At 40.7% G+C, this 55948-nt stretch overlaps 1 protein-coding gene and 1 long non-coding RNA gene across 2 annotated transcripts; both read left to right on the plus strand.

Annotated features, from left to right (window-relative positions):
• The first annotated feature begins 11891 nt into the window (after positions 1-11891).
• On the plus strand, positions 11892-15623 carry LOC121653653 (chymotrypsin-like elastase family member 3B). Its single transcript, XM_042007266.1, has 8 exons — positions 11892-12000; positions 12084-12172; positions 12245-12342; positions 12450-12578; positions 12723-12859; positions 14934-15076; positions 15157-15309; positions 15441-15623. Exons 1-8 carry the CDS (start codon positions 11958-11960, stop codon positions 15456-15458), a joined length of 810 nt encoding a protein of 269 aa, XP_041863200.1. The 5' UTR covers positions 11892-11957; the 3' UTR covers positions 15459-15623.
• Positions 15624-40039: 24416 nt separating this feature from the next.
• LOC121653751 lies at positions 40040-40645 on the plus strand. The gene is made up of 3 exons (XR_006012849.1): positions 40040-40224; positions 40297-40449; positions 40521-40645. It is a non-coding gene; the product is annotated as an uncharacterized LOC121653751 (long non-coding RNA).
• The last annotated feature ends 15303 nt before the right edge of the window (positions 40646-55948 follow it).

Below are 55948 nucleotides of genomic sequence, written 5' to 3' on the forward strand. Positions count from 1 at the left end.
GACATTTCCAAAATCCTTACCTCACACCCTAAGACTTACATAGCCCCAGAAGAATCTGCCCGAAGAGGCAAATGGAGACAAATGGGCCACAACAGATCTTATGTGAATGTGATCTAGCTGAACCAGACAAATGGCAGAGACATCTTTAGACAGACAGCAACATCCTGGACCCCAGAGCTCCAAGAGGGAATCTTACACCTGCTCATGGTGGTTATTTAGGAAAAAATACTCATCTCATTGAATGAAGCCACAAGAGTTACACTTCGGTGTTAGAGTGCAGTCACACTTTCTTTCTTTTTTTTTTTCAGGGACATGTGGTCAATGAGTTGGGATACACTCAGGAAAATTATAGAGTGCCTTGAGAGTTTTGAAGCTTTAAAACAATAATTCATCAGTTGGAAACCACCTGAATTTATCTGGTTAACTTCTACGATCAGCAAGCAGCTGCTTAACTTAGTTTAGGATGATTTATGAGGTAAACATCTGCTTGAAGGTCACCAAATCCTCAACTTAACAAATTAATGTTCAACCATGAATTTCTAGTTACTGTTTAGGTGCAGGTATTATTTATTTAGTTTTTATATGCAATACATTGAATATTATATTATAATTATCATATATAATTAATTTATCCTTAAAATTATAACACTCCTCTAATATACAAACATAAAACTGGGTGGGTGTTCTTTGTTATTGAGTATTATTGTAGTTGCCTGTTTTTTTTTTTTGTTTGTTTGTTTGTTTTTCTATTTTAGCTTTGTTGTTACTTATTATATTAAAAAACTAATCTAAACTAAACCCTGTGGTCACATCTAAAGTATTTTGAGACCGTTGCTCTGCTCTGATAAAGTCCAGATTTTAAAAAGCCAGCATTACATGATAAACTCATTTTCCAAATTAATAAAAGACAATGTCTATGCTGAGGTTTGCATGCACGAGTGATCTCAAGGAAAGAAAGTTAGAGGTGTCAGTATGCCTCAAATATTTCCTCCCCCAGCCTTCTGACGAACAACGCTGCACATGTGCAAGCAGCTCAGAGGTGCTGCTGCCTTTGACAAAGTAGAGGCAGAAAGAAGTTTTCATGCAGCCGCAACGGACGTCACTTTTCTGATGATTATTGTCCTTAAAGATGAGGAATTTTCATTAATTTAGGTTTGATGTGAGTCATGCTCTGACACGTGGTATTCTTCGTCATGCAGAAGATATAATAGGAAAAACAGAAATCTGCGGTGCACACAGCTGCTAGTGTGTGTAGAATTACTTTTTGGTTACTTTTTACAAAATGTGTTGCCATTCAATAGTACACAGACGTAAGTGTAAAAACATAGCATGTTGTGCTATGTACCAACACAGGTATCAGTTATTTTGACGTGAGACATTTTCTTGTATAAAGAGAAATGAAAGTGGTACAAATCCTCACATCTAACTCTTGAACCAACCTCTCCATTAAATTATTTTATGTTAGTGACAGTTTTGCATGGCCTTTTCTGAGAGCAGAGCATGATACGCTGTTTGTTGTTGGACCTCTGCAAAGTCAAGGGCCAATCAGCAGCCAGCTCACCATCATTATCTCAGCAGCTTTGGGTCCTTGTTGACAGTGGTGGTGCCGGCACTCGGCCGCCCAGACCTCAGCCCCTGCCATCTCAACGTCAAAGTGGAGAGAATAAAATCACTAGCACATGGTCCCTAATGCACAAGACACACACACAAACATACTGCCTATGTTTGGAAAAATGGCATGCTCAGTGCCACAGTCCTGACCTCGACTATTCTTTTCAAATAATGAAAATAACTCCACATGTGAAACATGAGATGATTTAAGAGACAGTTAAATATTTAGAGAAGAAATCATGTCTGGTATATATTGTAAATATGGCCGCAAATGTTAATAGCAGCAGGCTTCTAACACAATGTGTTACTGGTGTTTGGGTGCTTGGTGTTGGAGTGTCAGAGCATGTGTGAATGCTTACATGTTACACAGAGAGCTCTTTGTGTTTGGCTCCAAACTTCAGGAGGCACCAGCAGTCAGCGGGCCCCAACTTCATGTCAACGACTTTGTGACAATATTTATATAATGTTTGCATAAAAGTCTAAATATACAGGTGTATTTATCTGCATGAGCGAGGGAGCCGTTCTGATTTCCCACTTGGACTCTGAGACCAGTGACTGTGGAGGTGGAGCTGGACTCATCGGGGCTGTGATTTGTAAGTGTTTGTTTAAGCCTCAGGTTTCAGGTTGAGCTATATGTGTCATTTTCATTAACACGTTGCTGCTCCAGGCCACGGGACTGCAAGGTCATCTAGAGTTACACATTTTCACTTTATGGTTACCAACATACCTTCATCTAACTGGCTGTAGCTTTATATCCAATTTCTCTCTCAATTACTTGTTGTTTTCCAAAAGAATTATATCTATGTAGCTGCATGCATTGAATTCTGCTGTCTTCGTTCAGAAGCACTACAGATTTTTACTTTTATATACCAAACATACAATAAATATAAAACTATAATTTTTTGAGTGGCCCTCCCTCCCCAGTGGCCCCAAAGCTGCAGTATTAGTCAGCATGCAAGAGATTTATGAAGTCCTCAGCTCAGTATATTAAACCACCACCGCCTGCCACTTTGCAGAGGTGTTGCAAGTGTCTGCAGAGGTGTGAGGTGAGCTCAAGCTGGTCCACCATTATGGACCCTTTATGTTTAAAAAAATAAATAAATGTCCTGAACTGAGTGTCTTTCCATTATCTGTTCAGCAATATTCCTAGCACCGTATAAAACCAGGCATTCGTACAGCCTCATTAGTGGCCCTGTGAAACTGTTCCTCATGCATCGCATGTTAAGCCCTGAGGTATCTTTTTATCCCACATTGTGTTTCCTCATTTCTCTTTTTCCACTTTTGTTACTTAACATAAAACCAGGTCATCCTCCTGGATAATAACTTTGTTTTCGTTTACATTGTGGCCCTCAGTTTATATTATTTCTGCTTTGCTCCTTAGAAATCATCATTTTCATGTGACGTTGCCTTTTAAAAACCTGCACAGTGGTCATTATTTTGGACTCGCTTGGTACAATACTTACCCTCTAAAACTTATTCCAGAATAAAATGTATTAGAATAAATTCATAAATAAATAATTAGGAAAATGAACAAAAAGATGTATGAATAATGTTTTTTTGTTTTGGTTTTTTTTTTTTCTTCTTCTATTTTTTTTGAGGGATGACTGAAAACTTTCTTTAAAAATGTACAATAACCTCATAGCTACAATAAAATCTGTTCATTAAAGATGGCAAATAAATGCATTCCTATAGCAATCTTTTAACATGACTCGTGGGTTTTGGTTCTGTTTTGGTTTAGCTTGTGTTTTTTTTATTTCTGGTGTCGTTTCCTCAGTTTGTGCTTCGGTTTTCAGTTCAGGTTGCCTTAAAGTTCAGGTTGATTTTTCTGTTTCCTGTTCATGTTTTGCACTTGGTCTTCTGCTGCTGGTTGATGCACCTGCTCCTTGGTAACTCGCTAGCTCTGTCTGTAGAAAGACTCATTGGTTTCTGTTTCTGCTACCTAGCTTTATTTTATCTGTCAGTTCTTTGTTTTCCTGTCAAAGCACCTTTACTTTAATTAAATTATCTTTATTCCAGTGTCTGCCTACTTCCTGCCTTATCATCATGCATTTCCTTTTCAATACACTATGACAGTGTTGATGGTGGAATTAATTTTTTAGAGGAATAAAAGTTGTGTAGCAGAATACTGAAGGAAAAAAAATACATAGATTAACAGATATTGATTACCATTACATTTTTTTTAATTTATTGAACCTTTTATTTAGTTTTTATTAATATATTCTATAAAATATCTATCTATCTAGGATGTTCTTTTTTTACCTTAGAAGTCTGTTTGACTTGTTTTGATGCCACACTTACATTCATTATGCACAGAGCCGTCACTGCCCTGCAGGATCCTGAGGCTGAAAAAATACACTTCACAACTTTGTATAAAGCCCAGAGCATCACACAGAGCCACCAGAGCCACCTCACATGGCAGCAACTGGATATCAGCACCATGGCTGAGGACATCATTGGAGGAGGCGATGAAAGAGAGTGACAGAGCAAGAGATAAGAATCAAGATCGGACTGACTTTTACCGGCTGGAGAGAGCTCAGAGAAGAGACAGGACGTAGCCTTTGTTTGGTGGTTTTTAAAGTAGAAAAATCTGCTAAAGTTCAGTAGCTTTAAAACAAGCATATCTTGTTATACTTTTGGGGGGTTGTTGTTATTTCTAAGGGTATTATCATCTGAACAGGTTTTTCATGAAGAAATAAAATATTCATGGAAATCTGTTTTCCTTCCACTTTAGAAAAATGTGTTATCCTTAAATTAAAATTGACCTTTTTCCATTAATATTGGAATAACCAAAAGTGACTGTAATAACTTAAACCTATAAACTATGAACATTATTTTTAGGGTTTTAATTGAGTACTCTGTTCTTAAAGGATTCTAAAATAAATAATGGAGAAAACCTGCAGGAAAACCCACCTCTGACTGCTGACTGAAAGTGTTAAATCATTAATAATCACAGACTTATGTCGGGATATAAAACAAATTAATCGGCTATGATTTCATATTTAGCTTATAGCCTATTTCATCCTTGGGTTAATATTATGAAATGGAACCAAATTTACTGTAATTGTTCCTAAATTTAGATAGATAGATAGATAGATAGATAGATAGATAGATAGATAGATAGATAGATAGATAGATAGATAGATAGATAGATAGATAGATAGATAGATAGATAGATAGATAGATAGATAGATAAATAGATAGATAGATAGATAGATAGATAGACATAATATTTGCTGTATTGCCCATTTTGTGTTAAAACAAAAGCTAAATGATTGTTACATTTCATCAAAATGCCTGATTGAATCTAAAGAACAACTTTGAAATATATCAACACACAAACACAACAAACACACATAGAAACACCTAGAGAAATAAATATAAAACATACAAGTAGAGAAGAGCATACAAGAGCATATGAGAAGAGCAGTGGGCTGACAGACATCATTCTATTAGAAATATTAATGTTGAGGGGGAAAATGACTGAAACGTAAGAAGACTACATGTGGTTTTTCCATTTCATTTGGAGCCTAACAACAGAATTCCTGATCTTATGAGGGGGAAAAAGAAAGAAAAGAACAGAACACTCCACCCTGACAACATCTAACTGTGAAATATGGAAGAGTAGCTCTGTATAGGGTTTACATATTATTGTCCACCAGTTACAGCCAAGAAACCTAAGCCTCTGTGGGAGAGGGGACCAAAGAAGAGGACCATCTCTCAGCTTTTCTTGTCTGGTGTTTTTCAGTCACTGTCCCGCTGGTATTGTTGAATTCCTCTGAAACCTCAAAGTTCAATTCAGTGGCATATTAATTTCAGTTCTGGTAGGTTTGTGTTAAGCACTGAGCTGTCTAATTCAACCCGACAGTTAATTTTGGGGTCATTAGCCACCAGAAAGTTGGCGATTAAACCTTATTATGCCAATATCCTTTTGATGTTCTAGACCCTGAATTATGGATCTGTTCGGTTCAATTAAATCCCACAATCACCAGGTGGTACCTCTCAAAGGTCAGTGCCAGAGAGTGTTACTCTTAAATCTTGCACGTGAACAGAATCCATTTCCATCTGTCACCACAGTTTTGTTTGCTGTGGTTTGAAGATGTGCTTCATTGTCAGAATCAAAATCCCTCTCCATGAGCCAGATGTGCTGACATGCTCCTTTACTGCTATGGAGTTAAGCCCCAGAGAAAAATGGTGGTCTTCTCATTTTCAATCTCCTTTATAAAATACTTCTAGTGCATCAGGGCTTGTGGCTGAAGATTTGTGAGTAAAAAGAGCAAAGATAATCACAGTGCCTCTGTCTTACATGACCAAAGCAATTTGTGTTTATGTGCTGGTGATGCGAGCCAGTGCAGGGGACTAAATTGTTTTTAATTTGAGTGAGGAGGTTATAGTTAGAGACCATGAAATGAACCTGCAGGAAGAGAAGGTAAAAACGGGGCATTGAGGAATCAAACAATCTAACAATGACACAGGAGCCCAAAAGGAGTCAATTACTAGTAAAAACTCTCTTTTTCTCAACTCTCCTGTGGTTGTCTGAGGTGTTTAAGTCTGGCTTATCATGGCTGAAAAAGATTCTTCTTTGATGAAACAGTGGAGCTCCAGAGGCTCGACCCAGAGGGGGACTACGTTTATTTGAACTTAGGTTTCCTTCATCTATCAGTCCCAATTATTAGAATGGGCGTTTTTGTTATGAAAGCCTCTTTCTTCTATTTCTTCACTCTCATTCTTTTAGCTTGAGGGTCCACAACAGACAACAAAGACATAATTGTCCTTTCCCTGGACAATGAATTAGAACAAGACGTTCAAGAGCACAACAAATTTGTCTTAATTTTGTTTTGCTGACTTGAACCTTATGACAACAAGCTTGAGTATTGCTTTGTAAATGTCCTGGTGTGAGCCCAAAATGCCCTGAACCTGAGAAGTCTGGCCATATTGGTCCAAGTATATTGTGATTTCTAAATATGTAACAGATAGCAGCAGCCATGTTTAGCATTCTTCCAATTATTATTGAAATGTGTAAGAAATTAAATTAAATTAAGACTGGTGAAGTTTTACTGAACAAAGCTCCAGCAGACAGACTGTGCAGCTAAGTGTGAAATGAAGCATCGCTGTGAAAAAATGACTCAACTAGCTCAACTTTTCATGGCTGAGGAAATGTTATAAAAAGTACTCAGAAGCGACTTCTGCTGCAATAATTAGATTAATCCCATCCCATCCATCCTGACTGAGAGGAGAAGCAGCAAGAAAAGAGCAAAGAGGCTCAGTTAGAGAAGAGGATTGCATGTCAAAAAAGTCAACCTGAAGGCTACAATTTGTGCCAAGCTACTAGCAGACATTATTATCCCTGTCTGGTGCCTTCAGGCAAGCTTTACTCTGCCTATCAATCACAAGCAACAAAACACTGCTATTCAAAAACAGGATGGCTCCCAAATACCCTGAGGGGGGTGTCCGAAAGATACAGATTTGATTGACCATAACATGATATTAATCAAATTCAAATGCTTTAAAGAGATTATTTGCTTATTTATTATGTTTAATTTGTAAATGGAGGAGCTTAAGAAAATATTTCTATTACTATAGATGTAGGAATGCTAGCTGATTCCCAATGCTCCCATTTCCAGTTTTTCCATCAAGCTAGTGGCTTTAGTTCATTTATTAGTTTAAAATTTAGGCGCATTATTTCAATTTTATGATTGTTCTTAAATTTTTAATCTTAAAATAGGTATTTATGGTTAATGAAATGTTTGCTTATTAAACGTCTGCTAAGATACAAATGCTAACTGCCTGCTAGCTCAGCTTTGTGCATGAAACAAAATTGAAATGTTTTGAGTCCCTTCTAAAAGGCTAAAAAGGAAAAAAACAGAAAAAACATTTGAATAGATTTTGTAATCCTAAATTAGATATTAAGTCTTTTTAAATTTCTGTTAATTAAACATCTGCTAAAATACTAATGCTAACTGCCTGCTAGCTTAGCTTTACACACAAAAGAAATTTGAAGTGACTTAAATCTATCTTTTTCAAAAGGCTAAAAAGAAAACAAAAGCCTAGTAGCACTTTAAAAATAAGTATTTATCATTCTGTACTGTACAGGAGACACGGCAAGGAGGAGATTGATTGACAATGGTCTACAGCCAATCAGGACGCAGAACACGATGCCCTGTTAAAAAATAAAAAATAAAAAGCATGCAAAATTGCGCAAAAAAAAATCTGCGAAGCTGCAAGGCTGCAAAAGGTGAACAGCATTGTGGCGAGGGACCACTGTATATATTCTTTTAATTACAAAAGAAAAAAAAAACATACCACATTAGCACACAGTTAAACATTCATTAATGAATCAGTCTACTCATCCGAAGACTAAAAATAAAAGTTAACATTGTCCAAGTTATCAAATTATTTGTATAATATTGCATATAATATTGCACTACTTTAAATTTAGGGAACAGAATGATGCTGAAAGGAAAAAAAAAAACATACATTTTTTCCTTCTCTTGTGGTGAAAGATGATAAAAACTAATTCATGATCTGTGAATTTATTCAACCAACTCCATTAATAACTGTCAGTAGCTGGAGGCTGAATATTAGCCACTGGATGTGGCAGAGCACTAAAGTGTGATTTATGTTTCGGAGGTCTAATTGGCAGCATTTTTTCTGTCTCCAGGCTGCTTTCGTCAGATTTCTGACATGTATGAAAACCTTAAGAGAAATATACTTGGTCCTAAAAGGTGCAGGCTGGTTTCAGATAATTTATCTCTGTCCTGAGCTACCACTGAATAAAGAGCAGACCTGCTTCTGTGGTGAACTGTATTTCTCTTTGGAAATATCGACTTACATAGGTCAGGAGAACAATGTCTTGATGGAAATTTTCTTACAGAGGAAAACAACAAAAGAAACAATAAAAGGTTATGGCTGCAGGCAGTTTAGAAACAGTTCATATAATTTTACAGCACACTGTATTTCACCAGTCTTTACATTATTACCATAATATATTATGTTACATAACGTTAGGTAACAGCATACCATCATCAATTCCTAGGACATGACTTGATTTGTTTGAGGAGATGTTAGTTTTGTGGCTTCATGGAAATTCTTGTCTATTTCAAGCATTCATGTGATCAGATTGATTAACTGTTACAACTTTGGTGTTTAGACGTGTGCCAGATAAATAACCTGCAACACATCAGGATCATAAACCATATCTACCTAATTATTATGTCAACAAATGCAAAAAATGTAGAAGCCGAGTTGAAGTATGATACATGGCAGAGCTGTTGTACAACTCATAGGTGGTCCACTATGTCGCTATGTTGCAAATTAAAAATTTACATGAAGATGCCTCATGGTCTTTGCAGCAAACCACCGCAGAGGTCAGGTTAGTATACAGGAGCAGCTTCTCTTAAACATGGATGCAATCTGCAATTTGACTGACTGGTGAAATCGTGAATGTATGATGTAGTACATCTGGGCTTTGCAAACTAAGAGTGATGATCTCATTTGAATGTGATCTGTTGTGTGTTTCACCTCACCGATTTCGGCATTAATCCCAAAGCATGTTTACGCTGGCCAAACAGTCTTGTTGTATGTTTTAAGCATTTAAATTATTTGTTTTTCCAACATTGTCATTACTGGTCAGATCAAAAGATCTGCAAACTTAAAGCATGCACAGATTTGCCTTTTATTGTCTCATTATGACTGAGAATATTTGGTTTTAAATAACAGTACATCACCAGCTGTAAAACGATTTAAAAGTGCCACTGAGTCTTTTCCACACTGTTTAACTTTACTGAATTTATCACCCTATACACACTTATTCATAATATGCACTTACTCCCACTTGAGTGATCTCCTGTAAACACCATCAGCAGCTAATTCATTGTCAGCTGTAAGTTCTGCAGCCCTAATCAGAATTATTCACACTTCTGTCATTGCCGTGTTATGCAAACATACAGCACATGTCTGCTTCATAAATCTTTATCCGTTTCTGGTGCAGGGAATTATCTTGACACGGGAAGAAAACAAGCGAAGCCTTTTAGCTGTTGAGGCACTATTGATTTGATTTGCTCCCTAAAAGGGGAAATTTATAGATGCGCCGCATCCTCTCTAGAGAGCGATATTAGTTTCCCTCAGGAGGAAAGGAGACTGTCTGAGTGAAGCGTGAAGAATTGGGTCCAGACTCAGTCGGAGCGCAGGCCCCTTTCTGAATGTATAACATGTTATTAAAGCAGAGAAAGTTGTTACAGGGCTGTTTCTCTTGAAGGTAACCCAAAGCTATTCAGTTCCACAGTTGCATCAAGTAAATTTATTTCTTGCTGCACACTGAGCACAAAGACAGCTGACGACATTAAACTCCTTGTCTTAGTTTCTGCCTGCTTCTCTTTTTCACTCACTTTGAGTTGCTTCTCCCCCCACCTCCTTTAACACAGCCCACAGTTTAAGTCTGACAACAGACCAGAGGTTTGTTTTCTTGTTTTTTTCTTAAGTGCAACTGCATAAAAATTAGTTGTGTTATGTGGTTGTTAAATTCCACATTATTGGTGCTTTCTAGTGTAAAGTGTTTATTTTTTTTATATAATTCCAGATTTAAGTTAAACTGTCACATCACTGGGTAATGTTAAAAAAAGTGGCATTGATTTAAATGCATCGCTCAGTGACAACATTATGACCAAGAACATCCCACAGCAGCAAGACGAGCAGCTTTAATCTCCTCTCCTGCAAACTGTTATTTTTCAAGAAATGAATAAAACTGTATGGTTTTTTAAATAATTGACATAGTGTCATCAAACTTGGTATTGTGTTTTCCATCCTATATCTTTGGTAAATATTTGTAAAACTATAGATAAACATAAAGGATGACCAATAGTATTTATGAAGGACATAGGAGGTTTGTACCCGACAGCAACGGTATGTGTGTGATTTCTTGCAAAAATAAATATATCTATAGGCTGCATAGACATTCACTCAGGTTTGACCCATATTTTCTGTTGGAATAATAAACCAAATGAAACGCGAGTTCCTTCCTAAGAAAAGGGTCGTCAGACAGTTGTTTTAAATTTTTTCTGGTTTATCAGCCTTATCATCAGTTATGGTGGAGCTTCGATGGAATGTGTTGACACCTCACTAACATGCAGAGTAAAACTAAATTAAAAAGTGATCTCAGTAGAGTGTCATCATTACATTAAAATCCTGCTTTTTGCTCCTTCTGTTTGTAATATATCAAATGTCAGACATCCATTTTTAACTGTGTGCATTACAACTTTTATAAAAGTACAGAATATTCCTGCAACTCTTTGTAAAGGGTCTAATGTTTAAGAACTGAGACTAAATTAACTGGATATCATTATGAAGCTTTGCATAATCCATGGAAATAGTCTTTGTAATGCAGTCAGGATCTTTTATTTATATTTCATTGCAAAGGTATATTCTGGAAATGAACTCTATAGACATGTCATATGGAAGTACTTTGGCAAACTGTTCAGGCTGTTAAGATTAGGCTTAAAACTTTTCTTTGTAGTAAAGTTAATAGTTAGGGTTGGCTTGAGTGACCCTTTGTTATCCCTTTAGTTATGCTGCTACAGGCGTAGACTGCTGAGGGATTTCCATTGATACACTAAGTGCCTCCCTCCATTTTCTCTCTTTGCTCAGGTTTCTCCATGTATAAATATATGACATTAATTTGTGTCTCTCCTTCTGCTTTCTCTCTCTCAGCAGATATACCTGGCTTAGGGTTATACTGTTAGGAGACCCCTATTTCCTGTCTTTTCCACCTCCAACTGGTCGAGGCAGATGGCTGCACTTCCTGAGTGGTTCTGCTGGAGGTCTTCCTTCATGTTAATGTGTGTTCTCCTTTCCACTGTCACCTGCCACCCCATGCATGCTCTGGAAAGGGGATTAAATCTAAGAGAAGATTTGATCAAATCCTTTCCTTAGCTAGGTAGTCAAATTGGTTTATATGAACAAATAAATTGGACTAATGTGGATCATATGATGGATTTGTTTAATTTGGATTATAATTAGACTACAACAAATTGGACTGAATCAAACTGTGGTAAAGCGTTTTGAGATGATGTTGTTGTGAACTGGCTCGGCACATAATAAGCTGAATTTAACTGAATGTGTGAGTTTACTCACATTTAATGAAGCTCCATTTTTTTCCATCAGCAAAGTGCTGAGGTCTGACTTCTGGCAGATCCTTCGAAGCATCTGTAGTACAAGATGTTTTTCTCAGCCACAATCAGCAGAGAACACTGATAACAGAGTTTCACAGGTTAAAAGTAATTTGCTTTTAAGTTGTCATGCAGACTGAGCAACTATAAACCAGCTGAACTGAACCCAGGGTGCAGATCTCCAACATGCTGCAGACACTGGCCGTCCTCTTGCTTCAGGCAGTATACGGTGAGTAGCTTGGCTTGAATACAGACTATATACTTTAACATTAAACACTTAATTTAGAAGATTTCTTTATTTCATGTTTGCAGTCCTTGGATGCGGCACACCGGCTGTTCAGCCCAACACCAACAGGGTAGTGAACGGAGAGGACGCTCGCCCCCATAGCTGGCCTTGGCAGGTGACTGCCGCACATTCCTCTGTTCTCCTTTTCAGAATGATTGTGTCCCAACTTGTCCATTTTTTTTCTCAGATCTCACTGCAAGTGAAGCATGGCAGCCGGTACCATCACACATGTGGAGGAACTCTGATTGGACCTCGCTGGGTGCTGACTGCTGGACACTGCATCTGGTGACTAACAGTGTGATTAATAGATAGTTATCATAATGCTATAGTTGTAAAAATAAACACCTAATATAAATAATCCAATAAAATATGCATTGAAAATTGTTTTACAGGCCAGGAGATGTGTATCGTGTTCTCTTGGGGGAGCATGACATGAGCCAGGAGGAGGGCACAGAGCAGATCAGAGATATAATTCGCATCGTCGTGCATCCCGACTGGGACATTGATTATGTGGCTGATGGGTGAGTACAGATAATAAATGTAGCAGCAAATGACAAAGTTGTCTGGTTTTTTTTGTTTGTTTGTTTGTTTTTAGCTAATTTTAAAGGGTCTTTTTCCCTTCCAGGTCAGTAAAAATCTAACTATATGACCATGTTTTTCCTCAGTAACGATCTTGCCCTGCTGAAGCTGGATAAGAGCCCCATTATAAACGACAGTGTCAGTGTGGCTTGCCTTCCACAGGCTGGAGAAATCCTCCCCCATGGTTTCCCATGTTTCATCTCTGGCTGGGGCAACCTATACAGTAATGTCACTGCATCCTCATATGCCATGCTGTTTTCACTGCAGGCACTGATCCATATGTAGAAACATAATAGAATTGAAGCTGAACAGAGGAAAGTTTTGCCTAAAATTTTAACTTTCTGCATGTCAAAGTCAAAATTATTTTATTCCAGTTTTCATTTCAGTATTTTTCTTTTATTTTTACCACAATTATTTATTTATTTATTAAAGTTGACAAGTGACTTCCAGATTTTTAGTGAATATGATCAATATGTATGATTGCTGTGCAATAAATCACAAAGAGTGGCCTCACACTGCCTGCAAATTTAAGAAAAAAATGCAACATCAAAGGCTGACAGCACTGCCTGTTGGTACTTTAAAAAGCAGCACAATATGGTTTGACTAACACTGGAACCAGAGATATTCACAAGTCATTTCTTGTAAGTTCAGGTCAAGTTTTAGGTGACTTTTCATTCTATAAATAATCTGCCATCTAGTCTGTCTGGACCACTGCATTGTAATATCCAATGAATTTAGAATTTATACTTACATTTATCAACCAGCAGCACTGATAATCAGTTTAAACATGCGCTCTGCCCCTGCTGTGGCTCTAAGCTCGTTGTTAACAAATATGCTAACATTAAGCTTTCATATTACAGTAACGAACTTCTACAGTTGTTTTAAAGTGGATAAAATTGGGTTTTGCTTTGGTTTGCAGCTTTTTGGCCAGGATTTAAAAACTTTATTGAAAGTAGTTGCCTGATTAGAGATGTGACGTTCATGAACGAATCGATTCTTTTGAACGGCTCTTTTAAATGAACGATGGGAATCGATTCACAGCTGTGAGCCGTTCATTTGCGAGCCATTCTTTATTTATACAAATTTTTGACACTGCCTTCATCAAATCAAATCAAACTTTATTTATAAAGCGCTTTCATGCCATAGGCAAAACAAAGTTCTTTACATGATTAAAAACATAAGAATAAAAACACTCAATGAAATCTTTCACACAGTCACACTCACACACGTATACACACACACACGCCAAGCCCAACCCCCCCCCCCCCCCCCCCCTTTCCAGCTAAGACTGACTGAATAAACAAATAAATAAGTAAATAAGAAGTAGCACAGTTGAGTCAAATGAAAATAAAATAAATAACATGTGACATCATATACAACTGATGTCCAACACGCTCCATTCGTGTGAAGCACCTATGGACAGAGAGTATTGTTTGGAAACAAATACTGTGAGTTCTATCCAAAACATTTACTAGAATTTGCACTGACTGCTCAGGTTTATCCTTTTTTATCTATATTTTTCCTATAATTTTTTACACTTGTATAGTAGATTTCATATAGGTACATATTTTCATTGTTTGTCCTTCTTATATATTGTGAAATTTTGTAAGATATTGTGAGAACGAGCCAGTCTTTTGAATGGCTCTTTAAAAGGAACGGCTCCTCAAGATCCGGCTCCCTTCAAAGAGCCATAAATCCCATCTCTATGCCTGATGCACAAGCTGTACATTAGAGGAAATATATGGAAAACAAAAATCCTCCTCATGCAGCAGGTGACATCTTTTTTTTTTTTTTCTGAATGTCTTAAAAGCCATCTTTGATACTGATGTTCATGGCTTTAGTTCAGAGAAGTCAGCCACTAAAACTGTAACTCCCCTTTTCTCCAAATGACGACTGTGAGACATCTGTATTTGCTGCTGGCGCTTTTCCCACTGACCCTTACTTTATTGCAGCAAAAAGTTTCCCAAGGACAGCTGAAATCAAAGAGACATCTGTGAAACAGTCAACAGAGAACCTCTGGTTTTTAATGTCTCTATTGTTGATTTTGTAACGTAGATTTTATGTTTAAAAAAAACTTTCCCAGAGCAGAGAAAAGCAAGTTATATTTAGTGACATCATCACAATGTAAAGTCTTGACCTGAGTAGACATGGAGAGGTCGGCCGAGGAAACCACTGATGCAGATGTGCAACGGTCAGGGTGGAGGAGTCAAACGTTCTAAGTAAATCAGTGGAACTGTAATTCTGAGTAACAGTGTTTAATAACACTGTGATGTATTTATGTTCTTTCTGTGTGTCAGCTCATGGCCCCATGCCGGATAAACTGCAGCAGGCCTTGCTGCCTGTGGTGGAGCACAGCGTGTGCAGCCGCAGTGACTGGTGGGGCATCACCGTGAAGAGCACCATGGTCTGCGCAGGAGGGGACGTGGTAGCTGCATGCAATGTGTGTGAGGCATGAAAGAAAACCAGCCTGTACCTGTCAGAGCTGAAGTACTTCATACTGTGTCTCTGCCTCTCTCTCAGGGAGACTCTGGCGGTCCTCTGAACTGTTTGGGTCAGGATGGTAGGTGGTACATCCAAGGCGTAACCAGCTTTGTTTCTTCCCGTGAGTGCAATGAAGTGAAGAAACCCACCGTCTTCACTCGCACCTCTGCTTTCACCGAGTGGCTCAGTGAGGTAAATTAAACCCGTTTCCTGTTCTGTTTGAAGTGCAGTGACACCTCACCTCTGAGCGGGACAGTCTGCAGACAGAGACGTCCTGCAATAAATGGAACTTTCTCTATCAATAAATCACACTGTTTCTGCAGGTCATGCTGAATTACTGAAGGTCTGCTGGACACCGTATCAACCACACCAAAAATAATGAGATCCCAGGTCAATTTCTCTCTATTTGTTTCCAGTTTTAATATCTGGGTTAGTAGAGAGATCTAGAAAAGCCTGAAAAACATTAGTTTGATTAAAAAAATAAATAAAAAAATGCATTGAAAGACTTTAAATGTTTTTGTTTTTTATGAATGTGGTAATGTGAAACTGACACTTATTGTACAATCCTCTATTGCAATGATAGAAAATTTAAAAACCTGGGAAAAGTGTGTGTGTGTTAAAGGGGGGGTTAAGATATCATTACTCATTTCTCCTGCTGTGTGATAAGAAGAAAGATGAATGCTTACCCCTCACTGCATGTGGAGGACTTATGAATCAGTCTTTCCTATTAATCACCGCCAAGGTCGGCCAAGTGTCGGCGCCGGTGAACATGCAGTGTGATTCACACAAATGGGAGCAGGCTAGAAAGCGCCATCTCACATCAGATATATGACAGCAACAGCTTATCTTGATGCTGCAGTTTACTCTAATCAGATAACAGAAGCATATTCAGCCACTTTTGACAATTTTTTATCAGATTATTTCTTTTTCTTTCTTTTTTTTTTTTTTTACAGTAGACTAATATTTTAGCTGGACATAAAAATAACTAGCTCATACAATACACATCCTAGTTAGAATAAGTGCAAGTCCATGAGATATGATAAAATTGTTTTCTTCACCCATAAAAAAATTACTAATATGACCACAAATTCTGAGCCTACCATCTGAATGCCGAGCTGAAACGGTGGCAACTTTTTTCATCTTCTATTGTCCAGTGTTGGTGAGCCTGTGTGAATTGTAGCCTCAGTTTCCTGTTCTTAGCTGACAGAAGGCGTGTGGTGTGGTCTTCTGCTGCTGTAGCCCATCAGCTTCAAAGCTGGATGTGTTGTGTGTTCAGAGATGCTGTTCTTACCTTGGTTGGAACTAGTAGATCAGCAGCTTCTGAAATACTTAGACCAACAACCATGTCACATTCAAAGTCACTTAAATCTCCTTTCTTCCTCATTCTGATATTCAGATTGATCTTCATCAAGTCATCTTCACCATGTCTACGTGACTAGATGCACTGAGTTGCTATAATGTGATTGGCTGATTAGATATTTGTGTTAAAAAAAATTGAACAGGTGGAACTAATAAAGTGACCGGCAAGTTTTGCAAGTTTTTTCCACATTGTTAGTTAAAAATTGTCTGTTTTTCTGATCATCTGTCAGTCTGTCAGTCAACTCCTACAGGAGCATACACACCTGGATCATGACCTTACCTTTCTTCCTCCATGTTTCATTGATTAGCTGGAATGGTTAGATCAAGGGCACTTCCTGTATTTCTTCATTACATTTTAATCCCATCACGGCAGAAACCTTTGTGCCAGTTATTTTCTGGTTTGGTTTTATGATTTTTGACAGATTCCAGTCTAGCTTTTCAGTTATTGCTGCATCATGATTTGCATCCTTGTCTTATAAATATGGATACCTTCACAGCTATGCTCAGAACACAAAGGATTTCTGCACCATCAGTGGAAGCTGGTGTCATCTTAGCAGCTAAACTCAAACAGCTCATTATGTCAGCATTGTAGATTATGTTGTAATACTGTATATTTTCCCTTTTGCATCAGCTTTTACTTCAAATTCTGAGATGGACACAAATCTATTGATGCTCATCTGTCTCCATCTGCTGGTGCATGTAGGAACGTCCCAGCTACCCCATTATGGACCAATCACAACATAGAAATACTGCATCTGCAGGAATTATCCCTGCAACGGAGTCTAAAACATCTGATTTCTGCCTTAAAATCCTGTTTTCAACTAATTCACATCTGAATCTAAAGTAGTAAGTGATAAGATGTTCTTATCATGTTTCAAAACATGATTTTAGAGCATGATGAACGTTTACATAACTATCTTAAAAGTTAAATGACTAACAACCAATTTAATCAAATTCAATTGTTTCTAAAGTAATTTAAAGATTTCTTCACAAACTTTAATTATAACGTTTTATTTCTAGTAAACTATGAGCTAACCTCTTACTCTTTATTGGGTGGTCCAGGCAATTCAATATAGAATGAGCTTTTCTTAGAACATTCCTTTAAAAGATTACCAAAAGGTAACTTTGCTAGCAGTTTTCACTAAACTGCCCATGCAATTTTTATTATCCAGACTAAGGCTCCTGAACCAAGCAATGATACAAAAGTATAAAACCAATTCAATTACACTTTTATAAAAAAGAGACAACATATCAGTGCAAACATTAAAAGACCTTTTTTGAGGTGATGTTAATGTGAGACAATGAGCAAATATAATTTACTGTCAAGAACCACACCCAAATATTTATAGCTGTCTTCTCAATGGCAGCTGCCTTAATAAAAGTAGACAGGTGGTTTGACGGAGACTTTCTGATTACCATATGTTTAGTTTTGAACTCATTTATATAGAGGAAAGAGTTTGCCCACCAGCTCACAAAATCCTCCACTACCTGCCCGTGTGCTGTCTCACCATCCTCAAGAAGGCCGACGATGGCCGTGTCGTCAGCAAACTTTAAAATATATCTATTATTAACATAACTGCGACACTCGTCAGTGTACAGAATGTATAAGATTGGAGAGAGACAACAACCCTGTGGAGAACCTGTAGAAGAGGGGTGCACATTAGAAAACATACCATTCACCTTCACACACTGGGACCTATTGGTAAGAAATATATATGTGTACATGTGAATATGCATAAGTATGTTTATGTTTGTAACATATATTGTATGTATTTCACTGACTGTATAGCACTTTGGCTCAATGCCGTTGTTATAAATGTGCTTTATGAATAAAACTGGATGCAATTTACTGTGTCTGAAGAACAACAGTGGGGGTGAACATCAGTTGGGTCCTAAACCTAAATGAGTTTGTTTTGTTGCCTTTAGGTCATCGCTTCAGGGCCACGTTAGGAAAGACAAAAAGACTTAAAGTGTCATTTGTCCCTACTGCTGTTCACCTACTAAACGGTAATGGCCATTAAGGTGACGGATTTGTTCTTTTTATTTGTTTTTAGCTGTTCTTATTTAACTTATTTTAAGCTCATTGATTGTTTTGGATTGTGTGAATCTCTTTTTTGACAAATGCCATTAGTTCTGATTTTATTTTTGATGTTTCTGATGTGATGTGATGTCTGTCCTCTGTTTGTGCTCTGGCTGCAAAACCAATTTCCCTCCGGGGACAATAAAGGATTTGATTGATAGATAGATTAATTGATATACCCATATGCATAAATACACATACATACAAACATACACACAGATAAAAGCAGTCACATAGTAGAAAAAGCCAGTGTGTTTTTAAAAGAGACTTATAAACACAAAGATAAGAGTCCTGTCGGATATTTAAGATAATGTATTTGAAAGTTTAAGAGCTGCCAGGGCAATAATTTGATAATCTCCGAGCTTAAGCCTTGTCACTGGGGCAATCAAAGTCCATGTACATGTCTATAAATGATCACTGTGTGAGAGACTGGTGATGCATGTGCAAAAAGAAACGGCAGAATTTTTAAGTCAATTCTTTGACTAACACAAAATCACTGTAAAGATCTGAGGAGAGGAGTTATATGATCCACATTCTTGGTCTTAGGGAAGACTGGAGCAGCAGTGTTCTGGACTGCAGCTCTCTGATGGACTTTTTAGGGAAACCTGCAAGGACAGTGTTACAGTAGTCTAGACTACTGAAGATAAATGCATGGGCAAGTTTTTCTAAATCCTGCTAAGACATCAGTCCTTTAAACGAAGACAAAATTAAAATAATAGTTATTGGAGCCAAGGAAGAAATATTAAGTCAGTACCCAGCATCAGACAGCAAAGTTCAAAACTAATAAAGAAGCCAGAAATCTGGGAGTTGTCATGGACTTAGACCTGAATTTTAACAGCACATTAAGATTGTTGTAAAGTCTGCCTCATATAATAATAATAATAATAATAATAGATTTTATTTGTAACACACTTTACATTCCAAGGAATCTCAAAGTGCTAAAAAGGATTTTAGTAACAGACAAAACAAATCATAAAAATATAATAAACAGTGTAAAGGATAAAGAGATTAGATTAGATTAGACTTTATTATCTCACAGTGGAGAAATTCACTTGTTACAGCAGCTCTTGTTATAGAATAAAGTGCAGAAAGACAGAATAAGGTGAACATGCATCACAACAAGAAGGTGCAATATAAATTATTTACAAGACAAAGTCTAAGAAAAGCAAAAATATGTACCATTATAAATATAAAAGATATATATATATATATATATACAGTATATACTATATATATATATAAAATATAACAACAACCTCACAGACTATATACATATACATACATATAAAAGAACAACTATTAAGTTTCACTGCAATCATTCACAAATATTAAACCAAGATAAAAGTTTAAAAACTAGCAAAGTGCTGGTTAGCAAAAGGCTTTTTTAAAAAGATAGGTTTTCAAGTTTCATTTAAAGTCATTTAGACTGTGAGCCTCTCAGATGTTCTGGTAAGGCGTTCCAAAACCTTGGAGCAGCGGCTGAGAAGGCTCGATCACCCATGCTGCGAAGCTTAGTCCTGGGGGCACCGAGGGTGTTTGTATAGGCAGGCCGGAGGGTACGTGAAGGAGTGTGAGGGAAAAGAAGTTCCTGTAGGTAGGTAGGGGCATGTCCATGGATGCACTGGTAAGTGAGGAGAGACCTTGTATTCGATTCTAAACAAAACGGGAAGCCAGTGAAGAGATTTTAAGATGGTGGTGATGTGGTCTTGCTTTCGCACCCTCATCATATCACTTAGAGAACATCTGAACGATTGACTGAAGGATGTTCTGGCACGCCCAATCTTTGATTTGATCAATGCATTGATCAGTGTTTGGGTCGGACTATAGTCTCCTGGTGAGATGGTTATGTAGATTTGTGTGTCATAAGCATACGTATGGTAACATGTTTTGTTGTTTTTCATTATTTGAGCGAGTGGCAGCATGTAGATGGTAAACAGCAGTGGCCCCATGATGGAGCCTTGGAGAACTCCACAGTCTTTCAGCCGGTCTAGTAAGATGTTATGGTCAGCCGTGTCAAATGCAGCACTGTTTTGAACAGACATCTAAGAACAGGCCTCGCTTCACTTGTGTAACTATAATCTAACTTTAAAAAATGAATAAATTAATAAATAAAAGTGTCTCCGCTTGGGAGAAAATAGTTACTCTTTATAGAGTATTTTGGCAATAAACAAATTACCACAACAATTTCCAGGTTACATATTAAACATATATCAAATAGAAAATAAGTATACTACATACAGTTTAGATTCTTGTCTATGGCATTGTGCAGATTATGTCCAAAGCACTGGAGATTTGACCATGTCTTTCAGAGCTTTCATAATGTTCCTGCCACTGTCTGTTGTCATACAGATGAGTTGCTCTTCAGTAAGGTTTCAGGAGCTCAGAGGCCTTATTTATAAAACTGTGCGTAGCAAAGAATACTACAGGTAGCGTCTGCTGCGCAAAAAAGAAATGCTGTGCACTTGTACTTTCAGATATATAAAAGAGTACACATGCACGTCCTACACCTGTTTCCGTTCATGAATCAGAATCAACTCTAAAGCGGGCGCATGTGAGGGAACGCTTTCCCACGCCCACATGGTGGCTATAAATGGTCAGGTGAACGCCTACAATACATATTTATCACACTATTTGCATGATGGCTCAGGAGGGAAAAGGAGTTAAGAAGTGGAATTTTTCGGAGAGTGAGACAGAGATCCTGATGGACCACACTGGACAGCGTAAAAATGTTTAATTGGTGGGCACGGTGTGGGCATTACTTGTGTCAGAAAGACAGAGTAGTGTCAGCAGGTGGCAGATGCTGTCATCACAGTGTCAGAAGGCGAGGCATTGGATGTTGCGGCTGGATATCTCAGTCGGTAGAGTGTCTGTCTGCCATGCGGGAGATCCAAGTTTGATTCCCCCAAGGGTCAATAGTAACACCTTCCAGTCAGGTCCTTAGGCAAAATGCTACAGCCCACAGTAAATTGTTTTAGCAAAAAGCTTACAGACCCATTTAAAATAGCTGACGATCTATGGGTTGACAGTCCTCAGAAATGACCGCCAGTTCAGTATGGCGATATCTACAACTACCTCATTAACACGCCAGGAATTTATACAGCAGAGGCGATGAAGGCATACAAGTCACTAGATGGCTATAACTTCTTTGTGTCTGGACATGTGGGGCAGATATTGTACCACAGCAATGAACACATGAACGTAGTGTGTTTCTTAAAGTGTGCCGTAATGCCATCGCAGAAGATAACCGACAAGAAACGGAAGCATCAGGTGTGGATCTGCTTGGAAAAATTAAAAGGCCACGTAGTGTCTGCCCACTGCACATGCAAAGCAGAGTAAGAATTCATATCCAGTCGCATTCTCCTCATGGCTGTTATCCACTGCTTTCGGCGTTTTACATCCGCTGGAAACCTATTAAATTTGACATGACTGTCCTTCTTTCGTCTATTTGTGCAGCCTACAGCGCTACACGTGTTAACCATACTGATTTAATAATATTTCAGGGCGAGTTTTAGATTTAGTGTAACTTGCTGTCAACTTCACGTCTTCTGACAGTGGAGGGCACCGGCTTTTTTGCCCTCCAACTGGAAACTGGGTCAAAGAGCAAGTGGGCGTGACGTCACTCGTCAACGTGCCTATAAGATTTAGGTCAGGGCTCATAGATGACCACTTTAGAATAATCCAATTTTTCCTCTTAGCCATTCTCGGGTGTTTTTAGCTGTGTTTTGGGTTATTGTCCTGTTGCAAGACCCATGACCTGCGGCTGAGACCAAGCTTTCTGACACTGGCCAGCACATTTCTCTTTAGAATCCCTTGATAGGCTTGAGATTGTACCCTGCACAGATTGAAGACACCCTGTGCCAGATGCAGCAAAGAACCCCTAGAAGTACGTAAGAGGGAGCAGATAAACCCCATCCTGGCCTCCCTTCACTGGCTACCAGTGCACTACAGAGTTCAGTAAGCATAGAGCTGATGTGCTTTGGCAAAAAGTTTATTTTTGTCTCATCTGTCCATATGACATTCTCCCAGAAGCTTTGTGGCATGTCAACATGTAGTTTGGCAAATTCCAATCTGACTTTTTTATGATTTGTTCTCAACAATGGTGTCCTCCTTGGTCGTCTCCCATTAAGTCCACTTTAGCTCAAACAACGACGGATTGTGCGATCTGACACTGATGTTCCTTGAGCTTGAAGTTCACCTTTAATCTCTTTAAAAGTTTTTCTGGGCTGTTTTGTTACCATTCGTATTATCCGTGTCTTTGATTTGTCATCAATTTTCCTCCTGTGGCCACGTCCAGGGAGGTTGGCTACAGTCCCATGAATCTTAAATGTCTGAATAATATGTGCAACTGTAGTCACAGGAACATCAAGCTGCTTGGAGATGGTCTTATAGCCTTTACCTTTAACATACTTGTCTATAATTTTCTTTCTAACCTCCTGAGACAACTCCTTCCTTTGCTTCCTCTGGTCCATGTTGAGTGTGGTAAACACCATGTCACCAAACAGCACAGTGACTACCTGTAGCCCTATATATAGACCCGCTGACTGATTACGAGATTATAGACACCTGTGATGCTAATTAGTGGACACATCTTGAATTAACATGTCCCTTTGGTCACATTATTTTCAGTCTTTTCTAGGGGTACCATCATTTTTGTTCAGGCCTGTTTCATGAGTTTATTTTTTTAAATAATTCTGTTGAAGCATGGTTGAAAAGCAATGTCTGACTTTCATTGGGTAAATTTCATAGAAATTTTATCTATTATTGTCAGATTCAAGTTATTTCTGTGACCACTGTGAGTTTTTCTTTCACCGAAGGGTACCAACAATTTTGTCCACGTCCGTATGTGATCATCGGGATTTTGGGCTGTTTGCAGAAAGACACTTCTTAGAAACCAGTTATCATCCACAAAGTGTGCCGGCATGTTGTGGCAGAATAAAAACACACACCATCCAGCTCTCTTGCAATCCTTTCACGTGTGCAGTTGTACAGGTGAGGCAACGAAACTTCAGCAAAGTATTTCTGGCTAGGTAGCACATACCTGGGGTGTAACGTTTTCAGCAGATTAAAAAAGCTGCGCTTTTTCACCATATAAACAGGCACCACGTCTTTGGCAATATACAATGCGACAGCATCCGTGATCGCATTCCATTGGGCCTCTGGAACACAGTGTGAAAATAACTCCCCTACTGTTGTTTCTTGGTGGGTTTTGTAGTCTGTTGCTGTTTTGAGCATGACGTTGACTGCACAATTTCTTCCACTCTGTGGAGTGCCTCTGTTTCAGGTGTTGAAATAAATTTGTTGTGCTCCTTCCTTTGGTAGCATGGTAGTATGGTTCGGTAATCAGGCCACCCCCCCCCCCCCCCCCACCAGCCCTGGTTAAACAGATTTTGCAACGTGCCATTTTTTGCTCCAAATCCGAGTTCGCAAAGCAAATAATTGAGGAGATGGTGCCTTTTTTGGGGGAACAAGATTTTCTTTGCCAGTTGCCATGTTGATATGTTTATGCATTTCTGTGGGAAACCGCTGGGAGTGCGCTGACTCACTCTGAACAATGGAAACCCAAGAGGCACGTTGGCGGTGGGGGGGGGGGGGGGGGGGGGGGGGGGGGGAATCCAGATTTTCATGAGAATAAATCGTCATAAACAGCAAATTTGAATGAATTGATCAAATCGATTAATTGCCCAGCCCTGCTTGATGGCAAATGATCTCATCCAGGTTTTTTAGGACTGATTGGAAAAATGTGTCATGCACAATCCACACAGAAAGGCCCCTGTGACCAGCTGTCTCGAACCAATGACCTTCTTGCAATGAGGTCACAGTTCTAGCCAACACACCACTGTGCAGCCCACTCCGGAAGTGCATGTATACATAACACTATGTTTTCATTGTAAAATAAGGAACTACTCGGTGTGGGAATTTCCACGTTGGCTTTGTGTTGGTGGGAAGAATTCACTTTACTTAGAAAGTCGTACATTTTGCCATTTTTCTCTAATGCACTGTCCCTGAAATTTCAGCTCTGGTTGTGCAGAGAGATCTGACTGTGTTTCTGTTTTATGTCAACAATGAAGTCAAATATTACTATAGATCTAAAGGGAAGAGTGAAAACAGGCTGGTGGTGTTATTACTGCCATTACTTTTTGTAGCAAATTAAAATCTGTTTTTGAGTTCATTTCTGTCTCTTAGATAAGGTCTTTAGAAACGTTGACATTCCATCACATTTATTTTCTGTCACTCTGATTGTAAAATTACAGGGTGTGCAGAATTATTAGGCAAGTTGTATTTTTGAGGATTAATTTTATTATAGAACAACAACTATGTTCGCAATGAACACAAAAGACTCATAAATATCAAAGCTGAATATTTTTGGAAGTTGGAGTGGGGCTTTTTTAGTTTTAGTATCTTAGGAGGATATCTGTGTGTGCAGGTGACTATTACTGTGCATAATTATTAGGCAACTTAACAAAAACCAAATATATACCCATTTCACTTATTTATTTTCACCAGGGAAACCAATATAACAACTCAAAATTTACAAATATACATTTCTGGCATTCAAAAACAAAACAAAAACAAATCAGTGACCAATATAACCACCTTTCTTTGCGAGGACACTCAAAAGCCTGATATCCATAGATTCTGTCAGTGTCTTGATCTGTTCACCATCAACATTGCGTGCAGCCGCAACCACAGCCTCCCAGACACTGTTCAGAGAGGTGTACTGTTTTCCCTCCCTGTAGATCTCACATTTGATGAGGGACTACAGGTTCTCTATGGGGTTAAGATCAGGTGAACAAGGAAGCCATGTCACTATTTTTTCTTCTTTTAGACCTTTTCTGGCCAGCCACACGGTGGAATACTTGGATGCGTGTGATGGAGCATTGTCCTGCATGAAAATCATGTTTTTCTTGAATGATGCTGACTTCTTCCTGTACCAATGCTTGAAGGTGTCTTCCAGAAACTGGCAGTAGGACTGGGAGTTGAGCTTGACTCCATCCTCAACCCGAAAAGGTCCCACAAGCTCATCTTTGATGATACCAGCCCATACCAGTACCCCACCTCCACCTTGCTGGCGTCTAAGTTGGAGAGGAGCTCTCTGCCCTGTACTGATCCAGCCACGGGCCCATCCATCTGGCCCATCAAGACTCACTCTCATTTCATCAGTCCATAAAACCTTAGAAAAATCAGTCTTATGATATTTCTTGGCCCAGTCTTGACGTTTTATCTTGTGTGTCTTGTTCAGTGGTGGTCGTTTTTCAGCCTTCCTTACCTTGGCCATGTCCATGAGTATTGCACACCTTGTGCTTCTTGGCACTCCAGTGATGTTGCAGCTCTGAAATATGGCAAAACTGGTGGCCAAAGGCATCTTGGCACGCTTGATTTTCCTCAGTTCATGGGCAGTTATTTTGCGCCTTGTTTTTTCAACATGCTTCTTGCGACCCTGTTGACTATTTTGAATGAAACGCTTGATTGTTCGATGATCACGCCTCAAAAGCTTGGCAATTTTAAGAGTGCTGCATCCCTCTGCAAGACATCTCACTATTTTTGACTTTTCAGCGTCAGTCAAATCTCTCTTCTGACCCATTTTGCCAAAGGAATGGAAGTTGCCTAATAATTATGCACACCTGATATAGGGTGTTGATGTCATTAGACCACACCCCTTCTCATTACAGAGATGCACATCACCTGATATGCTTAATTGGCAGTAGGCTTTCAAGCCTGTACCGGTTGGAGTAGAACAACATGCATAAAGAGGATGATGTGATCAAAATACTCATTTGCCTAATAATTCTGCACACACTGTATAGTAGCTGCTTATTCTTACCAGCTGCATAGGTTCAACTAGTTCGTACAGGTCGTACCAGCTGAGCTTTATGGTTTTACAGCAGTCTTGGTGTAGATCATTCTGGTGAATGATATGTTTATGCCATGTGTGGACTATAACAGATACCGTACTTGCTAGAAGTGCGCATGCTCAATATGTTACGTTTTTATGCTCACGACTCATGTCTATATGCCACGTTAACCAGTTGCTGGCAGTTGTAATTAAAACGATTAAACTACAGCACGGTCTCCTCGCTCATTTCGACATGGTGTCAGAAGATGTCTCGGACCTATCGCCTGTAATTTTTTTCTACGGTGTATTTTTCCTCGTTTTGCAAGGAGAAGATAGACGTTGCAACTAGCCAACGACCCAGCGAACATGGCGGAGGGATTTCGCAGACCCGACCCACTCGTCTTCGATGGGGACCTCGCCGAGAATTGGCGAATTTTTGAAAGAGAATACGATATCTTTATCGAGGCAGCCCACTCAAACAAACCTGCCAAAACAAAGGCATACATCCTCCTCAATCTCGCAGGAGCAGAGGCTATTGAACGGGAACGTTCATTCGTTTACGCCGCGGAGGTTAGGGCGCCAGGTGAGGACGGAGCCGTGATCCATGCAGCCGAGTCCAGAGAAGACCCCGAGTGTCTGAAGAAGAAATTTCGGGAAATGTGCAACCCACAACACAACAAAATAATGGAGAGACACAAGTTTCACTCTCGCAATCAAAAACAAGGTGAGACTATTGAATCCTTCTTCAGTGACTTGAAAATCAAAGCTAAAAGTTGTCACTTTGGAGATCTGACGGATGAGCTAATCTGTGACAGGATTGTGTGTGGCATAAATAAGGACAGTATAAGAAAGGCCCTGCTACGCGATAGCGACTTAACTCTTACCAAAGCTATTTCTATCTGTCGTGTTTATGAGATGACTGAGGAGAATACTAAAGCCCTCGCAAAACAGCCAGTCACCACAGTGGATGCACTGCAGCCAGGCTCCAATGGAGGGCACCACAGGACAAAATATAAAGAAGCAACCAGACACGATGCAAAGCTGATCACAAACTGCAACAATTGCGGAGGCAACCACGTTGCACAAAGGGATAAATGTCCCGCATTTGGCCAGCAATGCCACAAGTGTAAAAAATGGAACCATTACAAGATATGCTGTAAATCCAAACCTTACAACCAAAGCCCTGAAAAGAAAAGCTTTGTTAAGAGGCACTACAACAGAAAACCTGTACATCAGCTAGAGTTGGAGCAGCCAGACAACAGTACGACTGATGACACCTTCTACGTGGATGGTGTCGAGCCCAATATATCGGTAGACACTATCAATACCCAAGCAGAGGACAGGGACGAAGGATTTGTCACTCTGCATGTACGGGACAAGCCCATTGAAATGAAAATCGACACAGGAGCAAAATGTAACGTCATGGCAAAAGACACCTTTCAACAGCTTTCAGTGGGACCAATTATGAAATGCAATAGAGCTACCAACCTAGTGGCTTATGGAGGAGGTAAAATTGAAACAGCCGGTTTTGCTACACTGCCTCTCTGCCTAGATGGACAAGAACAAACTCTACCTTTTTTCCTGGTGGATCGCAATGTAGTACCACTACTGGGATTCCGTGCATGTGTGCGCCTAGGACTTGTCACCTTGAGCCCCCATGTCCACCAGATCGGTACAGAGACGTACGCAGACTTTATCAAAAATGTCCGCAAAGAGTACAACGATGTTTTCAGTGATGAGCTTGGAGACCTCCCCATAACATACTCCATGACTTTGAATTCAGCAATACAACCAGTTGTCCGTCCAGCACACCGCATCCCATTGGCCATGCGAGCACAAATTAAGGCAGAACTCGATAACATGACAGACAAAGGTGTCATTACCACAGTCTCTGAGCCCACGGACTGGGTTTCGTCAATGGTCGTGGCACATAAAAAGGACAAGGAGGAGATAAGGCTGTGCATTAACCCCAAGGACCTGAACACTGCTTTAAAGAGACCCCATTACCCAATGCGCAGTGTCGAAGAAGTTGCCACCCAAATGTCAGGTGCAACACTGTTCTCAGTGCTCGATGCAAAAAGTTCATTCTGGCAAATAAAACTTGATCACAAGTCGTCGATGCTGACCACATTTAGCACACCTTTCGGGCGCTATAGGTTCTTGCGCATGCCATTCAGCATCAACTCAGCAAGTGAAGTCTTCCAGCGCTCAATGGAACAGCTATTTGCCAGTTACCCCTGTGCTATCATAGTCGATGACATCATCGTGGGAGGTCGCGATGCTGCGGAACATGACGGTAATCTCAAGAAAGTGCTTGACCGCGCAAGAGAAATCAAACTCAGACTAAACCCCCACAAGTGTAAGTTTCGCCTAGACCAAGTTTGCTATGTGGGACACATGTTCACAAAAGAAGGTCTCAGAGCTGACCCTACAAAGACTGAAGCTATCATAAACATGCCAATCCCTCAAGACCCCCTTGCTATACAACGGTTCCTTGGCATGGTGAACTATCTCGGGAAGTTCATTCCAAATCTTAGCAACATTGCAGCACCACTCCGACAGCTTACTCACAAGGACACCGCCTGGCACTGGTTACCACAACACCAACAAGCATTTGACCATCTCAAGTCATGTTTATCCAGCTCACCAGTCCTATCATACTTCGATGTAAAAAAGCCAGTGACATTAACCTGTGATGCATCTCGTTATGGACTGGGTGCTGCATGCTTACAAGATGAAAAGCCAGTGGCATACGCATCTCGCACGCTCACGGACACAGAGACGCGTTATGCACAGATCGAAAAGGAGCTGTTGGCAGTAGTTTTCGCGTGCACCAAGTTTAGAGACTCCATCTATGGGAAGCCCACAATCGTCGAAACAGACCATCAGCCCCTTGTTACTATCCTGAAAAAGCCCATTCACACTGCCCCGGCTCGCTTACAGAGGATGTTACTGCGGTTACACGCTTACGACATCACTCTAGTCCAGCGATTCTCAAGGTGGGGGGCGCGCCCCCCCCAGGGGGACGTGGCGCCATGAGAGGGGGGGCGCGAGGCTTGAGGAAAATGCAGTTGTGGAACTAATATTTTTACAGTAGACAATACGGACTTTTTTCGGGGTTACACTCATCAAACCAGGTTTCCATGGTAACAACCATAGCGACACAGTAACAGTAACAACACAGCGAGCGGAAAGCGGGAGTAGCCTCGGCCTTCACTGCACAGACGAGAGGCATGGAGAAATATGTAAGAGGAATGAAAAGAAAAACAGGCAACAATTCAGAACCTATGACGACAGAGAAGGGAGATCATGTGAGGTCCACTGATCAGCAGCCTAGATCCAAGACAAGGAAGTATAACGACAGCTACCTTGCTCTTGGATTTACAGTGAATACTGTGGGAGATGAAGAGAGACCTGTATGTGTGTTATGTCTGAAAACACTGGCAAGAGACAGTATGAAGCCCAATAAATTAAAACGACATCTGGAGACATTACATCCCAGTTACAAAAGTAAACCCCTCGAGTTTTTTCAGAAAAAGCTTGACGATTACCGCAAGCAGGAAAGTCACCTAAAAAAACAACGTCGACACCAGTAAAGCACAACTGGCCTCGTACAAAGGTTTGCGTACAGAGTTGCTAAGTGTAGAAACCCACACCATTGCTGAAGAGCTCATACTTCCAGCTGCATTAGATATGGTCTCGCTATGATAGATGACAAACTGCGCAGCAAAACTGAGAGCTATCCCCCTGTCCAACGACACCATTGCAAGACGCATATGTGACATTTCAAATGACTTGGAAGATCAACTCATTGAAAAACTGCAAGACATCCGTTTTTTCTTTACAAGTGGACGAGGCTACAGATAGCAACAAAAACTGTCTGCTTATTGCTTATGTCCGCTTTGTGACATCAGACTCGCTGAGTGAGGATCTGTTGTTCTGCAAGTACATCGCAAACAGGGCAACGGCACTGGAAGTATTTAACCTCATTGACGGATACTTGACAGACACTGGACTGAAATGGGAGAACTGCGCCGGTATTTGCACCGATGGAGCGCAGACGATGGCAGGGAAAAAGTCAGGTCTGCAAGCTTTGATCAAGAAGGTCTCGCCAAACGCACAATGGACGCACTGCATTTTACACAGAGAAGCGCTCGCAGCAAGACATATGAGCCCTGAATTAAACGAGGTGATGACCGATGTTATTAGCGTTGTTAATTTCATCAAAACAAGACCGCTGAAAGCACAGATGTTCTCTGCACTTTGTGAGGAGATGGGAGCGGAGCACACAGCTGTGTTATTTCACAGCGAGGCTCGGTGGTTATCGCGGGGCAAAGTTCTATCACGAGTGTTTGAGCTCCGTGAAGAAATCCGCGTGTTTCTCGAGGAGGAGCGCATGTACGAAGTCGCAGCCAAGTTTGCTGATGAGCGCTTCATGATGAAACTGGCCTATCTCAGCGACATATTTGGGAAGCTGAATGACTTGAATCTTCAGCTACAAGGCAGAGACCAGCACCTTCCTCACCTGGCAGACAAGATCAGCTCCTTCACTAGGAAGCTGGAGATGTGGGACAAATGTCTTCAGAAGGGTAAATATGACTCATTTGAAAATCTGAGTGAGCATGTTGAAGCCATGGATTTGGATGCTTCTGTCATCATCCCATGTCTAAAGGAGCACATCTTTTCCCTGAGGGGATTCTTTCAGAAATACTTTCCAGACAGCAGTGGTCAGTATGACTGGGTGAGAGATCCCTTTAATGCTGCAGCACCTGCTGATTTCAGCGCTGCTGAAGAGGAACAATACATCGAGATGACATCTGACTCTTCCCTGAGACTCAAGTTTGCATCACAGACATTGAGTGAATTCTGGATTGTTGTGGAAAAAGAGCATCCCCTCATTGGACAGAAGGCTGTGGGTATTTTACTTCCCTTTGCCACTTCCTACCTCTGTGAGATAGGCTTTTCTGCTGTTGCCTCTTTGAAAACAAAGTACAGATCTAAGCTCAACATTGAGCATGAATTACGAGTGGCAGTAACAAAGTTGCTACCTCGTTTTTGAAAAGATGTGCAGTGAAAGCCAGGCTCACTGCAGCCACTGATCATGATGACAGACTCAAAGAGAGTGAATCTCACTACCAAAATACTGCACTTTTTGTTTGTCAGACTTAATTTTATTTCTTATTGTTAAGCATAATGATAAGCAACGTAAGCCTATTCAATTAACATTTATTTGTTTATTCAGGGAAATTATAAATGTTACTAGATTTGTCAGTGTTTTGAAAAAAGATGTTTATATTCAAAATTTTGATGCTGTTAATATTTGTTGCCAAAAACTTGCCCTTGTTCTTCTCGACACTTTGTTCTTTTGAAGATAGCAGTGAAGAACTGGTCATCAGATTACAATTGTAATACACAGTCTTCATAAATGTTTACTATTCTTGTTGCACAAGTAAACTTTATTGTTATAGTTTTGAAAAAGTTCTGGCTGATGGAGCAACATGGAGACAAAATCTCCCTAAACTGGTTGGCCAAGCCATTTTTTCCATTTCATTAAAAAAAGGTTCTGAAATGTTTGCGAGGAACCACTTTAGTGGTATCTGGCATTACTTGAGAAGTGTGCACGCAAATGTGAGCACCATCATACTTGTATGTATGGAGGTTTTTCTTTTTTCCATTAAAAAAGTTTAACACCAAGCGTTAATTTTTACATTCTCATCGAGAGGGGGGGCCCTGGATGTTTTCCTCCTCCAACGGGGGGCTTGGAAGAAAAAGTTTGAGAACCACTGCTCTAGTCTATGAAAGGGCAAATACATGTACTAGCTGGATACCCTATCACGAGCCCCGAGCAGCAGTGTCCTCTCAAACAAAAAGTGCAAATGATGAACTTTGAAGTAATGTCCGTCAGCTACATCTCCACTGCCAGGCTGGAGGAGCTTCGAGCCCACACAGCAAAGGACCAAGTTCTACAAACTCTCAGCACTGCCATTCACAACGGTTGGCCTAACAAAGAACGTCAAGTTCCCCTCTCTGTCCGTCCATTTTTTCCCTTACAGAGATGAGTTTAGTAGTGGAGGATTGGCATCGTTATCAAAGGTCTCAGAACCGTAATCTCAGACTCCCCTACGAAAAGAGTACATCAACATAATGCACAGAGGCCACCCAGGCTTAGAATCCACAAAGCGCAGAGCCAGAAGCACAGTATTTTGGCCGACAATGAACAAAGACATCACAAAAAGAACTGCTTCTCCTGCTCAGTATGCAACAGCACCCGACCACACCAGCAGAAGGAACCCCTACAACTACATCCAGTTCCTGCCCTGCCCTGGTCTACAGTCGCCACAGACATGTTCGAGTGACATGGACAACAATACATGGTGCTAGTCGACTCATACTCAGGGTGGTTCGAAATCGACCTTCTCCGGGACACGTCTTCAGCCGCCGTAATCACAAAGCTCAAAAGACATTTTTCTGTCCATGGAGCACCTCACACCCGATTTCCGACAATGCAAGGCAATACACCAGTCAGCGTTTCAAGAGTTTGCTGAACAGTGGGCCTTTGTCAGTATAACCAGCAGTCCTGAATACCACAGTCAAATGGACTAGCTGAACGGGCAGTCCGCAGCGCGAAGCAGCTAATGGAAAAGTCTCATAGAGACGGGACAGATGTTTTCCTCAACCTACTAAACATCAGGAATGTCCCCTCGTGACAAAACATTAGGCTCACCTGCTCAACCGCCTTATGTCCAGACAGACACGTTCAACTTTTCCGGGTCAACACCACACTGCTAGCGCCAGCCCCAAAGAACGCAAAGCAAATCTCTACACAACTCAAAAGAAAAGACTCACTCAAAAGCAATACTATGATGCAACAAGTCGCCCACTAAAGCCACTTGCAGAAGGACAAGTCGTCAGGTTGCAGACGGACCAAGGGACACGACCGCCTTGGCACAGTGAAGCAGGTATGCAGCGGAGCCACGCTCCTACATTGTTGAATCCAACGGAGGCGTCTACAGGAGAAATCGTCGCCACATCCTGCCGGTTGCCGAGCCACCACCCAACAGGTTGACCCTGCGGATCTCAGTTCCCAATCAACTGACCCTGCCACGCCGGGCACTCTTTCCCCATACACCACAACCCCGGCAAATACCTCAACACCACCAATGCCCACTCAGCATTCCAGTGAGCTGCAGATTCCTGCAGCTTGCTTTTCCAACAAGGTGTCACCCAGTAATGCCCCCTATGTAACACGTTCAGGCCGCATTTGTAAACCTAATCCAAAGTACAGCGTGTGAACTATGAACTTGAAAAAAAAAAAAGAAAGAGGTTAGGTATTGATACAGTGGACCCTAGTCTTACAAGTCCAGTATTTTTCAGTTTGAATATTTGACAACTTTTGTGTTTATTACAAGTACATTGGAATAAGTTTCGTTCTGTAAAAAAAAAAAAAAAAAAGAAAAAGAAAGTGGATGTTTGTTTTATACATAAGTACATTTTGATGGTTCTTTACAGATTAATGTCGAGACAACCGCTAATTTCTATTGCTTGAAGTAATGTTGCAATATTAAGACACTGGTATTGTTATTTTCATCCATATAGCATATTTTGATTTCTTACTGGAGCACTAGCTAAAAGGAGAGGATGTAGATCATTCTGGTGAATGATATGTTTATGCCATGTGTGGACTATAACAGATACCGTACTTGCTAGAAGTGCGCATGCTCAATATGTTACGTTTTTATGCTCACGACTCATGTCTATACGCCACGTTAACCAGTTGCTGGCAGTTGTAATTAAAACGATTAAACTACAGCACGGTCTCCTCGCTCATTTCGACACTTGGTATTACTCCAGGGTGGCCTCCTTCAGCTGTAATGCCAGGGTAAACTCTTTGACCTACTTTTTACTGTGCCCACATGGCAGGCAGCCAGTCATTGTGACTGACTATGATACCATAACAATATTAATATAAAATAAAAAATTAGACTGATATAAAAGGAATAAGATACAGTAATCCTACCTGGTGTTGAGACATGACTTTTAATACAAGCTTGAAAAAAAAAAAAAAAAAGACAAAAAAGTTGTTTTCATGAGACAATAAAGCCAATGATTGCTGTCATGGCAGCAAAGTGTTTATGTGGGTGGCAGGTCAGTGAAACCAGGATTCCAAAGGTTAAAGGTATCCCTCAGATGATCTGTCCGTTATATGTGAGTTATTTGGAAGTCACGTGGGGAAAATGCAGTGCATCAGACTTCAGTCAATGAATAACCAGGCAATAATTTCATATTGGATTTTTCAACTATGTATTGAATCTTCAGTAATCTCGTGCTCAACAATAAACAGTGTCAAGAGGTCAAGGTTGGAGCCAGACATGAAGAGACTCAAATACATATCTGGCAAGATATTACTGTTCATAACTGCACAGACACTAATCATTTGGCCACCAGCACATTCTGGCAATTATAAGAAAGTTAAATAGATATTTAATCAATGTTCAGCTGAACATAGATTACTCCACTTGATTTTTATGTCATTTATCTATAAATAAAATGTAGTAATCAGGGTTTAAATTACAGCGGAGCTAAGAGGAGTTCAGCTCACCTGAAAAGCAGAAGAGCTCCCCTAAAGACATTCAGCTGATACTTTGGGGAAACCCTACAAATTGTCCACTTTCAGATTATATTTAATTTTTCCATAAAGCTCCAGATGTTTGTTTGTTTTTTGTTTTTTTTTAAGAATGCATGTAGCACCATCCACTATGTTAGCAACGATCTTGTGAGGCCTTAGAGCATCTTTATAAATAAAAAAGTTTTTCTTTTCAATAATCTAATTTGTTCAAGATCCACTTGGAATGACAAGGGGTCTTTTCATTGTTATTATGCTAGTCATAGTTTGACTGTCTCAATTTTAATTTAATTTTTCCTGAAAATTTGCCTTTGAGGTCTGCGGGTGGACTGGATTCCTGATGGATGGAGTCTTCTTGTATCAATACTGCTGATCAGGGATATGGATACATGATAACAACCTACTGTCCCTTAGAATGGGCCGATAATTACTGATAATGTCCATTCAATCGAGTGAGAACGTCTGAATCGGGATCCAATTCAAAGTGAGCGCATCATTTGTAGTTCAGCTTCCTACTATACTTCCGGTCATTACCTATTTTAGCAGTGAACTGATAATAGGAGGATAAAAGTATCTTTTCAATCACATAAATGAAACAATCCTCGAGTTAGTGGTCAGTTTTCATTCAAGATGATCTGATCATGTAAAAGAAACCACACAAAAAATTACATTATTAGAGACCAAAACGTTCTCAATGCAGCATATTTAAATCAGTGAAATTATGATAAAGATATAAAAAAATAATAATTAAAAAAAAATCTGCTTTTTATTTTTTGTGTGTGTTTTTGTGTTCAATGTCACAGACCACTTTGGGCCCCCAGGTACCCTTCTCCCGTGGGTCAGTCCGAGCCTTAAAAGCGGCTCAAACACTTTATAGTTTCCCAAAAATGGCAAATCCCACAAAGACTGACAACAGTTTGACGGACGGACGGGCAGACAGACAGACAGACAGACAAGCAGACAAGCAGACAGACAGACAGACAGACAGACAGCCAGATAGACAGATAGACAGATAGATAGGGAAAAAAATCTGAAAGGATCCAACATCTACCTGAATGTGCATTTAACAAAAAGGAACGCAGACATCGCCAAGAAAACACGTACCTGGACCTCTAACTGCAACGTTTTCATATAGCTGAATGGAACTCTGGAAGAGGGAAACTTCTCATCAGAGACATTCAGGTGCTGGAACAAGTTGGAAGCAAGGTATGGCTTAATTCCAGTCAATTACATCATCCAAAATTATGATGGACAATGAAATACACAAATCAGATATGACTGGGAACAATAATCAGAAAGCCCATGTTGATGTTGCTAGCATGATGGACTTTGACTATGATTATGACTGACGGGATATTCAAATGCAGGCCCAAGCGTGTTGTGAGGGTCTGCTGGGAACGTCTGGCAGAGTCCCCTGTCAGAAAGAGTTTCAACTCCCATCTCCGGCAGAGCTTCAACCATGTCCTAGGTGAGGCGGGGGACAGTGAGTCTGAATGGGCTGTGTTCCGTGCCTCTATTGTCGAAGCGGCCAGCCGTAGCTGTGGCCGTAAGGTCGTCGGTGTCTGTCGTAGCGGTAACCCCCGAACTCGTTGGTGGACACAGGCAGTAAGGGATGCCGTCAAGCTGAAGAAGGAGTCCTATCGGGCCTTTTTGGCCTGTGGGACTCCAGAGGCAGCTGATGGGTATCGGCGGGCTAAGCGGAGCGCGGCTTCGGTGGTCGCTAAGGCAAAAGCTCGGGCGTGGGAGGAGTTTGGAGAGGCCATGGAGAATGACTTCTGGACGGCTTCGAGGAGATTCTGGTCCACCATCCGGCGGCTCAGGAGGGGAAAGCAGTGCTCCGTCAACACTGTGTACAGTGGGGATGGGGGACTGCTGACCTCGGCTCGAGACGTTGTGAGGCGGTGGAGGGAATACTTCGAAGACCTCCTCAATCCCACCAACACGTCTTCTGATGAGGAAGCAGAGTCTGGGGTAGCTGGTGCTGGCTCGCCTATCTCTGGGGCTGAGGTCTCTGAGGTGGTTAAAAATCTCCTTGGTGGCAAGGCCCCGGGGGTGGATGAGGTCCGCCCAGAGTTCCTTAAGGCTCTGGATGCTGTAGGGCTGTCTTGGTTGACACGCCTCTGCAGCATCGCGTGGACATCGGGGACAGTCCCCCTGGACTGGCAGACTGGGGTGGTGGTCCCCCTCTTCAAAAAGGGGGACTGGAGGGTGTGCTCCAACTACAGGGGGATCGCACTCCTCAGCCTCCCCGGTAAGGTCTATTCAGGGGTGCTGCAGAGGAGGGTCCGTCGGATAGTCGAACCTCGAATTGAGGAGGAGCAGTGTGGTTTTCGTCCCGGTCATGGACCAGTGGACCAGCTCTACACCCTCTTTGGGGTCTTTGAGGGGGCATGGGAGTTTGCCCAACCAATCTACATGTGTTTTGTGGATTTGGAGAAGGCATTTGACCGTGTTCCCCGGGGACTCCTGTGGGGGGTACTCCGGGAGTATGGAGTGCCGGACTCTCTTGTAAGAGCTATCCGGTCCCTGTACGACCGGTGTCAGAGCTTGTTCCACATTGCCGACAGTAAATCAGAATCGTTTCCAGTGCGGGTTGGACTCCGCCAAGGCTGTCCTCTGTCACCGATTCTGTTCATAACTTTTATTAACAGAATTTCTAGGCGCAGCCGAGGTGTGGAGGGGATCCGGTTCGGTGGCCTCAGGATTGGGTCTCTGCTCTTTGCGGATGACGTGGTTCTGTTGGCTTCATCGGGACGTGATCTTCAGCTCTCACTGGAGCGATTCGCAGCCGAGTGTGAAGCGGCTGGGATGAGAATCAGCACCTCCAAATCCGAGACCATGGTCCTCAGCCGGAAAAGGGTGGAGTGCTCTCTCCGGGTCTGCGATGGGGTCCTGCCCCAAGTGGAGGAGTTTACATATCTCGGGGTCTTGTTCACGAGTGAGGGAAGGATGGAGAGGGAGATCGCCTAGCGGATCGGTGCGGCGTCCGCAGTGATGCGGGCTCTGCATCGGTCTGTCGTGGTGAAGAGAGAGCTGAGCCAAAAGGCAAAGCTCTCGATTTACCGGTCGATCTACGTTCCTACCCTCACCTATGGTCATGAGCTGTGGGTAATGACCGAAAAAACAAGATCTCAAATACAAGCAGCCGAAATGAGTTTCCTCCGCAGGGTGGCCGGGCTCTCCCTTAGAGATAGGGTGAGTAGCTCGGTGATCCGGGAGGGGCTCAGAGTAGAGCCGCTTCTCCTCCACATCGAGAGGAGCCAGATGAGGTGGCTCGGGCATCTGGTTAGGATGCCTCCTGGACGCCTCCCTGGTGAGGTGTTCCGGGCACGTCCCACCGGAAGGAGGCCCTGGGGCAGACCCAGGACACGCTGGACAGACTACATCTCTCGGCTGGCCTGGGAACGCCTCGGGATCCCTTCGGATGAGCTGGTGAATGTGGCCGGGGAGAGGGAAGTCTGGCTTTCCCTGCTTAGGCAGCTGCCCCAACGACCCGACTCCAGATAAGCGGAAGAAAATGGATGGATGAATGGATGGATGGGATATTCAAGATCCAGAATTGGTCCAGGTAATAACTTTTTTAATCATATTGACAATAACTGCTATTATTATACACACGTTGAATGTTATTATTTATGTCTGGTAATCCCGCGCATGCGCACTACGCTGGAGGGCAAAAAGCTCTGCTTTCGTGATGACCAAAACATTGTAGTGTACAAGTATATCGTCATTTTGACCAAATCTGTTCACATAATGAAAACTAAAGATTTAGGTATTACTAATTTAGATCATCTTTGTGCAGATGATCGCGAAAGGTACAATGCAAAGCTAACTGTATTTAGCGAAAAGCTTACAGACCCATTTAAAATAGCTGACGATCTATGGGTTGACAGTCCTCAGAAATGACCGCCAGTACAGTATGGCGATATCTACAACTACCTCATTAACACGCCAGGAATTTATACAGCAGAGGCGATGAAGGCATACAAGTCACTAGATGGCTATAACTTCTTTGTGTCTGGACATGTGGGGCAGATATTGTACCACAGCAATGAACACATGAACATAGTGTGTTTCTTAAAGTGTGCCGTAATGCCATCGCAGAAGATAACCGACAAGAAACGGAAGCATCAGGTGTGGATCTGCTTGGAAAAATTAAAAGGCCACGTAGTGTCTGCCCACTGCACATGCAAAGCAGAGTAAGAATTCATATCCAGTCGCATTCTCCTCATGGCTGTTATCCACTGCTTTCGGCGTTTTACATCCGCTGGAAACCTATTAAATTTGACATGACTGTCCTTCTTTCGTCTATTTGTGCAGCCTACAGCGCTACACGTGTTAACCATACTGATTTAATAATATTTCAGGGCGAGTTTTAGATTTAGTGTAACTTGCTGTCAACTTCACGTCTTCTGACAGTGGAGGGCACCGGCTTTTTTGCCCTCCAACTGGAAACTGGGTCAAAGAGCAAGTGGGCGTGATGTCACTCGTCAACGTGCCTAAAGAGAGGGTCAGTTCAACACTAACATCAGTATGAATTGTAACATTTCCATCATTCACTTCAACAGTAAAAGCTTGTATGCCAATTTCTGTAACATCAGACAGTATTTGTCAGTTTCCCACCACTTCAGTATCAGTGCAATAACAGAGACTTGGATACAGGGGCGCTGCTTGAGATTTTGGGCCTCATGAAAAGAAACTGAGTGGGCCCCCCCTCCCCCTGAAAATTTTAATAGTGTAATACATCCAATTGGCAATTTTAATGCTATTTTGACCATTAAATAGCATTAAAAGAAATTAAAAGAAAAACATGACAGGTTAGTTGGCAGGAGAAGCACTAAAAATACAATGAAGTTAATTTAGATTCAATTATTTGCTGCAAGACGGATACTTCATATTTAAAAACCCTTCTATCTTTTTTTAAATACTTAAACAATTAATAATCTCATGATAATTACAAAACAAATTACAAATACAAAACTTAAATACAAAATAACATCTTCCATGAAAATGAAATTGTCATGTTTTGGTGTGTGTCTGAGTTTGCAGGTCAGGGTGAGCAGGTTACCATGGGGACTGAGGGCGGAGTCTGGAGCCACAATTGCTGCCACCTGTCTCACATCAGCAGGCTCATTATCTAACTCTACTCCCTGCTATTTAGGGGCAAGCAGGAGCTCCAGTCTTCGCCAGATTGTCACACTTTACTGCGTGGTAACCAGGCCATTTCCCAAGTCTTGTGTCTTGTTCTCAGTGAAGACTCTCTTTAATATCTGTATTCCTCAGCTCTAGATCTCGATCCCCTGGATAACCACAGCACCCAGGATATTAACCAACTGCTTGCCAAGCCGACTGCCTGCCTGCTCGCCCTGCCTGCAACCGAACACTCTCACCACCTCCCGGTTACCCCCTCCAGCTCTAGCCTTTCTCTGGAATTCAGTAAGCCGCAGCCACAACAGATATCATCAGGCTCTTTGTCAGACCCACACTAATCCTCAGTCTCTTCACAGAAAGACCCACCGGACCTGGACCTTGCCACTCACAATCACTGTAATAAATATTGTTTGCATCTTACCTCATCTCTCCGAGTGTTACTGCATTTGGGTCCGGTTCCTGGTACTACGGTCTCCGACCGTGTCAGAAATGCATTTATAATCTGTGGAGAAACACATCAAAAACACCATCAAAAACAAAATGGCCACTCATTTTTTTATGATTCATTAGGTGCGTCCCAATTCAGGGTCTGCACACTCCGGAGTGTGCAGACTACGTAGGCTACAGAGTGTCCTCCGTAGTCTACACACTTCGAAGTCTGCTTAAAGTTTGTGATATGGGACAGTCTACCTAGTCAACAAGAATTTCCCATAGCAACAACACAGGACGTTGAATCACTTAAACCTCTGAAATTACTCATAGGACACTTCAGTGGGCGGACCGGTAACACTGACAGTAAAAAAAAAAAAAAAAAAAAAAAAAACCCCGGTTTGAGGCTCTGTTGTTTTCCAGCCGGTACACACTTCATTAACCCCTTAAAAGTCCTTGAATATCAAATGTTACCGAATTTTAATGTCACCATTTAACAAACATGCTTTAAATGTACTTGGTTTTCTAGCGTTTATACTAAAGTGTAGTTAAAAAAAAGCACACTTTTTTTTAAATAAAACTTTATTTAAACTTAATACGATTCTGCTGATTCGCCACCATCTAGTGCAGGGGTGCCCAAGTTCGGTCCTCGAGATCTACCATCCTGCAACTTTTAGATGCAACCCTTCTCCAACACGCTTGAATCAGAGGTCATCTGCATGTCATTCAGCTCTGCAGAGGCCTGGTAACGAGCCAGTCATTTGATTCAGGTGTGTTGGAGAAGGGTTGCATCTAAAAGTTGCAGGATGGTAGATCTCGAGGACTGGATTTGGGCACCCCTGATCTAGTGCGTAATGAATTCTGGAAGAAAAGAGACCGAAGGATGCATCACCAGCAGCCTTCGTTTGAGGCTAAACAAAGTGCGGATTTGAAGGGTGGATTCGGAGGGTCCTTCAAATTCTGTGAATTTGGACAGTATTTTGCGCATCGCGATGACGTATGTGGCCAAGGAATCCGCACTTCGAAGCGTGCAGACCCTGAATTGGGACACAACTATTGTATTGGAGGCATTATCATCATTAAATCAGATGCAAATGGTAAAATAAATGAGGTAGGCTCAGAAACAAAAAATAGCAGGACCTCACATGGTTTATTGTGTTATATTAACTGAATGTAATACAGTCACAAGCAAACCACAGTGGAGATTTACAGTCAATGGCTGGGAGCGTCTTTAAAATTAAATAATCACATTTTAAAAGGTAGAACTTTGTGTAATAAGATATCAAGGAGAGGTAAATGTGCACTATTGCTGAGTCATGCTCTTGCAATCTCATTTACAATCACTGGCCCTTGCTCAGCCTTTTTCACCATGAGCCCAACATGGAGCTTTCTCCCTGGAAAATCACTTATCAAGTCGTTGAAGTCCAGTTTTCTATTCTATCCAGCTGTTCCACTATATAGTATCTCCAATGATGTAATAGCATCACAATCATTTTTTCTGGTGGTCTCACACTATTTTGTTTTACTTAAAGGTGCTTTCAGTGATTTCACCAACAATGTCAGGGGAAATTGATTTGACTACCAATACTCCACGTCATTGTTTCTTTCTTGAAGCAACACATGCAAGTCTAGTTTATCTCCAGATCTGTAGACTCACAGGTGAAGCATTAGATTAGTGGGGAAAAACATATATGATGCTATATGGGTGTTGCTAGTTATTCTTCTGATATCTAGAAAATGTAAATATTTCTCTGATTGGATTGAAAGCAGTCACCCAGTCGGCTGCACTAGAAATGTGCTCTGTTCCTACTGCAAAGCAGGAGGATGAGTCCCAAACTACTGACCTAACCTACATTACAGTGATAGCTGAGAAAATAAATACAAACCATTTTTTTATTTAATATTAATAATTCAGAACTTTTTTTTATTATATAATGTTTTTCTCCACAATAATCAATTAATTCAACACTCAGCTGCTCACCTTGTTCCTCATGGGCCACCTGGACATGTTCAGGTGGGGCGGGAAGTAGAGGGGGGTCTGGCAGCATCTGCTTCGGCTGCTCTCTGTTCGGAACATGCGGGATGTTTTAGCAGAGCAGCTTGCTAATCGTTTGCCTGCCTTGATTATTTGATTAAAACAACAGTGAAATTAAATAAAATCCAGAGTTTTTTTTCAGAAATATTAGCTAATATGGGAGCAAAGTGAGCTAGCTTATATGAACAAAGTTTAGAAGAGACAACAAGCTGACGAGCTAACTGACCCACCTCACCTCTGAGAGAACTGGGTGACGTACTGTCCACCCCTCTGTTCTCTCTCCAGCCTCAGCTTTTTTCTTTTCTTTTTAAACTTTCCTACTTTGGGAACATCCTGCCTTCTTCGCATCCACTCGCTATCTGTCTGTTCTTCTTCTTATTCTTCTTTGGGTTTTAAGGCGGTTGGCAGCTAACTTACTGGTGCATTACCGCCACCAACTGGACTGGGGTGTGGAACATGAGTCTTACCTGTCTAACGTTAAAAAATAAATAAAGAAATAAATAAAAAATAAAAAAATAAATAAAAGATTCTGTACATTAGTCCTGTAGCCCTCAGGAAACTAAATACATAATTTAAACAGACTTCACCTGAGCTTCTCTGAAGGATGTCCTGGATGTCCTGATTTCTGTATCTATGTTGGTATGTCCAGCTGCTTGCTTGGCACATTTATCTGCCAACTCATTTCCTATAACCCCTACATGCGCTGGGACCCACACCAGCGTTAGATTAATACCTGCCTTAAGAAGGTTGTGAACAACTTGGATGATTTCAAATACAATGTCCTGCCTTGACTCTGACCGGAAGTTCTGGATACTGACCAACGCTGAGCTGGAGTCTGAAGCAATAACTGCCTTGCTTGGCCTATTAGCTTCCACCCACAGCAGAGCTAACCACACAGTTACCAGTTCTCCTGTATATACTAGGTCGTCATTAATTCTTTTACCTGTTTTTATTTTTAACTTTGGGATTACATATGCAACCCCCACTCTCTTGTCAGTCCTTTTAGGTGCATCTGTATACAGAGTTACCCCCTCATTGTACTTTTCCATTAAATAATTCTGTACCACATATTTGTCTATGTTATTCTCTTGTTTTGCCTCTAGTAACCCCAAATCAATGGACACTTCTTTAAAAGACGATGGAGGGACAGCTGAGAAAGGCACAGTAGGGCTCACTTTTAGTTCACTAATCCCCATGTCATGAACCTTACTAATGATCTCTTTCAAAACTGACTGACCCATATGCCTTTCATCATGTCCTCTTAGGTTTGCCCAATACACTGCAGCTAATTGATCCCTTCTGAGGTGGAGAGGTGTATCTCCCATCTCCACCTGTATAGCAGCTACTGGAGTGGTTTTGACAGCACCACAACATAGTCTGAGTGCTTGATTTTGGATGACATCCAACTTATTCAGCAGAGTCCTGGCTGCAGACCCATATATTATGCACCCATAATCAAGCACAGACCTGATCAGCCCTGTGTAAATTGTCCATAACGCAGATCTACTAGCTCCCCATTCTATCTGTCTGTTGCGCTGCTGGACTGAACCATTTAAGGGAAATATAGAGGGGGGGGGGGTGAGTGTTCAGAAATGTTTCCAAAACAAATAAACTTAGTGATACCAATGCATTGTAACTAAAATGTTTGCATGATTTTAAGTTTATCATTGAGTATTAGATAATTTTGTTAGTATTACAATTACATTGAGGGCCCGTCTGGGCCCCCTGTCAGTCATGGGCCCCGAGAATCCTTCCCCTTTACCCCCCCTTTTGGTGCCCCAGCTTGGATAAAGCCAAAGAAGGGAACAGACTTTGGATATGGATGGATATGATTTGATCTTTATGAACAGAAAAAACATGCAAGGAGGGGGAGTGGCATTATATGTGGACAAGAAATGTGTATATAAGCTGGTAGAAAGAATGACAACAGTTATCGATAATATATTGGAAGTCATAACAATAGAAATCTGTCTGGAGAATAGGAAAAAATGTTATTGTGAGCTGTATATATAGAACACCAGGTTCCAGTATTGAGATTCTTAAAGAATGAATGGATGAAAAATTTAGGAATTCATGCAATAAAACTATATTTATTTGTGGTGACTTTAACATAGATTTACTAAATCCAAATAAGCATAATATGACAGAGGAGTTTATCAACACAATATATAGCATAGGTCTGTATCCCAAAATAATAATACCTAGCAGAATTACATCAAAAAGTGCTACGCTTATTGACAATATATTCACAAATGAAATGCATAACAAAACCGTGAGTGGATTACGGATCAATGATATCAGTGACCATTGGCCAGTTTTTGCTATTTATAATGATATAACCCTTTTGGTCTATAACAAGAACAAAAGGGATAATATGTTAAAGTACAAGTGGGTTTGGACAGAAGAAACAATAAATACATTTAAAAATCAGCTGCTAAGCTGTAATAGGGAAACTATAATGGAAGAAGAAGATGTTGATAGTGTATATGGCATATTCTAAAGCATTTTCAAATTATTATATGATAAACATTGCCCTATAAAACAATATAGAAGTAAATATCAATATAATCATTACCCATGGATTACAAAAAGATTACAAAATGCCATCAAGAAGAAAAACTGTGAACACATATCTGCAATTTAACATTTCAAACAGGAACATTTGACATTTAGTAAAATTAAAATTGCAAAAGTTATCCCATAGCTCAAATCAGGAGACAAACACCAATTTATAAATTACAGGCCCATTTCATTGCTTTCACAGTTTTATAAAATCCTGGAAAAGTTATTTATTAAAAGACTTGATCAATTTATTGACAAACATAATATCTTATCAGACTGTCAGTACAGATTTAGAAACAACAACATCTTTGGCGATACTATCATGTAGGATATGATTCAGGCATGGCTAGCTGTTGTGTTGAAGTAAAATGCAAGCTATGTGTTGCGTTAGACTGGCAAGGACCTTGGGTGGGATTTCTTTTATTTTTCTTTTATTTGGTTTGGTTATTAGATTCCTGTGCGGGGTCTTGACCTGGAAACTGGCGGTTCCAGTAAGATTGGACTCAAATCGCTGGTTAAGGACAGCCAAGTGTGAGCAATCCGATGATTGGGACACTTGATTAAGGAACCCTGGGGGATGGCATTGAATAAGTCCTACTTGAGCAGTCTGCAGGAATGGGGAGAGGGACAGCGGCAGTGGGTCGAGCCAGGAGGCTTCCAGACAGGGAGAAGTTTGGTGATGGCATGGCGGTGGCTAGCTCCAGAAAGAGTAATTCAACGCGCACTAAGCATATTCTAAAGGAATGTATGCTCGCCTAGCGGGATGTGTGGATGCTACTCTGCTTCACTGTGGCTATTGTTTGCTGAGACTTCCTGTTTAGTCTGACAGCTGAGGCTACTGGCAGGTCGAGGTTGACTCACGTGACAAGGAAAAGACCGCTTTTACTATACTAGTGGGCCTGTACCAGTGGGAGTTGATGCCCTTTGGGATATGCAATGCTCCCGCGACTTTCCAGCGCCTTATGCAGAGGTACTTGGGGGACCAGGTCAATGATTTTCTTTTGATCTATCTAGATAATATCATTGTCTATTCTCCTGATTTTGACACCCACCTGGGTCACCTTGAAAGTGTCTTCACCCAGCTTCAGCACCACAGGTAAAACCTACACCCCCAGAAGTGCAAGTTGTTCCAGCGTGAAGTGCACTACCTTGGCCATGTGGTTGGACAGCAGGGTGTTGCTGTCGACCCAGAGAAAACAGCAAGGGTGCGAGAGTGGGCTGTTCTCACTACAGTCGAGGAAGTTTGTTCCTTTTTGGGTTTTGCAGGGTATTATCGGTGCCTGGGTTTTCAAAGATCGCAGGGCCATTGATTGGCTTATTGCAAGTGTTTAAGGCAGGGGTAGGCAACTCCAGTCCTCGAGAGCCACAATCCTGCAGGTTTTAGATATTTCCCTGTTTTAACACACATGGTTCAAATTAATGAGTCACTGAGCAGAACTTGACAAGTTATTTGAGCCGTTTAATTTGAATCAGGTGTGTTAGAGCAGGGAAACATGTAAAATCTGCAGGACTGTGGCTCTCTAGGACCGAACTTGCCCACTCATGGTCTAAGGGATTTAAAGCGGTCAAGGTAGCCTGGACTGCTGAGTGTCAGGTTGCCTTTGAGAGGCTTAAAGAGGCCTTTCTTCAGGCCCTGGCGTATGTGGACTTCAAAGCCCCCTTTCGTCTCTATATTGATGCTAGCCTTCAGGGCTTGGGTGCGGTGTTGGCCCAGGTGCAGGAGGGGAAAGAGAGAGAGTGATAGCATACTCCAGCCGCAGTCTACACCCTGCGGAGTGGAGTGATTAAAAACTACAGTTTTTTTAAGCTGGAGCTTCTTGCACTGAAGTGGGTGGTGTTTTTTAATTGCGTTAATCTATTTTTTAATCTCTAATTTTACTGTTACTGTATGCGAGTTGCGTTTTTTTTTTTTGTGTGTGTTTTTTTTTATATATATATATTAATGGGGGTAAAAAACAAAAATAAGTCACACCCTAAAGTGGACATTGATTGGCTGTTATTATGTTTAGGCTTGTCTAAAATGCTGATAGGCTCCCGTTGTAGTTGGGAGGGCAAGGTCAGGGGTCGTTAGTGGGAGACGTGAAAATGGATGAGCATGTAAGATTTGTCCCTCCGATAAAATTTACTTTTCCAAAACATCCTGACAGCACCATTGATAAAGGTAGAGTGATATGCCTTCTTTGTAAGATGGAGTTTGCTTACCACCGAAGCAGCTCAAGTTTAGCCTACCACATCAACGCAAAGCACCCTGTCGCGAGTGCAGCCACAGCTAACGTTAGCACCAAAGATGTTAGCAAGTTAGTAAGCCATAGCAAAGCTTTTCGCTACACTAAACTTGAGGAGAACATCCCGCATATGAGCAAGTCTGCGACCAATAAGCTGAGGAATGTGATTGCCAAGCGGATAACGATGAACTGCAGGCCGATAAACATAGTGGAAGACGAGGGGTTAACAGAGGTGTTGCAAACCGCGTCCAATGACCCATCATACAGGCCACCTTGCAGGACAACAGTGACGAAAAGAAAAACAAACTTGAGATATCAGCAGAGGATTCGCCCAACTGTGTTGCTATAACTGGAGATCACTGGACGTCAGCTGGCAACCACAACTATTTGGGGGTGACCGGACATGTTATTGATGGTGAGTGGAACCTCAACTCGTTTGTGCTTACCATTATGAAAACAGAAACCAGGCACTTTGCTGATAAACACCCCAAACAGTTTGTCAAGGTGGCAAATGACTGGGAAATTTAAAAAACAAGGTCAGCATAGCTGCTTTGTCTTCTGTAGCCATTTAGAATTGATGGCTTGATGGTATGTCACCACTTTATTTTGTGATGATGAACAATGTTATTTTTGATGTGCTAACTTACAGCACTGTGATTAATGAGTCTTTCATTTTTATCTGAAGCTGAAGGAAAGCAAATAAATTCAGTGTTCAATACTTGTATTGCTCAGAAAGGGTTCTTAATGTTTTTTTTAATGTGTTAACTACAGCATTTCATATGGACTTGATATTTTGTTTTCAGATTGACAAAATAACACAGTATCAAAAACTTTCTCAAAGAAGTTGGCATTCAGCGGTGGCATCTCATCAAGTTTTGATGTTTCGCCATCAAGCACAGAATCCATTATTTCTGACATACAACACTCAATATGCACCAAACTGCACATTTCAATTTAGTTCCATGCTGACCACATGTACATGTCCAGATGTTGTCATCTGGACAATGCTCATGTCATGCCTGCTCCTCCTGCACCAGTATGCTCTGCTTCGCCAGAATTCTGATCACCGGTTCTAGGACTTCATCTCCCAGGACTCATCTGTTCCAGCTCATCGGACTTCACCTGCCTCTCTCCTCGTCAACCTAACAAGTCACACCTGTCCTCCGGCCTACTTAAACCCTCAGCGCACTGCAGAACTTTGTATTGTCTTGTAACACCTTTGGTCTGTTAGCGCTCCATTAAAATCCTTCTCTCAACCAGCCTGCGCTTGTGTCCGACTTTCAGCTGATCCAACGTTAGAGCTCAACCCTGCATGGCGAGACTGTGGCGCCATGGCAATCTTGGATGGACGCCAGTCGTTGCCAGTTCGTGGACAAAAAATGGATGGCAAAGTGTTGCCGGTGTATGCATATACGAGGCAAAGGACATGTCTCCGTCCACGAGTAGGAAAAAGTGTACACATCTAATACTTTTGACAGGGGTATGGGATAAACTTTGTGCCACTGGGGAGCGAATCTGAATTCTTTATATTTGAATATGAATCATTCAATTTGAATCTGAATATGCCTGTTTGAACAATTGCTTTAAAAAACTGAATTCAAATGACTATATTTGATATTGAATCTTTGATTTTTTAATGTGTATTGTGGTAAAGTTGAAACTTTTGTATTTGAAAAGTTTCTTTCCCTAATTCATTTTCATAGTTCAGTTTCAGTTCTCTCTATTCAAATTCAGATCTGAAATACAAATTCAGATCTGAAATTCAAATTCAGATCTGAAATTCAAACTTTTGTGCCACACATCCGGGACCTGACGAGAGGCAAAACTAGTCGATCACCAGATGGAGTAACGTCAGTTTTGTACATCATGATGAATTTTACTATTTAGTTTTGTGTTCTAAGATGGTTTAACCTATGAAAAGCCAATTTATTCACAATTAAATGAATGCAGAAATTTATATAATTGATAATTCTTCATAATTTGAATGTGAAAAATTTCCTTTGTGTTTCAGTATACTTTTATTTTGCTGCATGACTGTAGTGCTTCATTGTGTGTGTCTTTTTATTTTGGAATTTCATATTCAAATTAAGGGGCGGGGTTTGTGGTGCTATGCGGTGTAGGTCAGAGCTAATGTCAGCCAATCCCCATATGATGACAGGACAGCTGTCAGCCTCAGCCACCTTATTGTGTCGCAGCTTAGTAGTCACCATGTACGGACACTAAATTCAATAATTTTTTTAGCCTCTGTCATTCAATAAAGAAATATCCTACTCTGGCTGTAAATGGCTGCCATTTTTGCCAGAGTAGGATGTTTAGTCATTGAATGACAGCACGAAACACTGGCGAAACAACAATCTGTCTGTAGCTGATTGTGGTAAAGCTTACCAGCAGTGTTTGGGCTAGAGACGACAACCACGTATGCATACCTTGGACAGGGGTTCTCGAGCTTGGTGTTGTCAAAGCACAGTGGTGCTGCAAAATAAAAGTGTCCTGAAATACTTGGAAATACAAAATAAAAGTTTAACATAGTGAAAAATATCTCAAACTTTTATTTAGTACATTTTTATTTATCTGTTTTGTGGAATATTTAATATTTAATTACGAATAAATCGGCTTTCCATAGTTTATGTTCCTATGTAAAACACTACTAATTAATCTAATCCACGCACGATTCTTTATTTAATTGGATATGAAGTTGTCAAAATTAATTTTGTCTTGTATTTGCATGTTAACACCTAGGGTAAGAGGTGACCAAGGAATTGAAAATGTGGAGATTGCAAGGTTGATGTTCACTGTGAGAGGCACAGGATGTGGGAGCTTCATTAGTGGAAAAAGCGTCCATATTTAAATATTTCATTTATAGGGAGAATTACGTAATACCCTCAATAAAATAAGAAATGCCCAACATCCAAATAAGAATAGATATCCTATCTTAGCTGCATCTCTGTAGCTAAGATGGCATTGGTTTCGTTAGTATTGGCTGGGACATGAACTGGGAACACAGGAGTTACTGCTTGAAATGGTGTTGGTTGGGCACAGAAGGGGGCAGTCTGATATATATATATATATATGTGTGTGTGTGTGTGTGTGTGTGTGTGCGCGCGCGTGTGTGTGTGTGTGTATGGCAGATTAAATAATAAAATTTTATGTAGTTTATGGTTTAATATTATTGTTAGAATAAAGGATTTATTTCCAAGGACACTCACTGACCTTCATGTCTATTCCTGGAACAAACAGTGGTTGGCAGATGATTGGGTTTTGGCAGACCAGGTCAACGAGACCATAAAGTTTGAGCCCATCCCAAAGTTGGGACAAAAGCGGCACCAGACAGACAGTGGCGTGAAGTACAATTGCCTTGAAATACAGTAAAAAAAATCCATATGGAGTTTGCTGGTTCACTAAAGTTTAACTTCAAATGAAATCAGAATACTGTAGAGACAGAAATTAGGCTACCGAATAATTTCATCTCTCCTTTTCATGTCAACAGGATCCTGGTAACCACAGCTCAATATTTCTTCAGTCAGTTCTGTGATTCGTTCCTCATTAGCTGACATAATCTTTGAGAGACACATATTTCAGTTAAGACCATCCCAAAAACCAGAAAGAGGGTACATTAAGAGTCAATAACTTAAAACATTATACATTAGTAATAAAAAATCCACTTTTTACCTGAACGATAATGAAATTGCAGTGAGAATCACAGACATCCTCTTTTACTGTCTTGTCCATCTGTAGCATCCATCGCTCAAGTATTTTTAACACCACTCTTTTAGGCAGCAGGGTGGTGGCCCACCTTGAGCCAAACTTACTGCCCAGATTTCACCAGCACTCCTTAGAGAGAGAGAATAAACAGAGCTCCAAAAAAATTTAGGGAAAAATTCCTGTGTCACGATGATGAAACATGAGGGCACAGACTTATGACACCACTGCATGTTATAACAGCATACTCCTCACTCATACCTGGTGATGGTAGGCTACTTGTGTAGCCACAGCTGTCCTGGGGCACACTGACAGAAATGTGGCTGCCAATCCGCGCCTACGGCCTCTCCGACCATCACCAAACATTCATCCACATTCATTCACCAACGATGCCAACACACAAATCTTATGTATGGTATCAATACAATGAGTAAAACAGTAACCGTGCATACAAACCAAGAAATGCTAATCTTGTGTTTTGAGGACGACGGAAGGCTGACATCGCTGTGAACACCAGAGAGAAGATCATTTCCCACATTTTTCAACATGTGGGGCAAAACCATGAAAACCCACACAAAACAATACATTAACAAATTCACCCTAAAGCATGAACTTTCATAATAAGGACAAAAGGGAGACTTGAGGATTACTTCTTCGTTATGTGGCAGTGGTAACAACCAAAAAGCCAAAATCTGTATGATATAAATTATGGCTTTGAGGGCTTAACATGTTTTTCAAACATATTCATTGATGAAAAGCTAGATGCTTGGAGGGAGCCTCCTAAATATGATGACATTTTTCAAAACAATACAAAGAGATTACAGTACCTTTATCCACAATCACTTGCATGTGTGTCAATCATGCCTTGAGGAAATGTCATACCACATATAGGACACATGATCTGTAACAGGAGGACCCACAAAAACACATAAAATGAGAAATTTGTAAATCAACCATCCTCCTGTTACACCCTCCAGTTTTGGATATAGGTCTCTCAGTCGTAAACATACCTTAAAAACATACCAACAAAACAACAACAACAAAAAGAATATCAACAAGACCACTTTTGATAATGTATCAGATTCCACAGGGTGATTAAATTTCCTAGTGTAACAATGTTAAAAGAACGTGCATTATTTTCAACATTTGCATGGCTATTAAGTAGTCATGCTGCTGTTTCACACTTTGACAATTACTCCGTCACTGCCATACATTCTTTCTTATCGAAAAAGTAGAAGCTGAGATAGAACAAACCAAGCAATGAGAGAGACATGAAATAGTTCAGCTAAATGAAAGTTAGTTTATGGGTGAAAGTATCTGAAATACTAGTTTATTCCAGACAGATGTAGCAACCATGGTATAGCTGAGATTATAAACTCCAGCCAGTGCATATGCTGAAAAATAATGAGCTTTGAAGTGTTATTATGCTAGTATATGTGCAACATCTTATTTATTAGCTTTTACGTTGTCAACATGGGATGGTGCCCTATGTCCCTCATCATGGGTGTAGTTCTCTGGTATTAATGTAGCACGTCGTCCCAAGTCTGCTTGCAGGTGAAAAAATTCTTCACTACCATTCGGAGTACGCTCAGACAACTTGGGCAACAAATGAAACGTAAACTGGATTTCCTTCACAGGTGTGAAGTTGTTGATCCCTCGGCAGCGGCGCTTTCCTTTGGGTCTAAAGAGGCCTGGAAAAGACCTGTTATAAAACAGTCAATTGTCATAAGAGAAAACAGAGTATAAAAAATGCTTCTCCTGATCAAAATAACATAATAAAACAAAGTAATGATGAGTGACCTAGTCATTTCAGTATGAACATTTGGCCGATAATCTCTCTCTCTCTCTTGACTGGTTCCAGGTCTAAATGAACACCATCATATATGGTGAGATGAATCACATTATTTTATCCAGAGTTGTAATTTAATAAAATAACCTTTCAAATGTTTGAAAGTTGAAAGTTACTTTGTGTTTCTTATTGTGTAAAGTTTCACTGCACCTGGAAGTAATTTGGACTGTTTGGTCCCTAGAACTGGTGGGTCCCGGGATTATGGGCCCGGTAGGTCCCATAATAGGTTTATGGGTTTGTTAATAGGTTTGTTAGTAAATTTAATAGATGTCTTGCTGACCTTACATCTGCAGAATTGTCCACCTGTCAAAACAATAATAGAGAGCTCTGGGGTCACTCTTCAAGTGGAATACATGGACAGAGTGGCAAAACATTTTTTTTTTTTTTTTTTTTAATTTAAAAAATGTTTCACAGTACACTAGCTCTAAATATTTAGGAATCTTATCATATGGGGGTCTGTTCCAAAATTCATATCATTATGGGGGGCTCTTGACTGGAAAAAAATGGAAAATTTATGCTGTAAATACGGAGGAGAAGCACATATTTGGGGCCATATGTACATTGATCGATTAGTTGTGAAAATAGGTAACTATTTCAAAACAGGACATGACATTGACTTCTCAGATAGAGTACAATTCTGAATTTAAGGGGGAAAGAGCTAAGCTAAACAGATCTGCTTGAATTAATTTTATTGTAACTCTAATATCGAACAAGACTATCGTACGTACGTTGTGCCTACTTTGTCCGAAGTGTTACTGTTAGTTTCGTGCAGGAAAGCAAGAAGGGAGCGAAAAAGCCTTGATCGAGACCGCAGGAAGAGGTATATGTATGCAAGAGGTCTGGAAACACCTTGAATCACTAAAGGGGGCCTCCTTTTACCACGGGAGGCCTTTTAGAGGCCAAAATTAATATGGGCCCCTACGGGCCCCCAGGGGCCCCGAAGACAAGAATGAGCAAACAAGGTCCCCTCTTCACATCTGAGACCCCGACAGTGTCCCTGGGGCCCTTTCAGGTTGATTCGGTAGTCGGGCTCTGAAATAGGAGGGGTCCGCCTCCAATGCAAGAAAACAAAAAAAAGGGCGAGAGGTGCAAATTTGATCCGATTTGAATTAATAGGCCGGAGCAGCACCAGAGGTGTGAGGGCCTTCATAGCTGCTTGCAGCTTTAATTTGTATTGATTTTTTCTTTTGTTCAAAATAAAGAAATATCAATTTCTGTCTATCAAGTCTGACAGACAGACAGACAGACAGACAGGCAGACAGACTGGCTGGCTGGAAAAATAAGGGGTAGGAGACATTTAATTCAGGTTTTAAACCCATTGGGAAAGTTACTGATGCCTTAGTAACACATGCTCCCACCACTTAGCTGCATTGTCCTATTACTCTACATGTTTTCATGAACATGAAAATTGAGCATGAAAATTGCTACAGATTTTTCCTGCAGGTGCTGTTCAAATATGTGTTTCATAGAGGAAATGTTTGCTGAAGATGCACCACTGGAAGGGCAAAAGGGAATCTGTAGTGAATGAAAACTTATTGTTACTGGCTGTGTTGAGCTTAAACATAATAATAATAATAATGGATTAGATTTATATAGCACTTCTGAAGGCACCCAAAGCACTTTACATAGTATCCATTATTCATTCACACACACATTACACACTGATGGCAGAAGCTGCCATGCAAGACGCTCAACCACGACCCATCAGGAGCAATTAGGGGTTCGGTGTCTTGCTCAGGCACACCTCGACATGCTGCCACAAAGATATACTGTATGTGGGGGCTTTCTTTTTGCTGAACACTGTGTACTGAACACTGGCACTGCCCTGAGTTACAGTCATAGCAGTCTGGAAGGAGAACATAATGATTGATTACTGGTTGTGGGTTGTTGTTTAAAGCCACCTCAGGATCAGTTTAGCAAACTGCTAATCAAGACGTATTTTGAGGAATGAGCAGCTATTGATCTAGAAATATCACATTAAGAAGATGCATTTAATCCATTATCATCACTAAAGATCATTAAATGCATCAGAGACTCTAAAGATCCTCTAGAATTCAAATTTTAGTGTTTCAGTTAAAAATAGAAAAAAGTATCTAAGTGAGGATTTAAAACCTAATATATGTTCATCATCATCATGATCATAATCATCATCATTTACCTTTAGAAATCTGAATAAACTATTTAAAATCTTATTTAACTTAAATAAGTTCTGCAATAAATGTATGACTTTTTCCCCAACAACTCACTGAACTGCTTTTATATCAGTACAGTACCCAATCTGCCTTGATGGTTTGGCAGAAAACGAAGTATCAAACTATGATCATCGATTTATGATTAACTTCTATTTACAGCATTTATTTCAGATATAAATCATTTGTAGTTACTGCCATATCACTGGCACATCTCTCACTTTGAGCCCAGACAGTTTCAGCTGGCAATAAACATTTACACAATAATGCACATTATCTGGAGAGCTGTGGACCTGAGAGTGTGTGTATCAAAGTGTATGTGCACCAATGTGCACATGGCTCAGGGTGAAAATAATAAATGCAAAAAGAACTATATACATTTTAATAGTTATCTTAAAGTGAGATTTTTACAGTTTCTATTACTGAGTTTTTCATGCAACACTTTTGGAGTCAGACAGCAAGACAGAGACCGTTAGAACCCAAATGATCAGAGAAACTGTGAATTTTATTTATTTTCAGTTTTATCTCACACCAAATCACTTCGTATCACTTTCATGATAAGAATGTCGGCTGGAACTGCAAGCAGATGCAAAACAGAGGTGTGCAACCTTTGCACTGCACGCGGCAGGAGTGCACTCGGCTCAGCTCTGATATTTGCTAGAAGAGCGGAGCTCAGCGCAGATGTGAGCATCAGGTAGAACAGGTGAGGACTCCTGATCTCAGCTCTGGATGCACACATGCACTCTCAGCTCCAGGTGTGTACCCTACCTATCCCTGTTTTCTTATAGAAAGACAC

This window comes from Melanotaenia boesemani, chromosome 14 (genome assembly GCF_017639745.1).
Source record: "Melanotaenia boesemani isolate fMelBoe1 chromosome 14, fMelBoe1.pri, whole genome shotgun sequence".
In the NCBI taxonomy this organism is placed as follows: Eukaryota; Metazoa; Chordata; class Actinopteri; order Atheriniformes; family Melanotaeniidae; genus Melanotaenia; species Melanotaenia boesemani.

What these genes read in the sequence shown, in the direction of transcription:
- LOC121653653 (XM_042007266.1), top strand. Translation starts at nt 11,958, where the DNA reads ATGCTGCAGACACTGGCCGTCCTCTTGCTTCAGGCAGTATACG. An exon ending in CTTGCTTCAGGCAGTATACG is followed by an intron (nt 12,001 to 12,083) that starts GTGAGTAGCTTG and finishes TCATGTTTGCAG; the next exon opens with TCCTTGGATGCGGCACACCG. An exon ending in ACGTGGTAGCTGCATGCAAT is followed by an intron (nt 15,077 to 15,156) that starts GTGTGTGAGGCA and finishes CCTCTCTCTCAG; the next exon opens with GGAGACTCTGGCGGTCCTCT.